At 38.9% G+C, this 72,089-nt stretch overlaps 2 pseudogenes; both read right to left on the bottom strand.

Annotated features, from left to right (window-relative positions):
- Positions 1 to 37,874: 37,874 nt before the first annotated feature.
- LOC149826813 (uncharacterized) lies at positions 37,875 to 55,334 on the bottom strand (annotated as a pseudogene).
- Positions 55,335 to 59,516: 4,182 nt separating this feature from the next.
- On the bottom strand, positions 59,517 to 65,942 carry LOC149826812 (uncharacterized; annotated as a pseudogene).
- Positions 65,943 to 72,089: the final 6,147 nt, after the last annotated feature.

The following is a 72,089-nucleotide window of genomic DNA, read 5'->3' as shown; positions in this document are numbered from 1 at the left end:
CATCAACGGCAACCTGATCCACGCAATGGCAGAACGATGGAATCCTCGAACATGTACATTCTGGTTCCCGTGGGGAGAAATGACCATTTTAATGGATGAATTTTTAGAAATCATGGGATTACCAGAACCAGCCGGTCAGCCATGCGGTCCATTAGAACATCAATTCCTGATCAATGTCAAGGGTTTGGACCCCCGAGACTCCTTAGCTCGTATGACAGGCCGCCGATCCTTGCCTTTGATCCAGTTGGAAGGGAATGAATATGTCGATCTGCTCAAGTTGTACCGCCAGTACGGGACCTTCGTCGAAGTCAGCTCGCTATCAAGAACAACCAAAGAAAGGATTCAGGATGCAATGGTTCTATGTACTGTAGGATTATCCCTCTTCCCAGATGGACAAAACTACATGGACATCAGGACAATCCAACTTATGAGAAGATGGGGAAATCGGCAAACCAATCGCCTCTCCATAGCCATGGCAGCGCTCGCCTTCCTATATCGAGGTCTGACTCGATTCTCACTTGGAGAATCCATTTTAGTTGAAGGATGCATCTACGCACTTCAATCCTGGTTCTTTCAGCATGTTCCAGCCCGAGCAAGCTCTTTCAGATATAATGGTCAAGAACTTCTTCCAGTGGCACAGTACCGGTCTATGATCAACAACATTCAAGAAGATGATGTAGTCTGGGACTATTTTGATCGGCAATTATCTCCTCCCAGATACACCTATGCTTATGGCAAGAGGTTCAAGTTACTGGGCCCCTTCTTCTGCACTTACTACCAACCAGAGAGATGTGTCTGACAGTTCTCCCAGAGACAGCAGCACGTCGAAGCCCGATTGTTATCAGGAGTTATGGCAGAGTTTGATCTCACTTCTGCGCAATGGTCCGGGGCATATCATTCCGCCCGCTACGGCTGGGATTCCTTTGTCTCTCTTAAAATCTTCCCTGGTCCTAGAGTGTCTGCTGATTATCGTGAATGGTGGCAAATTGTTTGTCCTCCACCTCTTTGTCAAGATCAATAAAATCATGTTTTTTTCATTTGAATAAAATTCTCTCTTTTTCTATTCTGATTTGACGACCTCGCCTAGGTAACGAGGCATAATTTCGTTGTTTGTTTCTCATGCTAAAGAATTGACAACACAATTGTCGTGATTCTAACGACGACTCAGACCCTAGTAATGGGACATCTTCTTCAAAGTGTCTACCATATTTTCAATAAACATTTCTTCCAAAAGCCAATTCCTTCATAATCTAATCAGGTCTTTGCCCTGCAGAGAGCATCCGCAGCAAAATCTGAGAGCATCCATATCATTTGATGGTTGAGACAAGATCAGGCAAAAGAACAACGATATCGCAGTACTCGTCAGCCTCAGAAGAAGAAATGGGCTCCCCCCGATCCGAGAAGAGTCAAGAGCAGCAACAAGAGGATGATGGCATAGACCCTCAAATGTATTCCATGTTCCGAAAAATGATGAATAAAATGATGAGTGAACAGGCTGGGACTAGTGCAGAAAAAAATCAATTCAGAGAAAAGTTCCACGGGCACAAGAATAAGAAGGCTCCCAAGAAGCAGATTCAGTCAGAAGAAATCTCAGATGAATCCGAATCAACTGAAGACACTGAGGAAGAATATGAGGTGCCTCCGGCATTTCAGAAACGTGGCCGAGAGCAAAGGAGGAGCCGCAAAGCAAAGAATCAAGTTACAGAGGAACCCCTGTAATCGCAATTCAGGGAGATGGCCCGAGTTGTTAAGGATCTCCAAGCCCGTGACAAGGGCAAAAAAGTCTTCACCAGTGAGGACTTCTATGACGGCCTCGAAGGGGATGACGATCTCGAAAACCTTCCCCGAAAATTCATTAAGTTCGATGGTTCTGGCGATCCGAAAGCCCATCTTGCCACTTTCTTCGCAGAGTGTTCAAGATTCAAGAGAGATAACAGAGCATTGTTCCTGTGTTTCCCTCGCAGCTTGGAAGGAGTTGCAGCTAAATGGTATGCTGAGCATATCAATCCCATCGAGCTCAAGGAGTTCGATAAAGTGGTGAATTTATTTATTGAACGCTTTTTGTTCAATACAGAAGCACTCCCGACATTAAGTCATCTCTGCAGTCTGAGGCAGAATGAGAATGAAAAAGCACGGGACTTCATTCACAGGTGGAGGTCAGCTTGTAACACAATGAGAGATCCTATTTCAGAAAGGCATGCCCTGTCCCTAATCCTCAATAACTTTTCGCAGCCGTTAAGAGGATTAATCTCTACTGCACCGTCCTGGACTTTCATTGAATTAACTGAGCGAGCAGAATGGCTCGAGCTAAGCGTAGAGAATGGAGTTTATGAAGGCTTCACTTTTTCTAAGAGTAACCCTCAAGGTGAGCAGAAGAAGAAAGCTCACTTCACTTTCTCTGCCAACAACAACAACAACAACAACAACAACAATAGCCGAAATCAGTATAAAGGGCAGAAGAAAGATTACTGCTACGGCGCAGGCAATCCCAACAATAAAGGAGATCAGAAAACGAAGCCTGCTCCTCAATACAGCAAGCCTTCTCAGCAAGACCAAGGGCAGAAACTGCGCGAAAAAGTTAAACATGAAGGATGGAGCTATGACCGAAAATTCACTCCTCTCGACCAATCACTCGAAGATGTGCTCGAGTATATGCTGTCGAAAGAAATGGTCAAGTTGCCTAGACTGGCTGATCCCCCTGTGCCTATGGGGAAATGGAAGGATCAATTCTGCAAGTTCCACAGAACAGTGGGACATAGCACTGAGAACTGTTTCGTTCTCAAGAACATTGTACAGGATCTTATCGATAAAAATCTATTGGTAGAAGGAGAAAAAGAAGAAAAAATGGATATTCTTAAGCAGCCTTTTCCTTCACACACCACAACAGTAGTATCTGCCCAACCATTCCTGCCTCATGAACATATCAAGCCGTGTTCTACACAAGATCTACAAGTTCAACATCAGGTGTCAGTGCTTCGACAAGCAACTCCTGATTCTAAGAAGATGGATCTAATCTCAGCATTGGACAAGATGAAAGTCTCTGAAGCATCAGTAAAGTCAGCCCCCAAGTCAAAGGGACTTCCTGATTTTCTCAATCAAATCATCAAGCCCAAGCCGGGGAATTCAAGTCAGAAACCTTTAACCGCTCTGTCCAATGTTTCCATTTTTGACTTGGCCAAAAGTTCCTGCAAGCATCAGCAAGTACTGGATGATCTGCTCAGAAAGATCAAAGTCAAGCCCAGTACCACTCCTGAAGACATGGCACAAATAGTGAATTCGGCCATGACCAATGCGCCAATCACTTTCTCGGATGAGGACCTTCCAAAACCTCATTCCTTTCACAATAATGCTCTTTACATCGTCGTTCGGGTAAGGGGAATGACAGTACCCCATGTGCTAATAGATGGAGGCAGCAACCTCAATATATGTCCTGAGATGACCGCAAAAGCGCTAGGCATTAAGGAAGAAGAATACATTCCAGACCCTATCACCATCTATGGGTTTGACAACCATGGTCAGACGGCAAAAGGCAAGATATTCCTGAAAGTATTCATTAATTATCCGGTACATTCAGTGCTTTTTCATGTGGTCAATGTGCCACCCACCTACAATTTGCTGCTCGGAAGGACATGGATTCATAATGCAAATGCAGTACCTTCCACCTTACATCAATGCATAAAATGGTCCAAAGGTGGAATGATTACAACTGTGCTCGGAGAGGACCCGGAAGAAAGGCTCCCACAGCCTATGATACCTCGACCATCATTCACTGCAGATATTCCTAGCATCAGAGAGAATGAAGAAATCAGTCTCAAAGAAAGTCAGGAGATATTCCAGGCAACATCAAAATTATCCCTGCACACTATAGCCATGACCCGGTGGAAAGGTCCCAAGTTCTTTAAGATTGGAGGTCGTGTCAGCTACGACACTGTCAAAGATCATCCATTGTTTCCTCAATTTATGAAAGCAAGAAAGGGATTTGATTTACTTCTGAAGCATGGTTATCAACCCTTTAAAGGACTGGGCAAAAATGAAGATGGTCGTGTCGAGCCAATGATCCAAAAGCATCGTCCCCACAGGGCAGGATTAGGGTTTTCCGGCGGAAGCTCACCAAAGAAGACTGTTTTTGTTAAAGGGGCACATTGAGAATCGTTGTTGCATTTCTTTTCTATTCCTTTCAAAATAAATGTCTCAATGTCTTTTATCAATTAAAATCAATAAAATGTCAAGTTTCTTTGTCTATCTGGATGCCATCTGCCTCTTTTGTCTCTACATCCTCATTTTATAACTCAATGTCATTTTATGCATAATTTTTTTTTTGATGGTTTGTTGTATGATGGACGATTTTTCCTGAATCCCATTTCTTATCCAAAATTTCAGAAATGTCTTCCCGAGCAATCAAGAAACTCGTTATCAATCCAAAGGCTTTCCAGAAATCGGTAGCAATTCACCGAGTCAAAGCAAGCACAGGAGATGACAAGATTGCAAAGCAGTTAGATGATTATGCAGAATTTGATCCGTCTCTTCAGGAATTACCAGAGTTTGCCTCAGTTCAGAAGCAAGATGAATCATCCGCTCTAGTACAAGATCCTACTGAAGATGTCAATATCGGCTCAGAGGAAGATCCCAAGATTCTCAAGATCGGTACCAGTCTAAGTCCGGAAGAGAAAGAAAGGTTTACAAAGTTCCTCAAGCAACATGAAGAAGTGTTCGCATGGACATATGAAGATATGTCGGGTTTAGATCCCAAATTGGTCGAACACCGACTCGTTTTGAAGCCAGATGTAAAGCCAGTTAAGCAAAAGCTGAGAAAAATGGATCCTAGAATAGAGCAACAAGTTAAAGAAGGACTTGAAGATCTGCTCAAAGCAGGATTTATCCGACCTATTGACTATCCAGATTGGTTAGCCAATATCGTCGTTGTCCCAAAGAAAAGTGGCAAAGTCAGGATTTGCATAGACTTCAGAGATCTCAACAAGGCAACTCCGAAAGATGACTATCCACTGCCAAGCATTGATCTTCTGATTGACAGCACAGCAGGACATGCCATGTTCTCCTTCATGGATGGATATTCCGGCTACAACCAGATTAAGTTGGCCGCTCGCGACCAATCTAAAACTTCCTTTACTACGCCTTGGGGCACTTTTTGCTATACAGTTATGCCTTTTGGGCTCAAGAATGCTGGAGCAACATATCAACGGGCGATGGCCGTTATCTTTCATGATCAAATGCGCAAAATCATGGATGCGTATGTTGACGATATTCTCGTGAAATCTAAAGAGGGAGAAGATCACCTCGAAGCCCTTGATCAAGTCTTTAAGAGACTCATTCTTTACAAGTTAAGGCTTAACCCGCAAAAATGTGTCTTTGGAGTCGAATCAGGCAAACTGTTGGGTTTTCTGGTCAGTAAAAAGGGAATTGAAGTTGACCCAGCCAAAGTCAAGGCTATCATTGATATGCCACCCCCGAAAAATCTCAAAGAGTTGCGTAGCCTTAAGGGACGCATGCAATCAATCCGGCAATTTATTTCCAACTTGGCGATGAGATGTGAACCTTTCAACCACTTGCTCAGAAAAGGAGTGAAGTTCGAATGGGGACCAGAGTGTCAGCTATCGTTCGATCGGATCAAGAAGTATCTTCTCAATCCTCCAATCCTGAAGCCGCCAGAATTGGGAAAACCTCTTCTGTTATACATCTCAGTCAATCAAGTCGCATGTGGTGGATTCTTGGCACAATACAAAGAAGGCAGCCTGATAGAGCACACCATCTATTATGTGAGTAAGACTTTCATAGACTATGAAAAGAAATACTCTCACATAGAGAAGACCTGCCTAGCTCTGGTATGGATGTGTCAGAAGCTAAGACACTACCTGCTGGCATCTGAAGTCAAAATTTTGTCTAAACTCAATCCCCTCAAATACATCTTGGAGCAACCTTTCCTAAGCGAACGAGTCGCCAAATGGCAAGTCTTACTGATGCAGTACGACCTAGAATATGTCTCGCAACAATCAATCAAAGGCCAAACAATTGCAGATCAATTGGCGGATTTTCCTCTGGCCGAAGAAGTGAAAGCCGAAGATGACTTCCCTGATGAGCAGATTTGCAATATCCAGCAATTTCCAATCTGGAACTTATTTTTCGATGGTTCTAAGAACATGGCCGGAATAGGCATTGGAATCTTATTAATCACTCCTGAGAAGGAGATGATTCTATTTTCTCTCAAGTTAGATTTTCAATGTACCCACAATATGGCTGAATATGAAGCCCTGATTCAAGGTTTAAAGATTCTACTAGGCTTCAATGTTAAGAGAGTGCATGCCTACGGTGACTCATTACTCGTTGTCAATCAAGTTCGAGCCGAATGGCAGATGAAAGATCAGAAGTTATTCCCCTATCAAAAAATTATTTCAGCTCTTGTCAGCAAGTTTGAAGAATTTCAGTTATTCCACATCAAAAGAGATTTTAATCAAGTGGCCGATAGTCTAGCCAGTTTAGGCTCTATTATGGCATTCAGAAATGGAGAATCTTGTCGCTCTTTTGAAATTGGCCGACTTGACCAACCTGCTTTCCTTCCAGCGGAACAAGTAAACCAGGCTGAGCAAATGAAGAAACCTTGGTATTACAACATCAAAACTTTCATAGAAACCAGCGAATTTCCTCCAGAACTCTCAAAGAAAGAGCAGCGAGCAATCCAGCGTATGTCTACTCGATACTTCATTTTGGCCAATGTCCTCTATCGTCATGGATTCAGCTCAAAGTATTCCAGATGTTTAGATGAAGAAGAAGCCAAAGAAGTCGTGCGAGAAGCACACGAAGGCATTTGTGGTGGCCACGTCGGCTACCAAACCCTTGTCAAGCAGATCATCAAAGCAGGTTACTATTGGAAGACTATGCAACGAGACTGTTATCATTATATGAAGAAGTGTGTGCAATGCCAAACACATGCACCTTCTATTCATGCTCCGACAACTTATTTACAGTCTGTTGTTTCTCCATGGCCGTTCTCTATGTGGGCCTTCAATGTTGTAGGTCCCATCACTCCTTCAGCTTCAAATGGCCATAAATATTTCCTTGCCGCAACAGAATATTTCACCAAGTGGGTAGAAGCTATCACTCTTCGCACAGTAGAAGGCCGACATGTGGTCTCTTTTATTCACAAGAGCATCCTCTGCCGTTTTGGCATCCCGCATGACATTGTATCAGATAATGGTAGTCATTTCAAGAATGAAAGAATGAAGACATTTTGCTCAAAGTTCAAGATCTATCATCATTTCTCCGCTCCATATTATCCTCAAGGGAATGGTCAAGCAGAGGCCACCAACAACATCTTAATTCGTATCTTGGAGCGAACTGTGGAAACAGGTCGTGATTGGCATGAGAAGATTCACGATGCACTATGGGCTTACCGGACCACTATTCGCACTCCAACGAATGCTACTCCATCAGAACTGGTCTATGGAACAGAAGTAGTGTTGCCGCTACATGTTCAGAAGCCCGCTTTGAAATTTGCGTCACTGCTGCAATTACCTCTTGATCAATATCAACAACAGTGACTGGTACAGTTAGATTTACTCGACGAGAGAAGACTAAAAGCAGCAGAACATGCTCAATCCTATCGTCAGAGAGTAGCCAGGCAGTATGCGAAGTCTGTCATTTAAAGAAGGTTCAAAGTCAATGATTTAGTACTTCGATCCACAACTTATCTCAAGCATTATACTGGCGGGAAATGGTCGCCAAATTGGGAAGGCCCATATGTCGTCAAAGAAGCATTACCCCGAAACTCATATCGGCTCATCAACGCCGATGGGGTAGAATTGCCAGATCCCATTAATGCTCGACACTTGAAAAAGTTCTACACTTGAAACATTTAGTCTCCTCTTGTAATCTTCCCGTTTCCTTCAAATAATGATTCAACTTTCTTTCCTAGTTACACTGGGGCATTTTTAAAATTTTGTTCTGTATGCAGGCAAGATAAACAAATTCCTCATTTCACGCACTTGTGCATTCATGTGCATTAATTCATATTCATTTGCATGCAACTACATTAACAATAATCCAGTCAGTATTGGGATTTCAACAAACAGTCCCATCACAATTTCTAATGATTCAAAATTGGAAGGTAATCACCAATACTGAACTAAAACCCAGTGCTCGAACTGGCATTGCTTCAAAATCCAATGTTTAAACTGGTATATTTTCAAAATCCCAAACTTTTCGAAAAACCGAGTTCCAACTCGGGTTTTATTTCACATCATTTTCTTTTGTTGATCCGGGTTCCGATTCGAGATCTCTCTACTTTACTCGAGTCTTGACTCGAGCTCTTCATTTTCTTTTGTTGATCTGGGTTCCGACTCGTGATCTCTATATTTTATTTGAGCTTTGACTCGAATTCATCATTCTCCTTTCTTGATCCAAGTCATTTCGATCCTCACGGTCTGTCAATTGCTCAAATTTGATATTTTACCCACTAATTTCCAATTTCAATCTTTGGATCATGCAATTCTCCAATTCCGACCCCTGGGGTCACCCAATTTCCAATTTTAATTCTCAATTCTCAATTCTCAATTTTGACCTCCAGGTCATTTTTTTTTTTTTCGACCTTCGGGTCACACAATCTCGACCTTTTGATCTATCAATTCCCAATTTTGACCGTTAGGTCATTCAATTATCCAATTTCGACCTCCGGGTCATCCAATTTTCAAACAATCAATTTTCCAATTTCCAATTTCGACCTTTGCGTCAATCAATTTCAATATCCAATTTCAATCATTTTCTCTTGCGAGAGACCCGTTTAGGGAGAGTTCGAGGGAGCTCGTTCTTTTCGCATGCTATCCAATTCGTTCACTTAGCCCTTTTCAGGGAGAGTTTGAAGGGACTCGCGTCTTTGTGAACCGTTTGCAAAACAATTTCCAATTTCACACAAGGAACCCTTTCATAGGGAGAGGCTCGACGGAGACTCGCTTTTCTTGTGACCCCCCCCCCCCCCCAATTTCATACTAGGCCATTTTTCGTCATGAAGGATCCTCTTTGCAAGGAGAGTGTGATGGAGTCGTTCCTTTCATGACCCAATTTTCAGACCTCACTATTATCGGCCCCCTTTCCATAAGAGAAGCCTAATATTAGGGAGCTTTGACGAAAGCTCAATTTCTCTTCGAAAGTTCGTTTTGCAAACACCTCCTCTCCAGGGAAGAGAGGAGTATTTCCCATTTCCCATTCAGGTAAGGGCTAAGCCTGAGTCTCTCTTTTTGGGGAAACAGAGAGAAGAATTTTCGTCACGGATGTGTTGAGACGGATTTCAAATACTCATTTTCACCAAGGATTTCAAGAAAATTTTGTCAATTTGTCAATCAATTGTTGATTTCAGAATCTTTATTGTACAAATCTTTATTTCAGTTTACCTTCAGCATTACTTCCAAAAGAGTGAAGCTTCTGCGAAAAGAGATTCAAAATTCAAATTCTTTTTATTGGCCAACCAAAAGGATGAAGGATAAGTCCTCGATATGGCCAGAAAAGAAGATTCAATGTTATTGAAAATCGTAGATGATTGATATTGATCGCAGTTATGGCACATCTTTAAGGATTATTCTTGTAAAGACAAGGCAGTGGAAATATCCTGAGCGCTAGAAAAGAGAGCATTTACCCAAGCCTTGTCTCCTCAAAATCACCTAAGCTGCAATTGAGTATCCGCAAAAGGGATCTCTCACCTGTCGTCAAGATGAAGGCAAATTAGGCGAGTAGACCCCCGGGGCCAAAGAAGATTCGAAACATCTCCAAGATGACGGAGTTTGTGACGGATCCTTCCAGAGAAGGTCCAAAGCACTGTCGAGATGAAGGCAGATGCGATGAACCTCTCGACAATCCCTAAAAGGTATTTAATTTCAGCTATCATCCAAAGAATCCCCAGCCAATTAGCCAATATCATCAACACAAACCCATCATCTAAGAAGGATCGAAACATCTCCAAGTTGAAGGAGTTTGTGACGTACCCTTCCCAAAAGAGAGAAAGAGAGGAAAAAAAAAGAAAGAGAGAAAAAGTCAGAACATCTCCAAAATAAAGGAGAATGTAGCAAAAACCCAGAGAGCCAAAAGAGTGCAGAAAGATTATCATGAGAGAAGCCCTCAGGATATCAAACTGCCAGATCTATCAAGAATCCTCTTTAATCTTGTGAAGTTCTATCATCAATACTCTTTCATCAACTGCTTTCATAATATCAAATTCTCTTTCTTGCTCATATCAAGGAAATTGATAACTTCTTTGAAGAAGGTCAATTGCGAGCAATTTGGATTTCAAGTCTCGATTCTACAAAGTGAACCTTGTTTGGAGGTAATGCTTTGGGTAGAAAAGAAAGAATATCTTTGCAAAAATGTGCAACATTTTCAAATATTTTGAATCAACAATAAAATTCTCAATATGTTGACAACATTTTCTAGCTATCCTGACGTGAAGTGAGAGCTTGATATCCGTCTTTGATACATCCTGACACCAATTTTAAAATCCCTCCTAAGGACTTGATTCCTTCCCTTCTTTTAGAGCATGAACTCTCAGATTGCACACTTCCCTGTGTCCCCACTGTCCCACCATAGATAGTTCCATTTCGGTTTGAGGTTGAACCAACAATCATTTTCTCGCAAAAGGCAATTTCAAAAGCTGATTTTAATCTCAGCAATGAGACGTCCAAGATCAACCCCTTTCCAAGCTTTAGGGACCCCATTTTCCTTCCTTTTGCAAAACCCCTATCGGATTTATTGTGCAAAATCCGAAGGTTCCATCGTGGTCTCTTCTTTCGAGGATCCCATCCATTTTTCACCCGATCAGGATAAGGGTACAAAACCTGAGCCTCATTCAAAGAGGTATTCCATTTTCCGCCCAATCAGGATAAGGGTACAAACCTGAACCTCATTCAAAGAGGTATTCCATTTTCCACCAGATCAGGATAAGGGTACAAACCTGAGCCTCATTCAAAGAGGTATTCCATTTTTCACCCGATCAGGTCAAGGGTACAAACCTGAATCTCATTTTGATGAGATATTTTCATTCCCCAATCAGGTCAAAGGTTAAAACCTGGGCTTTGTTCCATACAAAGCATTTTCTGTCCCATCCAGGTTAAGGGCATAAACCTGAATTTTCACTCTCACAGAGTGAGTCTTTCCTCTTCATTTCTCCATTTCATATCTATCATCTTCCTCGGGCTAACTTCTTCATACCCAGTCAGATCCTTCTAACTGTGGCATTTTTATATAGCCCAAATTTGGTGTGTTTTCTTTGCCACTAAGCTCGACTATAAGCCGGCTTAGTAGCAAAGAGGGGCATCTGTAAACACCCCAAATTTTTACTCACCTTCTTGACATTGCCCTTAATTATCATATTTCAGTTCTTCAGAAGCAATGAAGGGAAAAATGGTCATTTTCCGAGATTAAACATTGCAGAAAGTCCAAAATTTCATTCTTGAGCCTCAAAATTTCCATATTTAGGTTCAGAGACATCTTCAAATGGCAAAATTTCAAAATCCTTTTTTTTGGACAAAAACCTAAAATTTCCAAGTCCGAGCTCAGAGTGACATCTCATAGAACATGTCTTTGCATAGCATTGCATCATTTCACTGCACATCATGTCATTTTGAGATCCAGAACTCATGATTTTCAAAATTATCCATCCAGATTTGATTTTTAAACTTTTCAAAATTGATTTTTAAAACCATGGGCTTTCAAAATTGCCAATCTTTCCCATTTTATCCCCAGGACTTTGAATTACAAAATTTTTTCTCAAGAAAAACAATCTAGATATTTGGATATTGATTTTAAAGATTTTATCTCAAAACTTTTTGCAAAAAGGATTTTAAATCTCTTTACAAAATTTTTTGCATTTATCCATATTTTTGCCCTGAAAACCCAATTTTTCCCAAATTCTCGAAAATAAATAATATTTTATCTCGTATTTTCAAATAAATGGAGCGGGACCCACCTTCTAACTAGCATCATACTAAGACCCCCAGGTATTCTCAAGCGGGACCCACCCGAAGTTTATTTTGCAAATTTTTCTTTATCATTATTTATTTATATTTTAGTTAGTGGGCCCACACACATGTGGCACCCCATTTTAAAATAACAGATTTTATAAAACAAAATAAAGCTTTATCTTCAAAAGGATTTTAAAAGTGGATTGAGATGGCATTTCCATAAAAGCCTCTCATTTATTTCAATATTCATTTTTTTTTATTTTATTTTTTTGATTTGTTTAAATATTTTTTTTTAAGAAGGAGGCAGCCTTAAATGGCACAGCCGAACTTCCAAAAAAAAAAAAAGTAATAAATTTGATTTCTATCTAAACTTAGGAAATAAAACAAGGTTTTGAAAAAAAAAACAAAGAGGCGCCTCTTTTAAAAATAGCAAGCTTTCAAAGCAATGAGGCATCGGTTTCACGCCTTTGCAAAATTTTCAACAAAATTTTCAAAAAAAAATTTAACGGAACCTCATTAAGGGGAAGGGGATGCGTTGCTTTTGTAGAGGAAAGGAAAGTTTTTTTTTCTTTAGAAAGGGAGACACTCACGAAGGAAAGGGGAGGATCTTTTGATTTGGATTTTTGGTTTTTGGTAGGGAGCTCAAAGCGGAAAGGAAGAGGCGTTTTCAGGCTTTCAACCCCAGCCATTTAGAGAGGGGCCATCTTCAGCCGAAAAGGAAGGGGGGCGACGTCTTCATCCACCTTCAGCAGCAGATTTTCTGTAGCCCATCCTCAGCCGCCCAGCCACTTCCAGCCTATTTCAGCCCCACTAGCAGTAGATCCAGGGGGAGGTCTTCCATCACCACCACCAGCATCATCCTTCTTTAGTTGATTAGCAGGAGGTCCAGCGTGAAGCAGCCTCTGCATCGTCTTCAGCCCAGCCCCAGGGGATCTAGCCGATCATCAACAAAAGATCCAGCCTCCCACCTGTGAGATTAGTTGCAGTAATAACCTTCCAGGAGATATTATTTCCTTTGATTCACGCCAGCCGCAGCCTATTTCAGCCCAACCACCAACAGGAGAACGGTTGCTGCCCCTTTCCTTCAACCCACCAGCAGTAAGAGACCCAGCCGGCGATTCCTACATCCAGCGTGAACTCCATCAGTTGCTTTCCACTTTCATTCAGCCACAGCCCAACGGTTGCTGCCCCATCTTCCTTCAGCCCAGCAGCAGAGAGGGATTATTATATGCTATTTAGGGGATTCACAAGCTGGATCAATGTATTGATACAAACTTATTCTTAAAGAGGATCAATCATTACAAATCTGGTGCGTATTGTGTGATCGGATCAGTCAATTTTTTTTTTTATCAATGTTGAGGTTTGAACATCCATTCACTACTTGAACTCCAGCACCGATTAGAGGTCTGGATCCGTTCCAGCCAATCAGAATCTTGATCACGATTCATTGCATTGCCCAGATTAAACCTTTGCATTTTCTGGAAAGTAGTACAGGGAATTCGTTCCAGCCAATCCCAATCTTGAAGGAATGTAAAACTTTGTCACAATTCATTGCATTGCTCAGATCAAATCTTTGCGTTTTCTGCAAAGTGGTGCAGGGAATTCGTTCTATCCAATCAGATTCATTGCATTGTTCTACATGTTCTGTTAATTGTTTTCAATTTTCTGTTCTTAACCTTTCAATTTTTTTTTGTGTATCCTGTTTTTCTATATTACATACTTTCAATGCTAAACCCTTACATGTTCTGTTTTAGTTTTAATATGGATTTTCTGTTTTGTTTTAAAGCCATTTCTTGCTTTTTCACTTTCCAGTTTGTTTGTTTTTTTTTTTTTTCTTCTTTTTATTATTATATATTCTGTTTTGTTTGATATTATAGATGCTTGTTTTTTTTTCATTCCTGTATGTTTCTTGTAATATTAGCTCTTAATGTTAATTACTCTACACATGATCGCCTATGGTCTCTATTTTGAATATCTAATGGGCTTCAAAGTTGCAGAAATCTGATTTGCATGTATTTGAATAGTCTTACTATATATCATTTTAGCATCCTTAGTTAATAGTTTTGATTGGTTACGTAAAATTGAGTTTTGTAGAAAATAAAATAATAGTAAACAGCATATAGTTTTAATTTTCTCAGTAACTGCTATTACAGATTTTACTGTAGTATATAGCCTGTTGTTATTCTAGCATTTACTTGTTTTTAGAATCAACTTCATTGGCATTTATACTCTTTCTTCTTTACAACACCCTGCACTAATTCCTTGTGATGCCACTTGTTACAACATCACTCCATGGCATTAGCCATTCCAGCACTACACCACCCTCACCTATGCTGTACACCTCCAACACTTCAGCCATTAGCATGACTTTAGCTATAGCATCATCCCCTCTCAAAGTGATAAAAGCACCTTGTCCATATCATTCTTTTCTAGGAGTTAATTAAGTAAACATTGAAAGTAACATAATCACGTTGTTCTATTAGCTTGAGGATTGTCTTATGGTGTTAGGCAACTATGATGATTATTACTATTTGGATGGTATTTATCCATTCCATTTTCTGCAGAAGTGCAGTCTTGATAAACAGCCACCTTCACGAACGGATATATCCATATCCGTTCATGATCTCTATGCCATCTTTTGCACACTTCATTATTAATATATAGGGAAGCTCCATACCCATTTTTGTTGAAATATATCTTGTATTATGGGAAATACGGTTGTGTAAAATCCCCTACAGAAACTGTATATATCTATATTTTCTGGTTTTACCCATTATGTGGAATTTCCATTAAACATATATATTTTCTCATTGTATGTATATATATGTCTATATATATGTATATCTATTGTATATCTACCTATATGTATACGTGTATATGTATATATGTATATATATATATATGTATATATATACTTATATATATATGTATATATATACTTATATATATATGTATATATCCCTTCATGTACACTTGTCATCACATATATTTTATTTTCTTTTACTTTTTGTGAATATATCTTCATTATCATATATCATTCATCATAAATTCAAGTATTTCTATATTTACCTGTATATTTTTGTTGTATATTATATATATATACACATTCCCTTGGTTATCTTGTACTAACTCTCATTTTGCAGGAAAATCTAGAAGATGCAGATTCCTTGGCTACATTTTAATTTTCTTTTACTTTATGTTATGCAATGTAACAATCCAATGTAAACCTTGGAATAAGATTTACTTTTACCGCTTAGATTAGGCCGCATCTCATATAGTTTGATTTCAGTAATATCCTGATTCTATGATGCATATATCTCAATTTTCCAAATTCACCGTGGATGAACATGAATGGCACGTGCACCAACTCTTAGAGAGTTGATGAACTCGGTGGAGTCCATATTTACGGCCCTAGTCGGAATATGGATGAGACCCAGATCCATCATCTTTCTACCAGTCACACTGACCCTACACTCTTAGGCTATCTTGAAAATGCACCTCATATTTCCAATGTTTTCAAAATATTATGAATTAATTCAAATAAACCCTGAATATATTCATGGCCACAGTAAGAATATGTGAAGGATTTACTTTGGCTTAATCCACATTTTTCCAATAAAATTTTCAGAAATCTTTTCAAAAGTGCATTCATTCATTCACATCATCTGCATCATTTGTTTTTCTCATGATTTTCTCAAAAGATTTTCACTTCATGGAATCGATTTTCTCAAGAGACTATGATGATATTCGGAGTTGGATTTCCCAAATCAAATGTTTTCCTGTGATTTTCCTTAAAAAGTTATTTCCTTAAGATTCTTTTCAAAGGAATTTCTCATTTTCTCAAAAATCCAAATTGATTTTCAGATATTTCAAAAAAAACCAGATTCTCAGGATTTCAATTTCCCAAGTTCTGAATTTCCTTCTCCAAAGAGTTTTCCTACAAATTTTCCATCATTTTCCTAAGAAAATTCTCAAAGTCCGAGTTTTTCCTGAGAAGTTCTTTCCTTTCAAGTATTCATCTTTTCTCAAGAATTCCTTCCAATTTTCCCGAGATTCTCATTTCTTCATAGTTTTCCAAGTCTTTATAACTTTCTCAAACTTTTCCTGAGATTCTCATTTCTTCATGGTTTTCCAAGTCTTTCTAAGCTTTCTTAAAATTTTCCTGAGATTCTTATTTCCTCATGGATTTCCAAGTCTTTCTAAACTTTCTCAAAAATTTCCTGAGATTCCCATTTCTTCATGATTTTTCAAATCTGATAAACTTTCTCAAGATTTTCTCGAGATTCTCATTTTTTTTTCATGATTCTCCAAGTCCTTATAAACTTTCTCAAGATTTTCTCGAGATCCTCTCTTCTTCAAGATTTTCCAACTCTTTATAAACTTTCTCGAGATTTCAAACCTTCTTCGTCTGAGTTTTTCTGAGAGATTGATTTCCATCTTTTCCTAAGAACTACTTTTCAACTTTAAATATTTTCTAAGCATACATCATAGTTTTCCAACTTATATTTTACCAAATCTCATAGCACATGCCTGAATTCTCTGTGCATTTAGGATAGAACATAATTTCAATGATTTTACTAAGTCAAGCATAATTTTGGTTCTTGGTTCGATTACCCCTGTTAAAGGCGGCAGGAACGGTCGAACCTCGTACCGACAGGTCGAGCCCCATCCCATGGATTTTCCCGCAATTTTCAAAACGGAGGCGAGTATTTCAAAACAATTTCCAAAATCCGGTCAAGTTTGAATCGCAAAAGCATTTCCCACTCTCTTCCGCAAGGAAGGGAAGACGGGAAAAATTTTGCGACGATAACAGCTATTGCCTCTGTCAACGAGCACATGAGGGACTGTCATGCCCCTGGTCCGCACCACTATGTATAAAGCATTATTGTGAAATGAATGAGGCTTTGGCAAATCCTCATCCGAAAATGTTATTGGTGCATTCGTCATAGCCTGGTTGACGATCTGAGCCATGTCTTGTAGAGTTGTGCTAGGTTTAACCTTGATCTTGTGCAATAGATCTTTCAGAACCTGCTGATGTTCCGGGGAAGCATGGGTTAAGTCCATGATAGAGATGTTCGGCAATGCTGTAATCGGTTTCTGAACTGATCCTGAAGTCTCACCCTTCTTTGAAGTTGCTTTGATAAAGGGCTTCGGAATCCTGAGGATTGGCTTGGCAATTTCTGATGTCACCTTCGCTGGCTCTTTCTTGCTGTTACAAAATAAAGTGATATCCACCCTCTTGGCGAAAGACTGTGCCTGGCGTAGGACTAGGACCTGATGTTGATCCTGAATGTCCTAGTTAGAACATGGCCGAATGCTGTTCTGGAAAAAGACTGCCTTCTCGAAAATCACTGAAGCTGAATATTTTGGGAAAGGTTTGGACAAAATCTCGGGTTATTGCTCATCCTCATCCTCGTCCTCGATTAATAATTTTTATCGATACAATGCTGGATGATGTTTTTGAGGACAAAATAGTGTTCGGTGTCATGTCCAACAGTCCGGTGAAACTTACAGAATTTATCTGTCCACTTACCCATAGCAACTGGTGGATCTGTCACCTTGGGGAGTTTGTTCATCCCTTTTGATAGCATATATTCCAGAATGTCTTCCTGGGATTCCTCCAAAGCAGGGAATTCCCGATCATAACTCCATCCTTCAGGCTTTGGCTTCTCTTGCTGTTTTGCTTCTAGCTGCGGTACTGGCTGGACGGGTTGTGGCTTAACAAACTTCCCTTTCTGAGCTACAGAGTTTGTTCTTTCGGCCCCAGAGTGTCTTGAATTCTTGTTGCGATTTTTCTTGTTCTTTTTGCTGCCAGAACTGTTGTTGTGGCCTAAGAAATCTGTAGAATAAGCAATGTGTGCTTTCTTCTTCTGCTCAGGGTTCCCTCGGACGAAAGGGTAACCTTCATATAGGCCATTGTCCAGTCTTGTTTCGAGCCATTCGGCTCTCTCAATCAGCTTAATAAATGACTTTGCTGGTGATGTAGAAATGAGATTCCTTAGAGGCTGGGCAAAGTTATTCAAAATAATTTGCAGCGCATGTTCCTCTGAGATGGGAATCTTCATTTTGTTATAGGTGCTCCTCCACCTATGGATGAATTCGCCAGCTCTCTCGTTCTCATTCTGCTTCAAATTGTACAAATGGTTGAGAGTTGGTGAGGCCTCAATGTTTAACATGAAGCGCTCGATGAAAAGATTCACGACTTTATTAAACTCTCATAGTTCGATAGGGTTGATGTGATCTGCGTACCACCTGGCCGTTGTTCCCTCTAAGCTACGAGGAAAGTAAATGAATAATGCCCTGTTGTCTTTCCTGAAACGGCTGCACTCTGCATAGAATGTGTCCAAATGAGCCTTGGGATTGCCCGTTCCATCAAACATGAGGAATTTTTTAGGGAGATTCTCCAAATTGTCATCTCCGTCTAGGCCGTTGTAGAAATCTTCGCCAGAATAGGTTTGCTTGCCCTTGCTCTTGACCTGGATATCCTCAATTGCCTGAGTCATTTCTCTTATTTGCTCAGGCATCAGATCCTCAACTGGAATGGGTTTGTTCACAAATTCAGGCTCTACACTGATCTTCACGAACTGCCGCGGAGGATTCTGACTATAGACAAACTGCTCTTCCTCTTTTGATTCTTCCTCGGCTAATTTTGATTCCTCAGAAGTGGTGTCAGGCTGGATCTTTTTTTTGACAATCCTGACTTGCTTTTTCACAGCCTTCTTTTTCAGTTTGCTTTTTGGAGCAGCCTTCTTCAGATTGACCTCAGCTTACTCTGACATCATTCTGGCCATCATCTTCTGAAACAGACTGTACATAGCGGGGTCGATATCATCGCCTTTGCTCTGACTCTGCCCTCTAACTGATTTGGGAGAGTCCATAGCTTCAATCTCGATGTCGTTGTGCTGAGGTGCTGTTTCCTTTCCAGCTCTTGTCTGAACCATTCTGACAATGCCAATGATTTATGTAGAATAAAGGAATGATTAGAGCGTGGAAGAGCCTTTTTAAAACACGACTTTTTGATAAAAGACGAGAACAAAGGAATTGATAGACAATTAAACAGGTTATCCCATCACCAGGGATCGGGTCACCACAAAGTTTGTGATAATTGCGTTACCACTTTGCAATAACGGAAAATGCGCCTTATTACCTAGGCGAGGTTGTCCATCATGATAAGAGATATTTGAAGAAGAATAGAAGGAATGTCCCATCACTAGAGATGAGGTCGTCACGAGAATTGTGACTATTTAAAATAAAATTCTGACCTAAAAAGAGTTTTTTTTTTTTAACAGAACAAAAGTTGAACTTTATTGATGACAAATTCAAATACAAAGAGAAGGTGGGCAGACAGTTTGCCACCATTCTCTATATTCAGAAGATACATTGGGTCCAGGAAATACAGACAAAGGAATGAAAGAGTCCCAAGTGTATTTGGTTACATGGTATGCCCCAGACCACTGATCCGACTGCAGATCAAATTCTGGCATGTTGCCTGTCGGAAAGCAAGTATTGACACAAACCTGGCGCTGCGAGAACTGTCTGAGACACCTCTCTGGCTGATAGTCGACACAGAAGAAGGGACCAAGCAATCTGTAGCATTTGCTACGAGCACAAGTGTAGCGAAGAACAGACTCTCGCCTGTCAAAGTAATCCCAAAGGATCTCCTCCTGATGCAGACTCTCGATCGAAGCTCGATATTGAATGGTTGTCTTCAGTTTTTTGCTGTTGAACCTAAAAGAACTGGCTTTTGATGGCATATGCCGTAGGAACCATGACTGCAAGGCATAAGTGCATCCTTCCACCAAAATGGTCTCTCCAAGGGCGAAACGAGCTAAGCCTCGGTAGAGAAAGGCTAGAGCAGCCATAGAAATTGAAAGTTGACGGGTTTGCTTGCTTCCCCATCTTCAAAAGAGTTGGGCGACTCTGACATCGATGAAATTCTGACCGTCTTGGAAGAATGCTAATCCTACTGTGCATAGGACCATGGCATGCTGGATTCTTTCTTTTGCTGCTCGAGACAAGGGGTCAACTTCCTCGTAGGCTCCATACTTGCGATAGAGTCTAAACAGGTTGATGAACTGTCTTCCGTTGATCTCAGTGAGAGGCCAAGATCTGCTCCCTGTTGCCTTGGCTAATGCTTCTCAAACATCTATCTCCTTGACATTGATCAGGAACTGTTGCTCGACCGGATCATCTAGCTGACCAGCTGGCTCTAGCAATCCCATGATGTCACTGAATTCGTCTATTAGCAGAGTCATTTCTCCCCATGGAAACCAAAATGTGCAGGTATGTGGATTCCACCATTCTGCCATAGCTTGAATCAGACTGTCGTTGATGGTTCGCTTTCCCACAGACGATGCCATCTCCGATCCACAATCATCCAAGTGGTCTGGGAACATACACGAGAAGGTGGTGAACCAAGAATAATACCACCGAGGGAAGAAGGAATGAGACTGGATGACCCAATGATTCAGGGTTCCATCCCTTATTTGACAGAGGACATGATCTCTGGGAAAAACATCATCAAGGGAATTGGACGTCGTCGAAAATGATACTGAGACAAAGAAGAATGAGGAAAATTAGATAAAATGCAGGACTTACGAATAGACTTGATGAAAGAAGAGGATAAATCCTGGAGATTTTGAAAGATCAAGGAAATTTAAAAAAAGGATTTCGAGGGGTTTTTAAAGAAAAAATTGATATGAAAGAGAAAAGAATGTAGGTATAGAAGAAAAAATACACACCTGGGGTTTTTGAAAATGAGAGAAAATTTTGAATAATATACCCAGGGTTTGGAAAAAAAATTGATATATAGGAGAATACATGGAAACATCGCATAATCAAAGTTGCACAAACAAGGATGCACACACAGCACTCTCTAAAGGCTGACTCTAAATGCAATATTTGAAATGGCTTGTAGGACCTTAATCCTAATTCTATGGTTCAGATCATCTGATTCCAATCAAGGTATGCCGATATACTCAAGCCGAAGTTTGAAGTACGTGGCAAAGAAATATTTCTCCGGTTCTAAGGTAAAGGCTTCCCAACATCCTTGAGTACCTACCGATATACCTCGGATTATGGCCCTTAGGTACGTGGTAGGGGGCGCGAACCCAAATAAGTGGTCCAGTTGTGAGGCTCTCTCTCGAACTATGATTCAATGAGACAACCCAGCAATGTGAAGACCGGGACAATATAGGTAGGGATGTTTTCGAAAACATGTTCAATCATGCAAATAAAACTAGAAAGCTCTAATGCAAGTCCTAAAGAGATAGAATTTAAATGAAAAGAGGCATACACTTGCATACATTGTTTGCATTCAATCCCTAGAATTGAGGAGTGTTGTATTTCAGACCTAAGTCTAATGTGAGCATGGAATAATCTCCTCAATATGGTCCTACCAAACCATACTTAGATCCTATATGATGTCAGCTTAGGACAAAATCTAGGCTCCTAAGGTTTTCATGAAAATGAAGCTGGCATTTGTTAGAATAAAGACTTAGATAATATCAAAGCAGAAAAAAAGGCACAAATTTGACCGGACGGAGACGGTCCCATCACGGTCGCCAACTCTTATGATCATGCAAAAATTTTTCTCTCGTTCCTCTTTTCCTTTCGTTTCGCCTTTCTAGCCTCTATTCCCTTTTTGAGGGTGGAATAAATGATAGAAAATAAGAGAGAATGAGAAAAAGAGAGAAGAGAGAGGAACTCTTTTGCAAGGTCTCATCTGACCAAAATTTTAAAAAATGTTTTAAAATCACTCACCTCCATTTTGAAAATTCGTGGAAAAAATGGAGAGACGGGATTCGCTCGTCAGTACGAGGTTCGACCGTTCCTGAAGCCTTTACCAGAGGTAATCAAACCAAGGATCGAATTTATGCCTTTTACTTTACTAAAATATCATCTAAGAATTTATCCTAAGTCTAAATGCACAAAGAATCATGCTTGTGTAAATGCAAAAATGTATGCTCTTTTGAGAAAATGTTTTGAAAATTTCCAAGTTTTCTGAGATAAACTTGATAATGGAGTGAAGGAATGACTCAAAGGATTGCATTTGATTTTAGATTTTGAATCCAACTCAGGTTTTGAAATAGATATGAAAGAAGAGACTTGAATTTACAAGTTTTGGAGTGATCATGATTTGAAGAGATAGGTCTGTGGATGAAGATGAAAGGAATTGAGAATTGAAATTTTTAAATAAGAATGATTTTTCAAAGTCATAATGGACTTTTGAATTTAAGATCGATTTTCAAGAATCGATTTTGAATTCAATATCAAGAAAGGAATTTGAATTGAAATTTAGACTTGAGAAATAAAATTAAAATTGGCTTTGAAAATTGGAAATGGAATTAGATTTGAAAATCTAGAATGAAATTTTGATCTGAAGTCTAATATCCAAGATGGAACTAGATCTGAGATCCAGAATGGGGTTGGCTCTGGATTCTGGAATCCTAAATGGGATCAGATCCGAAGTCTGGGATCCAAAATGAAGTTGAATTCTAGGATCCTAAATGAAATTGGATCCGAAGTCTGAGATCCAAGATAAAGTTGAATTGTGGATCCTAAATGGAATTGGATACGAAGTCTAATGGTTGGATTTTTGTAAATGATATTTTTAAAAGATATTTTCAATAAAAACAATTGAAAAATCGTCAACCAAAAGTAATAAAACCGACTTTCCACAAAAGTGGCAAGTACGGGTCGAATCCACAGGGAACGGGAAATATTCAAGTTAATTCTAAAAATTTCAATTTATTAATATACAATTCTGAATCCAAGTACAATTCTAATGAAATTACAGAATAAAAACTACAATTAACTAGAAAAACAAGTCTAGATGCTTCTTAAGATCGCCAAGGGCAATTTCGTCTTTTCGCCAAATATCGCTTTTTCACCTGGACAATATTAACCTTGTAATCTGTAGTATTTATCAACCTAAAACACAGAAAAGACTAAGTAAGTACACAATGATGATAAATAAAACTAGAAATTATATTAAACCTAATTCTGCAAAAATTAACTAAATTAAATTTTAAGTAAAACTAAAAATCAACTATAATATCAAAATTAATTCTACTAACTAATTAGGCTAAGTCTAACTACGTTAATTGATGCAAATGCACTAACTAAAATGCAGAAAACACTGAAAATTACCGAAAATCAAACTCCTAATGAAATGACTGTTTTACCCTTAACTAGTGCAAAAATAGACTCTAATAGCTTTTCGCAAATAGAGAATTTGAAAGAGCAAAAAAAGTCCAAATTTCACGAAATCTTTTCTATTCTGTTCCTGACAGAGTCAAAAATTTGACTATTTTTACGGATTTGCAAAATTCTATCTGGAAATTCAGATATAAGCATTTCAAAATCATGAAAATTCTAGAAATCGCAGGACCCAAAACTGAAAAACCCGAAAAAGCTGTTTTTGGAACACGCTTAAAAATCAGACCAAATCAACTCAAAATGAGCTGATTTTTGGTTTGCAGACAGTGAACACCTTGATGAAGAGAATAGAGCAAAAATTTCCAGAAAACTCTAAAAATTTGCATATAAAATGACACGTGCAACATGCAGTAAAAATCAAGTTTTAAACTCAATACACTATTCACTTGACTCAATCCACTTTTGATACTATGACTTTGGATAACTTGTAAAAACAGTCCTAATGCTGCTAAATGAATGTCAAAAAACAGATAATGAATGCAATTAAAAGGAATACACGAACATGAAAATGAAACACGAAATTTGAGGATATTCTAATCTAGACACACCAAATGGAAGCTATCTTAAATCACTATGTAAGACTAATTAAAATATCTAAATGGCTAAACTTAAACCAATCTCATGCACAATTATAACTAAATGCTGAACTAGAAACACACAATTCACATGCAAAGCTAAATTAACATTAGAATTTAAAAGACCATTAAATCAAATAAGCTAATTAATTTAACTAAAATGAGTAACTAGCTAGAATCAATTGGGAATTAGGGTTAATTAGGTGAGACGGTTTGGAATAGACTTGGACTTTGGCTAGGCTCACGTCACCCTATGAACCCACTAGGTTGACTAAGGAAGCAAGTTAATTAAAATAGAAACCTACAACTTACAAGTTATTTAGTTAAAACCGAAAATAAAAGAAACTCAATAAAACTATCTAAGTTACACGCCTAAAGGGAGACAATTAAAACTAATTAAAACCTACCTAAATGACACATCACAATTACTAAAACGTAAGGTTAATTCAATATTAACTAAAATGGTTATTACTAAACCTATGCTAGGTCAAGATAGAAAGATAGAAAAGGGGTAATAATTGAGCAATAACGAAACTGGAAAGCTTGGGCTATCCTCCTTAATTGCTGTAGAAATCAATTTAGAAAGCTTGAGAAGGTGAAACCATCCAGCTAGAGGGGCCCACATGGTTTTGATTTGGCTCTCTTTAAGATAAAATCTAACAATTAAACTCTTTTCCAAAAATCGTGTATAGCACTTTTAGAAAGTGATTTTTGAAATCAAATTTTGTTTCCAAACTTGAAAAGCTCAATCAAAGCTCAATCCTTTCTAGCTTGGCTGGAAAAGAAAATTTTCAAAACTTTACTTAATGAATCCCACAAATTGGGAGGGACCTTTCACTTACCAAACTCGGTTTCACTCAAAATTACTCTAATGCACTTCTTTCAAAAAGTCGACATTACCTATGGACTTAACCTATACTATCAATATCCTAAAAACCTAAACTATAAGCACAATGGAATGAAGGTTAGAAAGGGAATGTAACACACGATTTTCAAATGGATTAAATTAGCCAACATTCAAAATTTAAAACTACCAAATAAGACCACTAAACATTTTTGACATGAACACTCAATTCGATGAATCTAGACATGCTAGCTAACTTACCTAATCCTAATAACCTACCAAATTGAACCTAAACTCAAACTGGACTATAATGGCAGACGTCCCTACTTGGAGAAGAAAACCTTCTAACTAAAAAATTTGATTCTACCTAAACTAAGAAAAACGACAATGTTTTTTTTTCTTTTTGAACAAACATAAAACACAAACAACAAACAAACATATAATCAAAATAAAATATGTTACGACAATGAAGCCGTACATGATACTTCAAGTACAAGGTTTTGATGATGAACAAGTGAATCAACTGCATTTCAGCTAAGGCAATGAAGAAAGATGACAAACATTGAATAATTCAATGAAGAATCTTTGAAGACTAGTGTGCAAATGTTAAATTCATTAAAAGTCTCAGATTCTTGTGAGAGCCTTACTTATAGTGCATATTTCGGTTGTATTTCACCTAAAAAGTCTTTAGAAAAACTTTTCTAAAAGAACCCTTCATGAAAATCTTTTTAGAAAACTCTTCATTTAATTTTTTGTGTTTATTAGTTGACCAATAGACTCACCAGTCGACTAATCCTTTTGCGCCAAATTTTCTAAACCAAATGTCATTTTTGTCAAATTAGTCGACCGAAGGTTTTATCAGTCGACTGGACAGAATGTCTGTTTTCTGAAACTTTAGCAGCAGTCGACTAATGATTTTATCAGTCTACCAAACAGAACATGTATTTTCAGAAAAATTTAGCAGCAGTCGCCTGAAAGGTTTTTCAGTCTACTGATGATATTATCAGTCGACTAACTTTTTCTCTAGTCGACTAAGTTTCAAATCTTCAAATTTTCAAACAGCTTGATAAATACATTAGTCGACTGACGATAACTGTCAGTCTACTAATAGCTAATTATCAGTCGACTAACTACTGTTCAAGTCGACTAATTTTGTCGTTTTTCCTGAAACTTTTAAAAGGCGTGTCTTTTTATTTTTTAAACGTTTTGATCGTTCAAAATGCACTGTTTTGACACCCTTTAATACCCTCAACGTATGGAATCTTTCAACTATAAATATAAGTGCATTCTACACTCAAAAGCAATAAAATGCAATCGAATTATATTGAATTATTCTTTGCTTTTCACTCATATTCATTCTCTCACTCACTTGATATTTTTCACTTCAGTTTTTCACTCAAATTCCTTTGAGAGACAGTGAATTTGTGAGTTGAGTATTTCAACAACCTCAAAAATCCATTGCATCTCATTTGCATTCATAAGAAAGGCTCGTAGGTTGTTTTGTAAGTTGTTACTTATTTCAATTTTCTGTAAAAGGAAGGACTCCTTGGTTTAAAGGAGTTGTTTGCTTTCAGTAGGTGTGTTACTGAAAGTGGGACCAGATTTGGTATGTATGATCTTGTAGTTACACAAGGTTGATAGTGGAAATCTCAAGCTGGTTTTGCTTGGGGACTGGATGTAGGTCAGGAAAGACCGAACCAGGATAAATTATTGTGTTCTTTTTGTGATTGCTTTGTGAATTTTCAAAATCCATCAAAATTCCAAAGACGTTATTTAAAAGCACTATTCACCCCCCCTCTAGTGCTCGTTGCCTCGATCCTACTGCACTTTCATTTGGTATCAAGGCAGGTTTGCTATTATTTTGATTTGACCATCATCTAGCATGACAACAACATCATCTCAGCACAAAGAAGGATGCTCATCTGTTCGTCCTCCTGTCTTCGACGGATCTAACTATGGATACTGGAAAGTGAGAATGACGATATTCTTACAATCCATGGATCTCAAAATTTGGAGAGTAGTTTCAGAAAAGTACCAAATGCCATTAACTGATTTCAGTCAATGGATCAATGAAGAAAAGAATATTTCTTCACTTGATGCCAAAGCTATGAATGCATTGTATTGTGCCATTGACAAGGTAGAGTTCAATCGTATCTCTCAATACTCTACAGCAAATAAAATATGGCATACTCTTCTCGTGACTCACGAAGGTACGTCAAAGGTAAATGAATTTAAAATCGTTTTTTTAGTTCATAAATTTGAATTGTTTAAAATGAAGCAAAATGAATCTATATCGGACATGGTAACAATAATGACCGATATCACTAACACTCTAAAATCCCTTGGAAAAGAATATTCACAAGTGGATTTAGTCAAAAAAATCCTACGGTGTTTAACTCCTGAATGGGAGAGAAAAAACACAGCTATTGAGGAAACAAATGATTTAAACACTCTCACTCTTGAAGATTTGGTTGATAACTTAATGGCATATGAAGTCCAACTTCAAGACAGACAAAAAGAAGAACCTAAGAAGAAATCTCTTGCTTTTAAGGCTACTTCTGATTCTGAAAATTCAGAAGAAGATAAAGATGAAGATGAAGATATTGCCCTCATTACAAGGCAATTCAAAAGATTCATAAAAAATGGAAGATTTCAAAGAAAGGTAAAGAAAGTGGATTCTTCCAATCCTAATGAAGTCAAGTGCTTTAACTGCAAAAAGGCAGGACACATCAAGAAAGATTGTCCTCTTCTCAAAATCAAGCCTAAGGACCAATTTAAGAAGAAAAAGGCATTTCAAGCATGTTGGGATGATAGTGACTCTTCCTCTTCCGATGAAGAATCAAATGAAGAAGTCGCCAACATGTGCTTTGTAGCACAAGAAGACTCGGTAAGTCAATTTGAGTATGATGATTTATTAGAAGCATTTAATGATTTATATGCTAAATTTAAGAGTTTAAGTTCTAAAAACAAAGAGTTAAAAACTGAAAATTCAACTCTTGACTCTCAAAACAAAGTGTTACTTCAAGAGATAGAAGATCTCAAGAAGGAAAACTCTTGTCAAGCATTTGAGATAAAAGAAATTGGAATTAGAACCAATCTCTTATAAAAAAAAATAACTAGTCTAAAAGAAAAATCAAATGATCTTCTTCTTATAGTGACCAAATTCACAAATAGTCAATAGAATCTAGAAAGACTTCTTGGTTCTCAAAGATGCTCGGTTAATAAAACCGGATTGGGATATAGCTTCTTTGATACTCAAAATAGACCAAACTATGTTGTGAAGAATCAAAGACAATATTCTCAACCATTTGTTCAAAGAACTAAATTTTCTAGTTATAATAGAAATGCATCTAATCATGGAACTTATAATGCTTTTAAGCCTAGACATGATTACTCTAGAAATGCTAAATCTTTTTATCAATGGAAACCAAAATCCAAATGGATATGGGTAACTAAGACTAACTCTCATGGACCCAAAAATAGAAAAGGGTCAAATGCTTTGTCTTCTAATTTTGTTGTAGGTACACAAAATAAGGAGCAAATAGATATTGGACAGCGGTTGTTCCAAACATATGACTGGAAGATCGGAGTTATTTTTCACCCTCCAAATTAAGGATGGAGGAACCGTCACCTTTGGTGACAATAACAAGGGAAAAGTAATCGGTATTGGTAACATTGGTAATCCAAAATTTCTCTTGATAGAAAATGTTCTTTTAGTAGATGGTTTAATGCATAATTTATTATCCATTAGTCAATTATGTGATAAAGGTTTTCTTGTTTCTTTTGAACATGATTTATGCTTAATTTCTGATTTTCAATTTAAAAAGATCATTTTTAAAGCTAAAAGAAGGAACAATGTGTATGAACTTTATCTAGATGAGTTACCCACTTTTAATGAAAAATGTCTTTTTGTTTTAAATGAAATTCAATGGTTATGACACAAGAGACTTGGACATGTTAACTTTAAAATTATTTCCAAGTTATCCAAGAAGGATATTGTTAGAGGCCTACCTAGAATACCATATAAGAAGGATCACTTATGTGATGCTTGCCAAATGGGTTAACAAATCAAGAGTTCTTTTAATGCAAAAGATATAGTTTCAACAAAATGTCCTCTTGAACTTTTATATTTAGATCTATTTGGACCATCTAGAATTCAAGGTTTGAATGGTAGCAAGTATGCTTTTGTTATAGTAGATGATTATTCTCGATTTACATGGGTGATTTCTCTAAAAAGCAAAAATGATGCTTTTTTCTGAATTTTCCAAACTTTGTAAAAGAATTACAAATGAAAAATCTACATCTATTATTAAGATTCGTAGTGATCATGGTGGTGAATTTGAAAATGAATCTTTTCTAAAGTATTGTGATTTATATGGTATATCTCACAACTTTGCTTTTCCTAGAGCGGCTCCACAAAATGGAGTTGTTGAAAGAAAGAATAGAACTTTGCAAGAATGTGCTAGAACCATGCTTCAAGATAAAAATTTACCAAAATACTTTTGGGCTGAAGCAATAAATACATCATGTTATGTTTTAAACCGTGTTCTTATTTGACCAATCTTATATAAAACATGTTTTGAATTGTATTATAATCGTATACCAAAGATCACATATTTCAAAATTTTTGTTAGTAAATGCTTCTTGTTAAATACCAAAGATAATCTTGATAAGTTTAATTCAAAATCAGATGAATCAATATTTCTTGGATATTCTTCTAGAAGTAAAGCTTATCGTGTTTTTAATAAAAGAACATCTTGCATTGAAGAATCTTTACATGTTGCATTTGATAAGAATTATGAGCAGGTTATTCCTCCAAGCAAAGGAGAAGAAGTCATACTTCAAGAAGAACCTTTGATAGAGAGTACTTCTCAAGAAAATGTTCCTCTTCAACCGGTTTGGAAAGAAGTTCCCAATCATCCATATGAACAAGTTATTGGAGAAATAAAGAGTGATGTCCAAATTAAAAGGCAATTGCAATATATTGCAAATATTGCTTTCATATCTAAAATAGAACCAAAGAATATCAATGAGGCTTGTGATGATGAATTTTGGCTTTTGGCCATGTCTGAAGAACTTAACCAATTTACTAAGAATGATGTATGGGATCTAGTTGATAGACCAAAGGATCATCCAGTAATTGGAACAAGATGGGTCTTCCGAAATAAGCTGGACAAAAATGGCGAAGTCATTCGAAACAAAGCAAGACTAGTAGCACAAGGCTATAATCAAGTAGAAGACATAGATTTTGATGAAACCTATGCACCAATGGCTCGATTGGAGACAATTCGATTGATGCTTGCTTTTGCTAGCTACATGAATTTTAAGCTATATCAAATTGATGTTAAGAGTGCATTCTTAAATGGACACATCAATGAAGAAGTTTATGTAGAGCAACCTCCAGGCTTTGAAAATGAGAAATATCTAGAAAAAGTCTACAAATTAAAAAGAGCTTTGTACGAACTTAAACAAGCACCAAGAGCCTGGTATGAAAGACTACAATATTTTCTAGAATAATCTGGTTTTTCCATTGGTCGGGTAGACTCCACTTTATTTATTAAAAATCTTAATTATGATATTCTTATTGTGCAAATTTATGTTGATGACATAATATTTGGTTCTACTAATGATTCTCTTTGTAAAGAGTTTGCTAAAGCTATGCATGAAGAGTTTAAAATGAGCTTGATGGGCGAATTAAACTACTTCCTTGGACTTCAAATAAAGCAAACTGAAGAAGGAATATTCATCAACCAGGCTAAGTATACAAAAGAACTTCTCAAGAGGTTTGGGATGGACTTATCGAAATCAAGAAGAAATCCTATGAGTACAACTACTTCTCTTGATAAAGATGAAAATGGTAAAAATGTAGATACTAAGCTCTACAGAGGTATGATCGGATCTCTATTATACTTAACTGCTAGTCGACCTAATATAATGTTTAGTGTTTATATGTGTGCTAGATTTCAAGCTAATCCAAAGGAATCTCATTTAACTGCAGTAAAACAAATTCTTCGTTACTTGAAAGATACTTCATATTTTGGTTTGTTTTACCCAAAATCATTTTCTTTTGATTTAGTTTCATATAGTGATGCGGATTTTGCAGGAAGTAAACTTGATCGCAAGAGTACTAGTGAAACTTGTCATTCTTAGGAAATTCCTTAGTCTCTTGGTTTAGTAAAAAGCAAAATTAAGTGTCACTCTCAACAACAGAAGCAAAATATATAGCAGCTAGTTTAGCGTGTTCACATGTACTATGGATGAAACAGACCTTAAAAGATTTTGGTTTGAATTACTCCACAACAACTATTTATTGTGATAACACTAGTGCTATAAATCTTTCGAAAAATCCTGTTCAACACTCAAGGGCTAAGCATATTGAAGTTAGACATCATTTCTTAAGAGATCATGTGTTCAAAGGAGACATTTAGTTAAATTTTATATCCACTAATGAACAACATGCCGATATCTTCACTAAACCACTTAAAAATAAAGATTTTATGAGAATTAGGAGAGAACTAGGCATTTGCTCATTTTTTTATTTATAAAATGCTAATTTTTTGAACAAAATCTCAAAATCGCACCATATTAGTCAACCGCTAAACTTCTAGTCGACTGTTGTTTTAAAAAGATTTTACTAAAGGAATCGCACCTTATTTGTCGACCGATAAAATTTTAGTCGACTGATGTTTTTTTTTTTTAATTTCAACTGAAGGGACCCGATACCCCTTGGATTTTTTTTACACCCATTTTTTTAAAAGGGCACCGTTTCATTTTTATGCCCATTTGTTTTCCCTTTTCTTAAAAGAAACCCTCTCTCTCTCTCTCCTCTCTCTTCCAAAAATCCCTCAGAGTGCCAGACGAACCCCTCCTCGCCGGAATCCTCTTGCCGTGACAGAGTGCCTCTTCAGCCAACGTCGCTTTTGGCAGCCTCCTCTCACCTGCCGTCATCCACCACGTCATCTTCTATTTCTGTAGCAGACAGACTCCTCCTCGCCTCTTCACTCTTGCCTAAAATCCATGGAAAATCAACATTCCTTTTTGGTGGGTTGCTACTGTCGATTATTTTGGACACTACCAACGATCTTGATCGTAGAAGGCACAACATTCACTTTGCACAAAGTGTTTCTGTTGCATTGGTTCTCTGCCACGACAACAAACATCTTCCTTCCGCCGAACATCATTTTTAAAGCATTTAGAAGCTGACATCAACACCATCTCCAACTGTTCCTCTCAACGACTGTGTTGATCAATCACTGTCTGCAACTGCGATTTTTTTTTTGACAGGTGAATCTGTTTTGTTCTTATCAACCATGCCTCGTCAGAAGACTGCATCCGCACAAGGTTCACCTACAACTACACAACAAGCACATCATGGATTTTCTCTCAGACTACTCAAAAATCCTCTTTTATATGATACTTTTGGATTGATTTCTGCACTTCCTATTTTACCAGGCTGAAATGTCCTGTTTCACTTATTTTCTCGTTACAAAATTAGAGAATTATTCCTAGGCATTTCCCACCTTTTTGATGCCGGTGCAGACCCCCTTCATTATCCTTTTCTGATCCACTTGTTTTACACAAATTTACAAATTGATCATGAAACTGGAATTCTTTCCTCTCTTGTTCGCGATGTTGAAATTGAGTTTGATTCTAAACTGCTTAGACAAATCCTAGATATTCCACCTTCAGAAACACTTTTCAATACTATTGAACTTAATGATGAAAGAAATTTTGAACAAATTCTTCTTCCCGGTGCACCTCATTGCCCTCCTTTTAAAAATACCAATCTTCAAACTCGTGCACGCATTGCTGGACGAATTCTTGCCCATAATGTTCTACCTAAAACTGAATCTTTTGATTACTATTCCACAGATCTATCTATGGCTTTTTATGTCTTATTTGGAAATACTTCTGTAAATTGGGCCAATGTGTATTTTACTAATTTGTGGAAACAAAAACCTTTTCTTTCGTATGGATGTCTTCTTACTCGTATTTTCAGATATTTAAAAGTACCCTTAACCGATGAAAAATATATTGAACAAAAGGAGTTCTTTGATCAAACTATTTTTAAACGTATGAAAATTAAATATCTGCCTCCTTTAAACTGGTATATTGATCAAACTGAACCATCTAAACCATCACTCTTTGAACCCTCACCATCTTCTGTGACACCTTCATCTCAAGCAAAATGAAAGAAATTCTCTACTAGTCAAGACAATGATGAAGTTTTGCAGCGAATGAAAGCTTTGGAGCTGCATCAACACACTTTTCGTGAAGATGTGACTCAATAACTTTCTTCAATTCAGAAAGATATTGCTGAACTCAAGAAAATGATCAAACAACACTTCTCTTGATCTTTGATTAATGTCCTTACTGAACTTTGATACTTTATGGGTTGTAATATTTTAAACTTGAATTTGCATTTTGTTTATGCTATCTCTGCCCTTACTCTTTTTTTATTATGACAAAGGGGGAGAAAAAGATAGAACTTGGTAGACACATGATGGAAATTGCATTAGAAATAGATAGAACTTGCATGAGAAATTAAGAGAAAAAGATAGAAATTGCATATTGCATTATGACATGAAAATTGCATTCATGAAAAAGTTTTAGAAATGCATGAAGTAATGATGAAAATGCAAACCAATCAATATGTGATATATTTGCTTTGAATGTACTAACTTTTAATGTTTTGCAGCATATTGATAGGGGGAGTAAAATCTCCATCTATGCATCTACATGCTCCATCTTTGATTAGTTTGTCATCATAAAAAAGGGAGAGATTGTTACGATAATGAAGCCGTACATGATACTTCAAGTACAAGGTTTTGATGATGAACAAGTGAATCAACTGCATTTCAGCTAAGGCAATGAAGAAAGATGACAAGCATTGAAGAATTCGATGAAGAATCTTTGAGGACTAGTGTGCAAATGTTAAATTCATTAAAAGTCTTAGATTCTTGTAAGATCCTTACTTATAGTGCATATTTCGGTTGCATTTCACCTCAAAAGTCTTTAGAAAAACTTTTCTAAAAGAACCCTTCATGAAAATCTTTTTAGAAAACCCTTTATTTAATTTTTCGTGTTTATTAGTCGACTAATCCTTTCACGCCAAATTTTCTAAACAAAATGTCATTTTTATCAAATTAGTCGACCGAAGGTTTTATCAGTCGACCGGACAAAATGTCTGTTTTCTGAAAATTTAGCAGCAATCGACTAATGATTTTATCAGTCGACCGAACAAAACATGTATTTTCAGAAAAATTTAGCAGCAGTCGACTGAAAGGTTTTTCAGTCTACTGATGATATTATCAGTCAACTAACTTTTTCTCTAGTCAACTAAGTTTCAAATCTTCAGATTTTCAAACGGCTTGATAAATACATTAGTCGACCGACGATAACTGTCAGTCTACTAATAGCTAATTATCAGTCGACTAACTACTGTTCAAGTCGACTAATTTTGCTATTTTTCTTGAAACTTTTAAAAGGCATGTCTTTTCATTTTTCAAAAGCAATAAAATACAATCGAATTACATTGAATTATTCTTTGCTTTTCACTTATATTCATTCTCTCACTCACTTGATATTTTTCACTTCAGTTTTTCACTCAAATTCCTTTGAGAGACAGTGCATTTCTGAGTTGAGTATTTCAACAACCTCAAAAGCCAATTGCATCTCATTTGCATTCATAAGAAGGGCTCGTAGGTTGTTTTATAAGTTGTTACTTATTTCAATTTTTTGTAAAAAGAAGGACTCCTTGGTTTAAAGGAGTTGTTTGCTTTTAGTAGGTGTGTTACTGAAAGTGGGACCGGATTTGGTCTGTATGATTTTGTAGTTACACAAGGTTGATAGTGGAAATCTCAAGCTGGTTTTGCTTGGGGACTGGATGTAGGTCGGGAAAGACCGAACCAGGATAAATTATTGTGTTCTTTGTGTGATTGCTTTGTAAATTTTCAAAATTCGTCAAAATTTCGAAGACGTTATTTAAAAGCACTATTCACCCCCCCTCTAGTGCTCGTTGCCTCGATCCTACTACACTTTCAAAGTAGACTTTAAATTACTGGAACGAGAACTAATTAACACACTATGCTACCAGAAAATTTTCAGAAAACCGAAAATAATAAAACGTCAAAACCGATTTTTACATACAATATGAAACAATGGAAAATTTTCTTTCTTTTTCTTTTTGAGCAACCTTTAAACACAACGCACAACCAAAACGTCAACTAATTTGTTAACTAAACAAATTAACTAAAACACGACTGACTGAAATTAGAACAAAAATCAAACTAAAATAAATCGCTAGAAGCACACCAATCGATTGATGTAGCTTGACACCTATGTAACTCAACTACACTTTCAACACAAAAACAACTAATTTAAACATCAACTATATGGAAACAAAACCATTTTTAACACTGTTTACTGCTAAGAAATTACAGAAAACAAAAATTTATAAAATGATAAAATCGGCTAGAAGAGGTCTAGCCGATTTTCATGTTTTGACTAAAGCGAGTTTCAAAACAAGACCTAATGACACCTATGAATCGATTCAACCTTCACACACAAAAAATACTTGAAACACGACAGTGGTTTTCTGTCAAATAACTGGAAAACTCAGAAAAGGGGCTAAAGTTTAGAAAGACACGATGCGATCTAGAAGAATGGAGAAAGAGCAAGACCTACCTCAAGGGCAATCCGACGAATGTGGGGGTGGAAAGAGCGGAAGATGCCTATGGGAATGTGCCTCATCTTCTTTGAGGATGCTGGAACGTCATCATACAACTCTCTTTTATAGCTGCAACACGTTTAAAGTCCACCGAGGCCGGAAAGTGAACCGATTCACGATCGGGTGGTGTAGAGGATCGGATGGAGGTAGAGCCGATCGTTCTTGTTGGAGTAGACGACACTCCATGCAAGAAAAGTGTCTTCAACCTCTGCTACACCTGCAAAATACAGCAAATATGTTTAGCACCCAGCAAGGATGAGAAGAAATACACGATAGATATGAAAGAAACAAGAAGAAATGTTGGAATCTCAAGCAAAACTCAAAGCTTCAATGGAGATGGTAAGGAATGATTGGGGAAGAAAGTATCTAGAGCAAGATTCAGAGGAAGAGGTGCAAATCCCAAGGCAAAAATGTGTTAGGGTTTCAGAAAACATATTTTTATACTTTGAGCTCTTTTCAGAAAGAGGTTTAAAATGAAAAATATTGCTCTGCGCCTCTTTTGGAGGGGGTTTTCTGAAAACCTTTTCTAAATGGATCATGGGATCACGTATGAGGTGGATTTTGATGTTTTAACATTGATCCAAGTCCCACAAAGGTCTCTTTGGGTTGGATCTGGATCTGATTCACCTTGAAATCTGTGCCCGAACACTAAAATAGCCATATCTCACTCTATTTAACTCTGATTTTTTTGAAATTCGAACCATGATTCCTTTATGTCAAAATGCATCCAATCATGAGTTTTAAACCTTAAAATCATCTAAAAATGCATGAATATAGTAATAACATGATGTGCATTTCATGCATCATCAAATACCATCATGCTTGAATGTTTGTTAGTCCCTTAACAAACAACTAACTATGTTATGAAATAGAAAATATAAGTGTACTAGACAATTAAAATCCTAACTCATTTTCGTAGGAATCATGGTTGCATTTAGCAAATGAAACAAGCCCTTTAAACCCCTGGGTTACCCCAGTGGACGAGTAAGGTCTCGTGAGGGTTTGCAGAGATGCTACCCACAAACATCAATGTCATGCAAGAATGATTTTTCAAAAATATTAGGCAATTAAGAAATCAGTTTGAGCAAATATTTCATGTAATGTACACTCTCATAACAAACTTTGAATTTTTATGCCACCGCAGTGAAAACCTTTTCCTTTCACTTTTCTAAAACTGTAATTATCTATGATTTTTCTCAGAAAGTCAAGTATTATCATGTTATCACTCATTTATCCTCACTTGTATATTTTCTGCACAGTATTTCACAATTATTCCTAAGCAATGAAATTTTTCTCTCATTAAGCTCATTCTTTTTCTTTTGATTTTCAATTTTTGACCCTTTGTCAATTTCTCTCACTTGAGCACTATTTCAAATATCCAGTTTCGTGACCCGTGTAGCGAGCTTCGGGTCAGTGACTCCCAGGCCAGACGACCTTAGGGGATCAGATACAGAGTATCTCTCGGACTTAATTGCTCAAGTCACTAGACCTTCTATTTGAATGAGTTATGTATAGTCTTCTTCTCAGCATGTGCAATGTCTCTATGTCTTAGGCTTTCTATGCAGTTCATGTAACAAGATTTCGAATCGGTGGCTCCCAAACCAGATGGCTTTAAAGCACCAGGTGTAAAACACCCTTCAGACTCTACTTACTCGAATCACAAAGGCCACAGATATCGACTAGAATAGAAGATGATCTCATTTGTTATCCTTTTCGTCAAGAGACTCAAATACTTCAACTTGTGTCTGAGTTCCACTACTTGGAATCGCGAAGACATCAACAACTAAACGTAGCTCTTTTCTTTTAAGCTCATCTTTCTAAACATCTTTACATTGCTTAGTTTTTCCACAAAACATACTGTGCATACTTCTACTAAAGTGATTCAAAGCTTTCTAACATTCAAATACTATATTTTCTTTGAATTTTCTCATAAATAACTACTATTTTTGGATCCGATCAGAAAAAAAATTTTTAACATGGGGCTTAAAAAATTCTAAATTGTTAGATTATGTAAAAAACAATCATATATGCTACAAACTTGTTCTTAAAAGCCTACTTTTGTGAGTTTTTAGCTACCTGACATAAAAAAAAATTAGTGTGCATCTAAACCACCCCCCCATGCTTGAATGACACTGTCCCTAGTGGCATACAAAATATGTAAACATGCAATGCAAATGCACACTCAAGAACAATAAAATAACTACGGGAGAAAGGATAGATACAACCTGATATGTGTCGGGCTTCTGAAGTTGATGATTGACTTTACTTTGCATTATCCTATGCAGATCTGAATGCATAATTTTCTGGTAATCTGGTCAATGGTCTGCTCTGAAAGCTTTGCCTTGTACCTGGTAACTAATCCTCACATATTGAATATTAGATAAAACCTGCATGAATCAAAACAAATGTCAGTTCATATGAAATAAAATAACTGAACAAAAGCAAATTCTGAACTAAAAAAAACAAAACTACTCTACTATATACATATGATACATTCTTCTGCTCAAGTCCTATCCCTTCGTGAGATCCCAAACCTCACACTCACAAACCTATAAGGCATCTGAAATGTAGGGCATCAGTCTTTGTCCATTCACCTTGAATGTTCCTCCTGTCTGTGGATCAAATAATGTCATTGCCCCGTGCGGAAATACTTCTTTCACAATGTAAGGTCCATCCCATCTTGACCTTAACTTGCCTGGGAATAGATGCAAACAAGAATTGAATAACCAAATTCTCTGCTCCGGCTCAAACACTTTTTTGATAATGTGCTTATCATGAAATGCCTTAGTGCGAGCTTTATATAACTTGGCATTCTCATATGCATCATTCCTGAGTTCTTCTAACTCGGTGAGCTGTAATGATCTTTCTTTGTCAGTCTGGATGAGGTCGAAATTAAACTTTTTGATAGCCCAACATGCCCTGTGCTCCAGCTCGACAGGAAGGTGGCATGCTTTCCCGAAAACAAGGCGATACAGGGACATGCCAATGGAAGTCTTAAATGCAGTCCTATATGCCCAAAGTGCATCATCTAAGCGCTAGGACCAATCCTTGCAGTCCGCACGAACTGTCTTTTCTAAAATATGCTTTATTTCCCTATTTGAAACCTCTACCTATCCACTGGTCTGCGGATGATAAGGAGTGATGAATCTATGATTGACAAAATACCTTCTCAGAAGAGAAGCTATCTGTACATTCCTGAAATGCTTGCCACCATCACTTATCATCGCACATGGCACACCAAAACGACTGAAAACATTGTGCTTAATGAACTTAAGCACCACTCTATGATCATTGGTTTTGGTTGCCACAGCCTCGACCCATTTGGGCACATAATCTACTGCCACTAAGATATACAAATTACTGAATGATGGCAGAAATGGTGTAAGACCCGCAATTTTTCAGAAAATATCTGAATAAAATTCATGAGGCATTTACCGGTAAAATAGCATTTCTTCTCAGAATGCAAAACGAATCAATTCCTGCGAGCCAGTTATACTTCGGATATTCGTCGAATCGCGAATATATGCTCAAACACTCTGGAAGCCATAACTTCCTACCTGAATGAAATCAAAGGATTCCTGCGAGCCAACTTTCTTAGTTACGTCAATACGAAGGGAATGGCATACTCAGAATTTTTCGGAAAAAAATCACCGGAAACCCGAAATTCTTGCGGGACCCACAGAAATATTGGTGGGCCCCACAGAAATATTCCTTAGAAAATATCTGGTGGGACCCACAAAAATATCCTATGGAAATATCTAGGTGGGCCCCACACCAAGGAACCTCTTGGAATTAAAAAGAAGCCAAGGGGGTAGAAGGGGGATGAAAAAAACCCAAGAGGAGGTGGGCTTGGGCTATAAATAGCCCTCCCCACTCTCTCTCTTCTCATAAAAATCGACCCCCCCTCTCTCTCTTGCCTTCTCTCTCTCTCCTAAACCTCCCCTACCTAGCCTAGCCCACCTGAGCCCACTTGACCTGGTCTGAGCCTGCCTGACTTAGCCTGAGCCTGCCTGACCTGGTCCTAACCCACCTGACCTGGGTCTGAACCCACTTGACCTGGTCCAAACCCAGTTGACTTGACTTGAACCTAGTTGGGTTTAAAGTCAAAGTCAAAGTCCTTTTTGGTCCAGATTCCGGTTTGGGTTTCTGAACCCAGACTTAGCCTACTTGAGCTGAGTTTGAACCTGCTGAACCCAGTTGACTTGGATCGAACCCTGTTTGGTTCAAACCACTTAGGTTGAGTAGCTTGACCTGCTCTACCTCTTTCTCAACTAAGTCAGCTTCATCTGACTTAGTCTGACCTCTCGAAGGAAGGCTCGAAGCCAAAGAAGCAACCCAGAGCCGTTTCTTCCACGATTTGAAGTAAGTTCGCTTCGTTGATCCATCTCTCTCAAGTATTTGATTGTTTGTATATAGAATATACTTTCTGAAGTAGTATCTTGCTTTAGTTCTTGGTTGAGCCCTCTAGGACGCTTCGGTGTTCACGCGCTCGCCTCGTAACTATCGTCGGATATATATGTTCGAATGCGCAGTATATGCGTTCTTCAAAAATAGTATCTCACCCTAGTTCTTGGTTGAGCCCTCTAGGACACTTCGGTGTTCACTCTTTCGCCTCGTAACTATCGTTGGATACAGATCTAGGTGTATATCTGCTGATTCTGCCGACGCGTCTTATATCGCACAGGCTATGTAATTTACCTTTGCCGTCGCGTCGTATGATGCCAAGGCTCCCTGTTTTCTGCACTTCCGATTACTGCACTTCCGATTATGCATTTACTTACGCCGTCGCGTCGAACGATGCCAAGGCTCCTGCTTTCTGCAATGTATTTACTTACGATGCAAAGTACGCACAACGGTGCGCATCCATTTCCCGAATTAAGCGTGGCGATTTCCTACCAAAGAGGGGAGATGCCACTGAAATGGATAAAAGAAACGCACGCTTTCTCCGTAAAAGAGAGGAAGTGCTGCTAAAATTTTTAAAGAAGCTAAGAATAGCTCAGAAAGAACGTAGCAGGATACTTTGACATATAGCAGAGTGCTACCCAGTTCATGGTTTGCCCTCTACAACGTAGAAGGGTTCGTCGCACCACTGCCGGTAGAGCAGGGGAGGTGCTGACGAAATGGTTGGCAGAAGAGCTGCCGGAACCAATGGAACGGCATAATGATGTCCGTTGATGGAACGATGCCAGATCGGCTCGTATCCTTGTGCCTGCAAGGGCACCTTGCTCGTAAGGGCCGCTGAGCCGGAGTAGAGGTTGCGCCTTGGCTAGGTTGGACTCGTTGCGTAAAAATACGCCGAGTAGCCGATCTATTTAGATTGAGTCATATGCATGCTCATTGAGAACGGTTACACAACCAGACTCGTAAGGGCCGAAGAGCCAGAGTGTGTTGTTTCCACACAAAGAGGTGTGATGCTCGTGGTGGCCGAAGTGCCAAAGAGCGGTGTTCTGCATGCATATGAATAAGACTTAAGGTCGCACATACCCCGCGGTTGAAGATCGTGTTAGGGGTACCCCCTCAGTAATGACTGTGTTGGGGAAGACTGAATGGGGTCGGGTACATACTCCCGTAGTGCTGAAAGCACGGGCTGCCTAAATGGCATGCAGATTCTGTCCAAGTAATTGTAAGACTGACAGACCCCTTCAGGAATTATGCTCACTGTGGAATGAGTGTGATGGTACAGCCTTGAGTGACATGTATTTTACTTTGGACCTGATAGAGTCCACGATGGCCTCAGTCACTCATGGGTTTTGGGGTCGTGGTTATCCTTAAGATCTAAGGATTGAACCCAACTACTGCAAGTAGAGGATGCATCCGAATATGGGCCTAGTAGGATTCTTCCAGTTGAAACACACTGCCCTACTATGGATAGGGTCAACAGGCCTCTAGGGTATCTAACATACATAGAATAATCAACCCCCAGAACGTCGCGTTGATGCCCGGACAATAGCTCTACCTGCGTACCAAAGGCGGGAGCGGTTAATTATCAAACAATGCATTAGTTCTAGGTACAGCGATGCTTTGAATGTATGAGTGGATGACGTGTTGAGTCAGTCCTGCATAACCTTTGTGAAGGTGTCATGTTCGGTATACTACTAGACCGACTGGGCAAAGACCCGTGTTGTATCCGCACGACTAAGCGAAGCTCGAGGAGTTGTCCTTAGATGCGTGGGATACGGATGTGCCAAGTATGAAGACTTGAGCTAGACATCACTTTGAGACCCGGTAGAGGTTATGGCTAAGTCATGGAGACTTAAGCGGCTATTCAAATCACAGCCTTGAAAAGGCTTGCTCTAAGTCATGAAGACTCGAGCGGATGTTCAACTCATAGTCCTGAGGAGGCTCCTGCGATATACGCTAAGTCTTGGAGGCTTGAGCGTCGTTATTGCGCATTGCGACCCTGAGTGGTCATTATCGTATTTGAGTTGAATGGATGTACGACCGCATGCTTACCAGACCATCAGTGGTTCTGACCTTGTTTTTATGGGGATTTCAGGTGTTGAACCTGCGTGGCGATATGCGGAGCAAGGCGGCATCGAGTTCCAGGGTTTCTCTAGACAGAGTTGTATTGCTTCCTTTTATTGAACCTACACTGCTTTTCTAAGCAGTAGTGTGGTAATAAACATGAGTTTTCGATAAAATGGAACACCTTGGTGGTCAATGAATTGCTTGGCCACATACCTGCAACGTGCTCGGAGTTTTCTAAAACCGACGACTCATTATCGTCTTATTCCGCTGCTAAAAGCTTTTCTAAGTTCCGCTGCAAAGAAAAAAAAAAGAAATTCATGAAAATTTTAACTTAGCTTTGTTTTGGAAATCCGGGGCGTTACAGAATTGGTATCAGAGCATGTGTCTGAGAAACCTGGTTCAAGATCCGTCATGGTCCCGATATCGCACTGTAAGTATATGTTTTTATACTTTTGTTCTGATCTGGGTGCATCTTTGTATAGATGGCAACTCATGACTCGCGTGGATACTGCTATCGTTGCAAGGTCATGCACGATGAGTGGATATGCCCGTATGAAGTCCAAGACTGCCAATACTGTGGCGAAGATGGGCATTCCGCCAACGAATGCCAAAGGAAATGTACCGCCGATATGGGTCGGCGGGCTTCAAAGGGTCTCAGGGATGAGACTTCGCGTGTCAGTGGACCGCATCACTCTAGTGTTGGGAGCAACCATACCCCAACATCTTTTGATGAATTACCAAGGCTGAGAGATTTTGATTTGAACTTCCCTGCGGAGGTCTATCACTCGCCAAGCTACCATCCGGCATCACATATGCCGAGCTTAAATGGTAGGAACAAAAGAGGGGATTCTTTCTGTTCGCCGATCATTATTCCAGACTCCCAGAGTCTTGATCTTGCTGACTGGGAAAGTGGACTGGAGTCTCTCATATATCCCCAATATTCGCTTGCTAGTGCGGAAGTGCCACCCAAGCCAAAGCTAGTAGTGCCTGCTCCAAGGTCATGTGGCAATAGATGGACCTTTTGGAGTTCGTCTTCATCAAAGAAATCCAAGTCTTAAAGAGACTGGTAATGTTTTGGAGTCAGTAGACTCATGTGTATAGTTTCTCAACGCCTAAAGTCTGCCAGTGCGGCATGACATTTTGTTTAAGGCGATGCTTGTGTAAATGTGATGTATATTAAGTAAATAAAGCTTTTACTTCCTCATATACATCGAGAAACTAAAAACAAGTGCCTGTGTGTGCATAGATAAATGGCTCCTACGATGAGGAGAACCATACCAAGCGAGGAGTCTCATACGCAAGGATTCCTGTTGGAGACACTCAACAACCTGGTTACCGCCATCCGTGAAACGAGGCCAGAACCAGTCGCACCACGAAATGAGCACCTGGGAGGAGTGACTTATGAGAAGTTCCTCAAACTTGACCCACCAGTTTTCATTGGCAGAGCCGATCCTGAGCTCGCGGAGAGTTGGATCGAAGAGACAGAACGTGCCTTCTCAGTACTGGGAGTACCAGAAGAGAAAAAGACCAACTTTGGCACGTATCGATTAAAAGATAATGCACGGAAGTGGTGGGATACCACTAAACTTATCCAGTTCTCACAAGTCGAAGTCATTCCTTGGACTGACTTTCGGAGGACTTTTATGGATAACTACTTCCCGTTGCATTCCAGAAACAAGAAAAAGATGGAGTTTCTGGAGTTGGAACAGGGCGGTATGAGTCTAATGGACTATACCACCAAATTTCAGAATCTAGAGCGCTACTGCTCTCGATTGTTCGAAACAGACCAAGAAAGGGCCGACAAATATGTGAATGGTCTGCGCGAAGGGCTGCGATCTCGAGTGATAACAAGCATGCCTTCGACTTTTCAGGCTGCGGTAGCAGCAGCTTCAAAAATCCAAGAGGACTGGGCACGATCTAAAGTGATCGTAGCAAAGAAGCCCATAGTGAATGGTGGGAATCGTAAAAGGACGTTCCCAAGTGGCCAGGGTTCACGACAACCCTTTCAAAAGAAGAAGTTCCAAGGAGGGAACAACACTCAGCAAGTCGTGAGGCCAAGACAGAACCCAACTCCGAATGGTCAGCAGTCCAACTTCAGCTGCCCAAGGTGTCGTATGAACCACCCCGGAAAGCCATGTCCTCGTGACATTGGTGGGTGCTTGTATTGTGGCAAGATGGGCCACTTTATAAGGGATTGCGCCAAGAAGGCTGCAGATGAACAAAGGAGTAGTGCCGGATCTGCCGGACCCTCTCGACCAGCACCACAACGTTCTCAGTTTCAACGACCTCCACCTAGAGTAGAACAAAGGCCTGCTGCAGGTCGTGTATATGCTGTAACGACTGAACAAGTCGAAAATGGTGACCTGATTGAAGGCACCGTACCTGTTAATGGACATGCAGCTTACGTCTTGTTTGATTGTGGTGCTACTCATACGTTTATCTCTGACGATTTCACCGAACAACTCCACGCTTTGGTGCAACCGATTGATAAAATGATCGAAGTATATAACCCGTTGGGTTCACGCACCAAATGTATCCGGTGTGTGAAAAATTTGGATATTGAGATAGCAGGGCAACACTTGCCTACTGACGCCATCCTGATCGATATGATACAGTATGATGTCATTCTGGGAATGAATTGGTTGGCTCAGAATAATGCCAAGATTCTGTGCCGCGAGGGCAGAGTGATTCTATCTCGACCCGGATTGCCTAAGATGGAATACCGGTTATCCAAACCAGTTCCATAAAAAAGGCTCATATCAGCACTTAAGGTACAAAAATACCTTAGGAAGGGTTGTGTGGCCTTCCTGTTGAGTCTCTCGGTGGAAAAATCCAACGACCAATCCCTTGAGAGTTTGGAAGTGGTACGGGAGTTTCCCAATGTATTTCCTGAGGAATTACCAGGACTTCCGCCACTTCGTGAGGTTGAATTTGGAATTCAATCCTTACCTGGAACAACGCCGATATCCAAAGCCCCGTATCGAATGGCGCCAGCTGAACTCAGTGAGTTGAAGTGTCAGTTGGAAGAACTGATGGAACAAGGGTTCATCCGACCGAGTGTGTCACCGTGGGGAGCCCCAGTGCTGTTTGTAAAGAAGAAGGATGGATCCCTTCGGTTATGCATCGATTATCGGATGCTTAACCAGGCAACTGTTAAAAATAAGTACCCGTTGCCTCGGATTGAGGACTTATTTGATCAACTCAGAACAGCGAGGGTGTTCTCCAAGATCGACCTCAGGTCTGGGTACCATCAGCTCAGAGTAAAGGAGGAGGATATACCTAAGACCGCCTTCAGAACGAGATATGGCCATTATGAGTTCGTAGTAATGCCCTTCGGACTCACTAATGCGCCTGCTGCCTTTATGGATCTAATGAACCGGATATTCAGACCATATTTGGATAGCTTTGTCATCGTCTTTATTGATGACATTCTCGTATATTCTGAGAACAAGGAACAACACATGGAGCACTTGAAAATCGTCTTGAAAACCCTTCAAGATAACCAACTCTATGCTAAGTTTTCAAAATGTGAATTCTGGCTAGACAAAGTGATGTTCCTTGGTCATGTGATCTCAAAAGATGGAATCGCAGTGGATCCTGCGAAGGTGGAAGCTGTGATGGACTGGAAGCAGCCAGAAAATATCACTGAGGTCCGTAGCTTCCTTGGACTTGCTGGATATTATCGGAAGTTCATACAAGACTTCTCCCGAATCGCCGTACCGATGACGAAATTGCTTAAAAAGGGAGTCAAGTTTGAATGGACTGACCAGTGTAAGGAGTGCTTTGAGGTTCTCAAACAGAGGCTTACCACTGCCCCTGTCCTTACCTTACCTTCTGGTCAGGGAGGCTTCGTTGCTTATACCGATGCCTTGGGAACAGGTCTGGGTTGTGTGTTGATGCAGCATGGCAAAGTAATCGCCTATGCGTCACGACAGTTGAGAGTCCATGAGAAAAATTATCCAACCCACGATCTTGAGCTTGCCGCGGTAGTGTTCGCACTTAAAATTTGGCGACACTACCTTTATGGAGAGAAATTTGAGGTCATGTCGGACCATAAAAGCCTAAAATACCTCTTTTCTCAAAAAGAACTCAATATGCGACAACGGCTATGGCTGGAATTCCTCAAAGACTATGAATTCACGCTTTCCTATCACCCTGGAAAGGCGAATGTTGTAGCAGATGCCCTTAGTCGCAAGACTGTTGGCACTCTGGCCAGCCTAACCGGACAATGGAAGTTGATGGAGGATTTCGTCAAGTGGAAGCCATTTTTGGCTGATTCAGGTAGAATCCAAATGTCATGTTTGACGATCCACATTGAGTTCCTCGATCGCATCGTAGCCGAACAGTTCAAGGATCCCCAGTACTTGGAATTGAAAGCTCGTGCTGAAAAAGATAACACTTTCTTCCATTTGAAAGAAGATGGAGAAATATGGATGGAAGAAAGAATTTGGGTTCCAAATAACCCTGAGCTAAGACAGGAAGTACTCCAGGAGGCCCATAGTAGCAAATATACTATCCACCCTGGGGGTACGAAGATGTTCCGAGATTTGCAGAGAAAGTACTGGTGAAAGGGTATGAAGCGTGATGTGGCTACGTTTGTCTCGAAGTGTTTGATCTGCCAGCAAGTTAAGATCGAACATCAGCGACCTGGTGGAAAGATGCAACGGATCGAGATTCCAGAATGGAAATGGGAAGGCATTACGATGGATTTCATCGTTGGATTGCCTCGATCCAAGAGACAACATGACTCAATATGGGTGATCGTGGACAGACTCACCAAGTCTGCTCATTTTCTGCCAATCAACACTCGATACTCAACTGAACGATTGGCGGAGATCTACATTCGGGAAATCGTTAGACTCCATGGAGTGCCGATTTCGATCATATCTGATTGTGACCCGAAGTTCACCTCTCACTTTTGGGAGCAGCTTCAGAGAGCCCTGGGGACGAAACTCAAGTTCAGTACAGCATTCCATCCCCAAACAGATGGGCAATCAGAACGAACCATACAGACTCTTGAAGATATGCTAAGAGCCTGTATGCTGGAATGGAAAGGTGATTGGGATTCCCACCTAGCGTTGGCTGAATTTGTTTATAATAATAGCCACCACGCTAGCATTGGGATGGCGCCGTATGAAGCCTTGTATGGACGACCCTGTAGATCACCAATCCATTGGGGTGAAGTGGGTGAGCGAACCTTGGACTCGCCCATTGTGTTGCAGCATTATACAGAGCAAGTCCACATGATAAGAAAGAAGCTACTGACTGCTCAAAGTCGACAGAAGAGCTACGCCGATCAGCGGCGTAGGGAACTCACTTTTGCGGTTGGAGATAAGGTTTTTATCAAGGTCTCTCCAACCAAGAGTGTGTTTCGTTTTGGAAAGAAGGGGAAGCTCAGCCCCAGATTCGTTGGTCCCTTCGAAGTTTTGAGCCGAATCGGAGAGACTGCCTACCGAGTAGCATTGCCACCACAATACGCGCAAATACATGATGTATTTCACGTATCAATGCTTAGAAAGTACGTTCATGATCCTTCTCACGTCATTCAACATGAAGACATTGACATCCGAGAAGATATGACGGTAGAAGAAAGGCCAGTGGAGATCATGGACTGACGGGAGCAAGTGCTAAGAACGAAGGTCATCCCACTTGTTAAAGTGAGGTGGCAGCATCATGGAATCGATGATTGCACTTGGGAGCCTGAATCGGATATGCGGGATAAATATCCTGAACTCTTCACCTTGTACTCTTAGCTGAATTTCGTGGACGAAATTCCTTTAAGGGGGTAATGATGTAAGACCCGCAATTTTTCAGAAAATATCTGAATAAAATTCATGAGGCATTTACCGGTAAAATAGCATTTCTTCTCAGAATGCAAAACGAATCAATTCCTGCGAGCCAGTTATACTTAGGATATTCGTCGAATCGCGAATATATGCTCAAACACTCTGGAAGCCATAACTTCCTACCTGAATGAAATCAAAGGATTCCTGCGAGCCAACTTTCTTAGTTACGTCAATACGAAGGGAATGGCATACTCAGAATTTTTCGGAAAAAAATCACCGGAAACCCGAAATTCTTGCGGGACCCACAGAAATATTGGTGGGCCCCACAGAAATATTCCTCAGAAAATATCTGGTGGGACCCACAAAAATATCCTATGGAAATATCTAGGTGGGCCCCACACCAAGGAACCTCTTGGAATTAAAAAGAAGCCAAGGGGGTAGAAGGGGGATGAAAAAAACCCAAGAGGAGGTGGGCTTGGGCTATAAATAGCCCTCCCCACTCTCTCTCTTCTCATAAAAATCGACCCCCCCTCTCTCTCTTGCCTTCTCTCTCTCTCCTAAACCTCCCCTACCTAGCCTAGCCCACCTGAGCCCACTTGACCTGGTCTGAGCCTGCCTGACTTAGCCTGAGCCTGCCTGACCTGGTCCTAACCCACCTGACCTGGGTCTGAACCCACTTGACCTGGTCCAAACCCAGTTGACTTGACTTGAACCTAGTTGGGTTTAAAGTCAAAGTCAAAGTCCTTTTTGGTCCAGATTCCGGTTTGGGTTTCTGAACCCAGACTTAGCCTACTTGAGCTGAGTTTGAACCTGCTGAACCCAGTTGACTTGGATCGAACCCTGTTTGGTTCAAACCACTTAGGTTGAGTAGCTTGACCTGCTCTACCTCTTTCTCAACTAAGTCAGCTTCATCTGACTTAGTCTGACCTCTCGAAGGAAGGCTCGAAGCCAAAGAAGCAACCCAGAGCCGTTTCTTCCACGATTTGAAGTAAGTTCGCTTCGTTGATCCATCTCTCTCAAGTATTTGATTGTTTGTATATAGAATATACTTTCTGAAGTAGTATCTTGCTTTAGTTCTTGGTTGAGCCCTCTAGGACGCTTCGGTGTTCACGCGCTCGCCTCGTAACTATCGTCGGATATATATGTTCGAATGCGCAGTATATGCGTTCTTCAAAAATAGTATCTCACCCTAGTTCTTGGTTGAGCCCTCTAGGACACTTCGGTGTTCACTCGCTCGCCTCGTAACTATCGTTGGATACAGATCTAGGTGTATATCTGCTGATTCTGCCGACGCGTCTTATATCGCACAGGCTATGTAATTTACCTTTGCCGTCGCGTCGTATGATGCCAAGGCTCCCTGTTTTCTGCACTTCCGATTACTGCACTTCCGATTATGCATTTACTTACGCCGTCGCGTCGAACGATGCCAAGGCTCCTGCTTTCTGCAATGTATTTACTTACGCCGTCGCGTCGAACGATGCCAAGGCTTCTGCTTTGTTATATATGTAGAATATTTCGTTCAGTTACACACCCTGAACAATAGTATATGCATTTCTTTACGCCGCCGCTGTATAAAGCACAAGCTTCTGCTTATACTACATATATAGCGCATAAATGAGCGTTCAAATGGAGATCAACTCCAAATCGCCCATGCGATTCCTTGACCTCTCCTCGTTCAAGATTCTGCTTGACGAATGAAGCCCCTATTGGAAAGGCTTCGCTTTTTGGCAAAATGCTCTTTACGTAAAGACTAAGTCAAATACGTATGGCCTGGCTATGGCCCAGGGTTCCTGCAACCTTGATGGATGCAAAGTACGCACAATGGTGCGCATCCATTTCCCGAATTAAGCGTGGCGATTTCCTACCAAAGAGGGGAGATGCCGCTGAAATGGATAAAAGAAACGCACGCTTTCTCCGTAAAAGAGAGGAAGTGCTGCTAAAATTTCTAAAGAAGCTAAGAATAGCTCAGAAAGAACGTAGCAGGATACTTTGACATATAGCAGAGTGCTACCCAGTTCATGGTTTGCCCTCTACAACGTAGAAGGGTTCGTCGCACCACTGCCGGTAGAGCAGGGGAGGTGCTGACGAAATGGTTGGCAGAAGAGCTGCCGGAACCAATGGAACGGCATAATGATGTCCGTTGATGGAACGATGCCAGATCGGCTCGTATCCTTGTGCCTACAAGGGCACCTTGCTCGTAAGGGCCGCTGAGCCGGAGTAGAGGTTGCGCCTTGGGTAGGTTGGACTCGTTGCGTAAAAATATGCCGAGTAGCCGATCTATTTAGATCGAGTCATATGCATGCTCATTGAGAACGGTTACACAACCAGACTCGTAAGGGCCGAAGAGCCAGAGTGTGTTGTTTCCACCCAAAGAGGTGTGATGCTCGTGGTGGCCGAAGTGCCAAAGAGCGGTGTTCTGCATGCATATGAATAAGACTTAAGGTCGCACATACCCGCGGTTGAAGATCGTGTTAGGGGTACCCCCTCAGTAATGACTGTGTTGGGGAAGACTGAATGGGGTCGGGTACATACTCCCGTAGTGCTGAAAGCACGGGCTGCCTAAATGGCATGCAGATTCTGTCCAAGTAATTGTAAGACTGACAGACCCCTTCAGGAATTATGCTCACTGTGGAATGAGTGTGATGGTACAGCCTTGAGTGACATGTATTTTACTTTGGACCTGATAGAGTCCACGATGGCCTCAGTCACTCATGGGTTTTGGGGTCATGGTTATCCTTAAGATCTAAGGATTGAACCCAACTACTGCAAGTAGAGGATGCATCCGAATATGGGCCTAGTAGGATTCTCCCAGTTGAAACACACTGCCCTACTATGGATAGGGTCAACAGGCCTCTGGGGTATCTAAAATACATAGAATAATCAACCCCCAGAACATCGCGTTGATGCCCGGACAATAGCTCTACCTGCGTACCAAAGGCGGGAGCGGTTAATTATCAAACAATGCATTAGTTCTAGGTACAGCGATGCTTTGAATGTATGAGTGGATGACGTGTTGAGTCAGTCCTGCATAACCTTTGTGAAGGTGTCATGTTCGGTATACTACTAGACCGACTGGGCAAAGACTCGTGTTGTATCCGCACGACTAAGCGAAGCTCGAGGAGTTGTCCTTAGATGCGTGGGATACGGATGTGCCAAGTATGAAGACTTGAGCTAGACATCACTTTGAGACCCGGTAGAGGTCATGGCTAAGTCATGGAGACTTAAGCGGCTATTCAAATCACAGCCTTGAAAAGGCTTGCTCTAAGTCATGAAGACTCGAGCGGATGTTCAACTCATAGCCCTGAGGAGGCTCCTGCGATATACGCTAAGTCTTGGAGGCTTGAGCGTTGTTATTGCGCATTGCGACCCTGAGTGGTCATTATCGTATTTGAGTTGAATGGATGTATGACCGCATGGTTACCAGACCATCAGTGGTTCTGACCCCGTTTTTATGGGGATTTCAGGTGTTGAACCTGCGTGGCGATATGCGGAGCAAGGCGGCATCGAGTTCCAGGGTTTCTCTAGACAGAGTTGTACTGCTTCCTTTTATTGAACCTACACTGCTTTTCTAAGCAGTAGTGTTGTAATAAACATGAGTTTTTGATAAAATGGAACACCTTGGTGGTCAATGAATTGCTTGGCCACATACCTGCAACGTGCTCGGAGTTTTCTAAAACCGACGACTCATTATCGTCTTATTCCGCTGCTAAAAGCTTTTTTAAGTTCCGCTGCAAAGAAAAAAAAAAGAAATTCATGAAAATTTTAACTTAGCTTTGTTTTGGAAATCCGGGGCGTTACAAATGGGCCCATAAAATCTATGCCCCAAACATCAAAAATCTCTACAATCAAAATCGGGAGCAAGGGCATCATGTCCCTCTTGGACATGTTCCCAGTCTGCTGACAATGAAGACATTTCCCAGAGAACTCATGCGCATCTCTGTGGAGTGTGGGCCAAAAAAATCCAGACTGCAAAACCTTTGCAGTTGTCTTTCTACTACTAAAATGCCCTCCACAGGCTGAATGACAAAAACTGAAGATGGACTCATACTCCTCCTCCAGAACGCATCTCCTGATGATCTGATCTACACAATATTTAAACAATTCTAGTTCATCCGAATAATACTGTCTCACTTGAGATAAGAATCGCTCTCGCTCATTCTTATTCCAATGCTCAGGGATCTGCCTTGACACCATATAGTTCACAATATCCGCAAACCAGGGTAACTACGATGTTCTGACTGTCATGATCTGCTCATTGGGGAAAAAATCACTGATCGGTCTCTCATCCTACATGGTCTCCACGATCAGTCTAGATAGATGGTTTGCTACTACGTTCTCGCTTTCCTTCTTATCTCGAATCTCGAGATCAAATTCCTATAGTAGTAGGACCCATCGGATGAGTCTCGGTTTGGTGTCTTTCTTGCTGAGAAGATACTTCAATGCAGCATGATCAGAATAGACAACCACCTTCGAACCGAGAAGATAGGATCTGAACTTATCCAATGCGAATACCACTGCAAGTAGTTCCTTCTCTGTCGTGGTATAATTCATTTGAGCATCAGACATAGTTCTACTTGCATAGTATATCACATATGGTTTCTTGTCAATCCTTTGTCCTAAAATGGCCCCCATAGCGTAGTCAGAAGCATCACACATAATCTCGAATGGAAGCGTCCAATCCGGAGGTCTCAAAATTGGAGCAGTAATCAAGGCCTCTTTGAGTATCTCAAAGGCCTTCATGCAATCATCACTAAAATCAAAGGGCTGATCTTTCTCCAATAATGAACAAAGCGATCGAGAGATTTTGCTAAATTCTTTGATGAACCGCCTATAAAATTTGGCATGCCCTAAAAATGACTGAATCTGTCTCACAGTGGTGGGTGGAGTCAATCGAGAAATAGATTCCACCTTCGCTCTATCAACCTCAATCCCTCTCTTGGACACAATGTGTCCCAACACAATCCCCTCCTAGACATAAAATGACTCTTTTCCCAACTCAGGACGAGGTTTGTCTCCGTACACCTACTCAATACTCGAGTCAGTTTCTGGAGGCAATCCTCAAATGAAAAGCCATACACCGAAAAATTGTCCAGGAAAACTTCCATGACATCATCCACCATGTCAGAGAAGATAGCTAACATGCACCTCTGAAAAGTTGTCGGGGCATTGCAGAGCCCGAACGACATACGTCTGAATGCGAAACTGCCATAAGGATAGGTAAATGTGGTCTTCTCCTAATCGTCAGGATAGACAACTACTTGATTATATCCTGAATATCCATCTAAGAAACAATAGTAGCTTTGTCCGGCAAGTCTTTCTAAAATCTGATTAATGAATGGCAACGGGAAGTGATCCTTCCGTGTTGCTACATTCAACTTTCTATAATCAATGCAGACTCGCCACCCTATGGTGGTCCTCATCGGAATGCTTTCCTTTTTCTCATTCTCCACAACAGTGAGTCAAGATTTCTTCGGCACAACCTGGATCAGACTGACCCACTGGCTATCAGAAATGGGGTATATGATTCCAGCATCCAACCACTTGACTACCTCATTCTTCACCACTTCTTTCATGTTGGGATTTAATCTTCTCTGCATGTCCCGCACCGGCTTGACTTCTTCATCACAATGAATCTTGTGCATGCAAAATAAAGGATCAATCCCTTTCAAATCAGCTACTCCCTAGCCAATCGCTGCCTTGTGCTCAAGTAAAATGTCAAGCAATCTCTGCTCCTGCTCCTCTGTGAGCAGTGACGAGATGATCACAGGCAGAGTCTCACCAACTCCGAGATATGAGTACTTGAGTGAATCTGGTAAGGGTTTCTCAAGTTTCGGGGGAGACTCTATGGATGATTTGGCTGGGGTCTCAGCAAGTGGTGGAAGAGGCTCAATGCTTGCCTTCCAAGGAGGTAATCTTGACGCCACAACAGACACATCTACACTAACTCTACAACTATCTTCTCCTGCATGATACAAATCTAAGGAATCCTCTGTCATGTACAACTCCGGTTGTGCTTCCACTAAATCATGTGCTATATCTACCTGGAAACACTCCATATCTCCCACTGGACCCATTGCGACATTGAAAATATTCAGCCTGACTTTCCTATTGCCGAATGACAAGTCCATAGCTCCAGTCCTACAATTGATACATGTATTGGCAGTAGCCAAGAATGGTCTGCCCAAAATGATCGGAGTCTGGTGTTGGCTATCCACTCCTTCCATATCGAGTATAATGAAATCGACTGGAAAATAAAACTCATCCACTTTAACTAGCAGGTCTTCCAAGACACCTCTCAGTACCTTGACAGAATGATTTGCTAGCTGAAGTGTAATCGGAGTCGATCTCATTTCTCCTAGCCCAGACGAATCATAGAAATATCCTAGCAGAATGTTCACGCTTGCTCCAAGATCGAGTAAAGCGCGTTCTATCTGAATGTTCCCTATGGTACATGCAATGATAGGGGCTCCAGGGTGCTTGAGCTTTGGTGGGGTCTGATGCTGAATCATTGAACTCACTTGCTCAGTCAGATGAACCTTGGTAGGAACTTTTTCTCTAGATTTCTTCTTCTGGGTACATAGTTCTTTCAGGATTTTGGCATACGCCGGCACCTACTGAATGGCATCGAGCAAAGGCAGGTTGATCTGCACATGCTTGAAGAACTCAAGCATGTCCTGGACCTTCATGTCTTGCTTTCCTTTAATACCGAGAGATTCTAACGCTTTGGGATAGGGTGGTTTGGGGATATACATCGGGGGGTCCTCCTCTTTGTGAGAAGGCTTACTCCTATCCTGCTTATAAACTGGGGTGGGGGATGATGATGATGATTGAGCCGCAGAAGATGGTATACTCGAATCTGGCTCATCCGTCTTCTCTCTACTCTCTCTACTCTCGACGTGATACTCACGTCCACTCCTAAGGGCCATAACAGATTTGGCCTGTTGCTGTGACTCAGATACAAGCCTCCCGTCATTTAATCCTTACCGTTCGGGTTCATCACTGCCTGGATCGGCAAACTACCCTCAGGTTTCCTACTGATAGCTTATGCTAACTATCCCATCTGCGACTCTAACTTCGCAATGGACTGCTTATGTGAGCTCAAAATCTGACTACACTTCTCGAAAGCATTCTGATTAGAGGTTTTCACCTCTTGGAACGCTTGGAGAAGTCTCTCCTTGAAAGATGTCTGTGGAGCAGACTCTTGTGAGATCTGAGGAGGAAATGGATGAGTGCTCTGGGGATAGCTCGGCCTCTGAAATGTCTGAGTGAATGCTGGCGGCCGAGCCGGCTGAGAAGATGGAGGAAGCTGAGTGGAAGACTGTGTATTCTTCCATGAAAAATTAGGATGGTTACGCCACCCCGGATTATATGTTGGTGAATATGGATTGTTCGGGGTCTGGCATAACCCTGAGCAGCCTGAACTTGCTCTTGCACAAATTCAGGGTACTGAGTTGCCGAAGGGCACTCTGTGATCGCTTGTGCCGGATTGGCACAGAGAGTACACACCTGCTGACTAGTAGATGGTCCCGCGAGAAGTTGATCCAACTTCTGAGCAATCATATCCACTTTGCACTGTAATGCAGTAGATGGACCAATCTCGAGGACACCACCCTTCTTCGGAATGCTAGGTGTGGTCCTATCTGAATGAGAACTAGAAGCATGATGGAGAGAATTCTCTGCTAATGTATCAAATAGCCTCCATGCTTCATCTTCGTTGTTCAACATGAAGGTCTCTCCGCAGGAAGAATCGATCATCTGACGATTCCTGTCAGACAATCCATCGTTAAAACTTTGCATCAGCTGCCATCTCGGCACCTGATGATGGGGACACTTCCTAAGGAGGTCCTTCATCCTCTCCTAGGTCTCATGAAATTGCTCACCATCTAGCTCTGAGAAGCTAGTGATGGCTTGCCTATACTGATTCGTCCTACCAATGGGAAAGTATTTCCTAAGGAATTCCTGTTGTAACTGATCCCAAGACCCTATTTCTATGGAATCTAAGGACTTTAACCAGTACTTGGCCTTGTCCTTCAATGAAAATGGAAACAGAGTCAATCTCAACTCATCGTCATCGAAAATATGTATCTTCACTGTAGAGCAGATTTCGAGGAATTCATCTAAATGCCTATAGGGATCCTCATGACTAAGGGCATAGAAAGATGGGAGCATCTGAATGATAGTGGCCTTAATCTCATAATGAGGCGCTCCTACATCGGGTCTCCGAATGCAGGATGCCTGAACATAGTCTGTGGGAGTGAAGTACTTCCTCAGAGCACGTGGAGGAACTGGAGCTGGAGCTGGAGCTGGAGCTGGAGGATCCATATCACCCACTGTTGTCGAACTTTGAGGAGAATGTAAAATTCTCTCTGGGTTGTGAACAAATGGATGTAATGGGGTTCCCAAAGCTCTTCACCCCTGCATACACTGGTACGAAGACCAGATGTAGGCAACCGACCTAAATCTAAATCTAAACTAAGTTAAATACTGAAATTTAAATTACAAAAGCAAAGCTAATCTAAATTACTAAAATAAAAATATAGGAAATCACAAACTATGTTCTCTAAAACCCACCTGTCTAATCGCTCCTTTCAGCATGCAATTCAGTGAATCCTAGAGAAACAACACGTGAATCCTATATGTACTAACTATGTTAATCCTATATTTATTTACTAATCCTACTAACTAGAAAAAATAAGAACAACTAATTAACTAACACAACTTAATAAACTGAAATCTAAGAACTAACAGAATATATTCGCCGTTCCTCGGCAACGATGCCAAAATTTGGTTGGATTTTTGTAAATGATATTTTAATAAGATATTTTCAATAAAAACAATTGGAAAATCATCAACCAAAAGTAATAAAACTGACTTTCCACAGAACTGGCAAGTACGGGTCGAATCCACAGGGAACGGGAAATATTCAAGTTAATTCTAAAAATTTCAATTTATTAATATACAATTCTGAATCTAAGTTAACAAGTACAATTCTAATGAAATTACAGAATAAAAACTACAATTAACTAGAAAAACAAGTCTAGATGCTTCTTCATATCGCCAAGGGCAATTTCGTCTTTTCGCCAAATATCGCTTTTTCACCTGGACAATATTAACCTTGTAATCTGTAGTATTTATCAACCTAAAACACAGAAAAGACTAAGTCAGTACACAATGATGATAAATAAAACTAGAAATTATATTAAACCTAATTCTGCAAAAATTAACTAAATTAAATTCTAAGTAAAACTAAAAATCAACTACAATATCAAAATTAATTCTACTAACTAATTAGGATAAGTCTAACTACGTTAATTGATGCAAATGCACTAACTAAAATGCAAAAAACACTAAAAATTACCGAAAATCGAACTCCTAATGAAATGACTGTTTTACCCTTAACTAGTGCAAAAATAGTCTCTAATAGCTTTTCGCAAACAGAGAATTTAAAAGAGCAAACAAAGTCCAAATTTCATGAAATCTTTTCTATTCTGTTCCTGACAAAGTCAAGAATTTGACTATTATTAAAGATTTGCAAAATTCTATCTGGAAATCCAGATATAAGCATTTCAAAATCGTGAAAATTCTGGAAATCGCAAGACCCGAAACTGAAAAACCCGAAAAAGCTGTTTTTGAAACACGCTTAAAAATCAGACCAAATCAACTCAAAATGAGCTGATTTTTGGTCTGCAGATAGTGAACACCTTGATGAAGAGAATAGACCAAAAATTTCCAGAAAACGCTAAAACATTGCACATAAAATGACGAGTGCAACATGCAGTAAAAATCAAGTTTTAAACTCAATACACTATTCACTTGACTCAATCAACTTTTGATACTATGACTTTGGATAACTTGTAAAAACTGTCATAATGCTGCTAAATGAATGTCAAAAAACAGATAATGAATTCAATTAAAAGGAATACACGAACATGAAAATGAAACACGAAATTTGAGGATATTCAAAACTAGACAACACACCAAATGGAAGCTATCTTAAACCACTATGTAAGACTAATTAAAATATCTAAATGCTTAAACTTAAACCAATCTCATGCACAATTATAACTAAATGCTGAACTAGAAACACACAATTCACATGCAAAGCTAAATTAACATTAGAATTTAAAAGACCATTAAATCAAATAAACTAATTAATTTAACTAAAATGAGTAACTAGCTAGAATCAATTGAGAATTAGGGTTAATTAGGTGAGACGGTTTGGAATAGACTTGGACTTTGGCTAGGCTCACGTCACCCTATGAACCCACTAGGTTGACTAAGAAAGCAAGTTAATTAAAATAGAAACCTACAACTTACAAGTTATTTAGTTAAAACCGAAAATAAAAGAAACTCAATAAATCAATAAAACTATCTAAGTTACATGCCTAAAGGGAGACAATTAAAACTAATTAACACCTACCTAAATGACACATCACAATTACTAAAATGTAAGGTTAATTCAATATTAACTAAAATGGTTATTACTAAACCTATGCTAGGTCAAGATAGAACGATAGAAAAGGGGTAATAATTGAGCAATAACGAAACTGGAAAGCTTGGGCTATCCTCCTTAATTGCCTTAGAAATCAATTTAGAAAGCTTGAGAAGGTGAAACCATCCAGCTAGAGGGGCCCACACGGTTTTGATTTGGCTCTCTTTAAGATAAAATCTAACAATTAAACCCTTTTCCAAAAATCGTGTATAACACTTTTAGAAAGTGATTTTTGAAATCAAATTTTGTTTCCAAACTTGAAAAGCTCAATCAAAGCTCAATCCTTTCTAGCTTGGCTGGAAAAGAAAATTTTCAAAACTTTACTTAAATGAATCCCACGAATTGGGAGGGACCTTTCACTTACCAAACTCGGTTTCACTCAAAATTACTCCAATGCCTTTCTTTCAAAAAGTCAACATTACCTATGGACTTAACCTATACAGTCAATATCCTAAATAAACTAAACTATAAGCACAATGGAATGAAGGTTAGAAAGGGAATGTAACACACGATTTTCAAATGGATTAAATTAGCCAACATTCAAAATTTAAAACTACCAAATAAGACCACTAAACATTTTTGACATGAACACTCAATTCGATGAATCTAGACATGCGAGCTAACTTACCTAATCCTAATAACCTACCAAATGGAACCTAAACTCAAACTGGACTGTAATGGCAGACGTCCCTACTTGGAGAAGAAAACCTTCCAACTAAAAAATTTGATTCTACATAAACTAAGAAAAACAACACTGATTTTTTTTCTTTTTGAACAAACATAAAACACAAACAACAAACAAACATAAAATCAAAATAAAGTAGACCTTAAATTATTGGAACAAGACCTAGTTAACACACTATGCTACCAGAAAATTTTTAGAAAACTGAAAATAATAAAACATCAAAACCGATTTTTACCTACACTATGAAACAATGGAAATTTTTCTTTCTTTTTCTTTTTGAGCAACCTTTAAACACAATGCACAACCAAAACGTCAACTAATTTATTAACTAAACAAATTAACTAAAACACGACTGACTGAAATTAGAATAAAAATCAAACTAAAATAAATCGCTAGAAGCACACCAATCGATTGATATAGCTTGACACATATGTAACTCGACTACACTTTCAACATTAAAACAACTAATTTAAACATCAACTAAATGGAAACAAAACCATTTTTAACACTGTTTACTGCTAAGAAATTACAGAAAACAGAAATTTATAAAATGATAAAATTGGCTAGAAGAGGTCTAGTCGATTTTCACGTTTTGACTAAAGCGAGTTTCAAAACAAGACCTCATGACACCTATGAATCGATTCAACCTTCACACACGAAAAATACTTGAAACATGATAGTGGTTTTGCTGTCAAATAACTGAAAAACTCTGAAAAGGGGCTGAAGTTTAGAAAGACATGATGGGTTGACACGATGCTATCTAGAAGAATGGAGAAAGAGCAAGACCTACATCAAGGGAGATCCGACGAATGTGGTGGTGGAAAGAGCAGAAGATGCCTATGGAAATGTGCCTCTTCTTCTTTGAGGATGCTGGAACATCACCATACAACTCTCTTTTACAGCTGCAACACGTTTGAAGTCCACCAAGGGCAGAAAGTGAACCGATTCGCGATCGGGTGGTGTAGAGGATCGGATAGAGGTAGAGTCGATCGTTCTTGTTGGAGTAGACGACACTCAATGCAAGAAAAGTGTCTTCAACCTCTGCTAGACCTGCAAAATACAGAAAATATGTTTAGCACCCAGCAAGGATGAGAAGAAATACACGATAGATATGAAAGAAACAAGAAGAAATGCTTGAATCTCAAGCAAAACTCAAAGCTTCAATGGAGATGGTATGGAATGATTGGGGAAGAAGGTGGATGGAGCAAGATTCAGAGGAAGAGGTGCAAATCCCAAGGCAAAAATGTGTTAGGGTTTCAAAAAACATATTTTTATACTTTGGGCACTTTTCAGAAAGAGGTTTAAAATGAAAAATATTGCTCTGCGCCTCTTTTGGAGGGGGTTTTCTGAAAACCTTTTCTAAATGGATCATGGGATCACGTATGAGGTGGATTTTCATGTTTTAACATTGATCCAAGGCCCACAAAGGTCTCTTTGGGTCGGATCTGGATCCGATTCACCTTGAAATCTGTGTCCGAACACTAAAATAGTCACATCTCACTCAATTTAACTCCAATTTTTTTGAAATTTAAACCATGACTCCTTTATGTCAAAATGCATCCAATCATGGGCTTTAAACCTTAAAATCATCTAAAAATGCATAAATATAGTAATAACATGATGTGCATTTCGTGCATCATCATCTAAGATCCAAGATGAAGTTGAATTATGAATCCTAAATGGGATTCGATCCGAAATCTAAGATCCAAGATAAAGTTGAATTCTGGATTCTAAATGGAATTGGATCTGAAATCTAAAATCCAAGATAAAGTTGAGTTCTTGGAACCTAAATGGAATTGGATCTGATGCCTGAGATCTAAGATTGGGTTGGATCCGGAATCTGGAATCCTAAATTGAATGGGATCGTAATTTTGGAATTGGATTTTTTAAAAAATCCAAATGGGATTTTTTAAGATGGATCTGGGTTTTTGAAAGCCCAATATCGAATTTAAAACTTGAGAAAAATCAAATTTTGAGATTCAGAATCAATCTCAAACTTTGATTTTGAATTTGAGGATCAAGACTTTGAAGATAAAGAACACACTTGATTTTAAAGTTTGATTTCGAAATCGGAAGATGAATCAAAAATTTCAAAGTTAAATTGAACTTTGAAATTAAATTTGAGATATTGAATTGAATTTGAATTTGGAAATGAATTTGGAATTTCAAAGTTGAGTTGAACTTTGAATTTTGATTGGAATTTGAAGTGGAATTTTGAATAAAAATGAATTTGAAATTTCAAGGTCAAATTGGACTTTGAAATTGAAATTTGAATCTTTGAAATGAGATAGAATTTGATGAATTGAAATAGAATTTGAAGAAAGACATTCAAGATCACCTGGATTTTGGAAAAGAAAATTTTGAAAATATGATGCAATTCTATCCTAAATGATGAAATGAGTTAAAGGATTTCAAAATTGAATTTGAAAAGCATATTTCATTTTTTTAAATGAATTAAAATAAGATTGAGAATATAATACATCACTGACTATGGTCATTGAATGTATTATATAATAATCATATTTGAATTTAGGTGAAGAATAAAACATATTTTGGTGCTTTTAAAGAGTTTAAAATGAAATTAACTCTCAATATATCCTGACTATGACCATTGATATATGTTTTGAGTTAATTTTAAGTTAAGCTCTGATAAAAGAAGAAAATATTTAAAAATATGATGATTTTTGAGAAGGATCCAGTGTTATTCCCTAAAAGATGAAAATCCTAAGTCTTGTTTACACCTTGACTATGGCCATTGATGCAAATCATCAACTTAGGATTTAATCACCTTTTATAAAATAGTGCACGTGCCATTCGTGTTTTTCCATTCGTGAATTTTTTGAAAAATAAAGGCAAAATGACATGAAACAAGCAATTTCTAAGATATATATATATATATATATATATATATATATATATATATATATATATATGCTCATACATTCTATTCTAAGCATGGAAATATAAATTTCTTATTATACTCTAGCTATTACAAACTTGAATTTAAAATTACAAGAGCTTCTAATTTAAGGAAGAGGAATTTTAACATTTTAATTTCTCCTGCAAAACAGAGTTAGCAAGAGGCAAGAATAGGAAAATACCCTGTTCAAAAGATCCTATATATATATAAACAATGCCCAGACTAATGAAGAGATTTCTATGCAAAGATATAATGTGTCATATGACTAAGGCAGTGGATGTAGAGGAGGCAAAGTGGTATAGTACCTTTTATATGTATGCATATAGTGGACAACATAAAATGAAATGAGACTATAACATAAGCACAACGAATTTAAAACTTTGACATGCTGATAAAGTAAATAAATAGAAAATAAATAAATAAAAAGAAAAATTGAAATGGAATGCACCTGTTGGGAATATGAAATGCTGCTGTAAGGGCAAACAATGGGGTATTGGTACAGGTGGCAAGGGCGTAACATCAATATGATGAATGTGTAATGAGAGGTTGGTAAAACAAAGTTTGATATATTACAATGTTGGATGACTATACATATGCAAATAAGGAGATACATCTCACAAGATGACAGAGGAGCATTCCTCAGCAGATGTAGGAATCTACAAAAAAAAAAAACTGATATTCAAGGATTTCTGAATTAAGTCCCATTCAACACAGGACTCTAGCTTAATACATACCTAAAACTTCTCTCTCCTAGAAGTACAATTAATTACCCTCCAAAGACATTCGTAGATCGAGAATAGGGTCGACAGAGATTTTCTGTCATTCCTTTTGATTTTTTTTTTGCACAGGGAATGAGATTTTCACACAGCCTCAAAACAAATAAGAAGATCATACATGATAGGTTATTAATCAGAAGAAGCCAAAACACAAACAGGTACTGGGAATTATAAAAGTGTAGAAACAATTAGCAAAAGAAAAGAGGGAAGAAATGTTGGAACATATGATTCCGTCACTGTAGCACCGGGAGGGGTCGATGTTGCTACAAGCAGCCCAACACCACTCGTTCGTGCATCAAAAGAGAAAATAGGAAAGCTCAAAGGGGAATTAACTAAGAAGGAGTGAGGAGGAAGAAGAGTATTGGCCTTACCAGAGGGCTTTTGTTGCAAAAGCAGAAGGATCACCCGAAGAGGAATGACAGAAAGGGCTTGAAGACGATGGCGATGAAAAAAAAGTTCGATCCTCTTCACTGCAAGGGATGTCGTGGCCTTGTGTTGCAGGGTGGAATCAGGGGAAGCTCTTACGCAATAGTGCATTACAGAAGGAAGATGATGAGGGGATGTAAGGGATGCAAAGGAAACGACACCGACTACAACTCATTCATGCGGCAACTCTCTTGTTGCTTGAGGGGAATCCCTCTACTGTGACTTCCCTTCGCTTGCTGGAACCTTAGAAGAGGGAGCGATAAAGATTACGAGCCAAGGGATGGATAAAGGCACTAATGGGTGATAGGGAGCAAATGGATCCTCAACTTCCGATCCCCACAGTTGTTTATGTAGGAAGCAAAGGAAAGATCGAGAAGGGGCTTCCGTTAGAGATGAAGGGTGGTGGCCGTTGGCGATCGACGGTTTGGAGGATGGCCATGGGAGAGAGCGGGAACGAGAGAGGGATCGGGAAGCCGTTGCCGCATCTTCCATGTTTCCAAAAAAGAGGATTCCTAAAAATGTTTTTTTTCATAAAACAGTTTTTCAAGATGGGTTTTTAGCAAAGCAAGCTTCAAAGAGTTTTTTAAACTATATATATATATAATTTTAGAGTTTTTTTTTTTGGAAACAAAACTCTAAAACCTAAGCAATATGAGGGACAAAACTATTTTTTTTGTATTTTTGAGAAATATTTATGAAAAGAGGAATTTTCTAAAGATTCAAGACTATTCTTTAGAAAATTCTTTAAAAAAATGGGTTTTGGATTCAAAATTTGAGAAGATTTTTGAGTTTTTAACCTCGAATCAAGAAATATAGAGCAATCAATCCAAACAGATGCCAGATGGACTGTCCGAGCCATTCAAAATTTATTTTTGGTATTTTTGGTAATTTTAATTTGAAAATTGGACAACGGGCTCAGATTTGGATTCTGATATTGATCTGGACCAAAATTAAGTCAGATATAAGAAGATTGATTTGACTCCAGAAAATTTGAGAATAAACTGGAGTTTTGTTTTTAAAATGACTCAATTTTGTCAGAAAATGAGGGTCAGGGGCAAAAGGAGAATATTTACCATATTTTGAAAATTTTGGGGTGTTCACATTCCTAAGCAATGAATTTTTTCTCATTAAGCTCATTTTTTTTCTTTTGATTTTCAATTTTTCACCATTTTTCAATTCTTCTCACTTGAGCATTCTTCTCACTTGAGCACTATTTCAAATATCCAGTTTCGTGACCCGTGTAACGAGCTTTGGGTCAGTGACTCCCAGACCAGACGACCTTAGGGCACCAGATACAGTGTATCTCTCAGACTTAATTGCTCGAGTCACTAGACCTTCTATTTTAATAGTTTACGTATAGTCTTCTTCTCATCTTGTGCAATGTCTCTATCTCTTAGGCTTTCTATGGAGTTCATGAAACAAGCTTTCGAATCGGTGGCTCCCAAACCAGATGGCTTTAGGGCACCAGGTGTAAAACACCCTTCAGACTCTACTTACTCGAACCACATAGGCCACAAATATCGACTAGACAAGAAGATGATCTCCTTCGTTATCCTTTTCGTCAAGAGACTTCAAACACTTCAACTTGTGTCTGAGCTCCACTACTGGGAATCGCGAAGACATCAACAACTAAACGTAGCTCTTTTCTTTTAAGCTTATATTTCTAAACATCTTTCAATTGCTTAGTTTTTCCATAAAACATATTGTTCATACTTATACTAAAGTGATTCAAAATGTTCTAACATTCAAATACTATATTTTCTTTGAATAGTTTCATAAATAACTACTCTTTTTGGATCAGATCAGAAAAATTTTTACATGGGGCTAAAAAATATCTAAATTGTTAGATTATGCAAAGACAATCATACATGCTACAAACTTGTTCTTAATGACCTAATCTTATGAGTTTTTAGCTACCTAACATAAAAAAAAATTTAGTGTGCATCTAACCCCCCCCCCCATGTTTGAATGACACTGTTCCTAGTGGCATACAAAATATGTAAACATGCAATGCAAATACACACTAAAGATCAATAAACTAAATACGAGAGAAAGGATAGATACAACCTGATATGTGTCGGGCCTCTGAAGTTGATGATTGACTTGACTTTGGACTACCACTATGCATATACGAAAGCATAGTTTCTGCTAATCTGATCAATGGTCTGCTCTGAAAGCTTTGCCCTACACCTGGTAACTAATCCTCACACATTGAATATTTGATAAACGTGCATGAATCAGAACAAGTGTAAGTTCATATGAAATAAAATGACTGCACAAAAGCAAATGCTGACACTGAAAAACACAACTAATTCTACTCTCTACATATGATACATTCCTCTGCTTAGATCCTATTCCTTCGTGAGATCCCAGACCTCACACTCACCAGCCTGTAAGGTATCTGAAATGTAGGGCTTCAATCTTTGCCCATTTACCTTGAATGTGCTGCCGATCTGTGGGTCAAATAATGTCACTGCCCCGTGCGGGAATACTTCTCTCACAATATAAGGTACATCCCATCTTGACCTTAATTTACCTAGGAATAGCAGCAAATGAGAATTGAACAACCAAACTTTCTGATCCAGCTTAAACACTTTTCTGATAATATGTTTATCATGAAAGGCCTTAGTGCGAGCTTTATATAACTTGGCATTCTCATATGCATCATCCATGTGCTCTTCTAACTCGGTGAGCTGCAATAATCGCTCTTTGCCAGCCTGGGTGAGGTCGAAATTAAACTTCTTGATTGCCCAATATGCTCTGTGTTCCAGCTCGACAGGGAGGTGACACACTTTCCCAAAACAAGACGATACGGGGACACGCCAATGGGAGTTTTAAATGCAGTCGTATGTGCCCAAAGAGCATCATCTAAGCGCTGGGACCAATCCTTGCGGTCCAGACGAACTGTCTTTTCTAAAATCCGCTTGATTTCCGTATTAGAAACCTTGACCTGTCCACTGGTCTGCGGATGATAAGGAGTGGTGAGCCGATGATTGTCAGAATACTTTCTCAAAAGAGAAGCTACCTGCACATTCCTGAAAAGCTTGCCACCATCACTTATCATCGCACGTGGCATACCAAAACAACTGAAAATATTATGCTTAATGAACTTAAGCACAACTCTATGATCATTGATCTTGGTTGCCACAGCCTCGACTCATTTGGACACATAATCAACCGCCACTAAGATATACAAATTATCGAATGATGGCAGAAATGGGGCCATAAAATCTATGCCCGGAACATCAAAAATCTCAATAATCAAAATCGAGAGCAAGGGCATCATGTCCCTCTTGGACATGTTCCCAGTCTGCAGACAACGAATGCATTTCCTGCAAAACTCGTGTGCATCTCTGTGGAGTGTGGGCCAAAAAAATCCAGACTACAAAACCTTTGCAGTTGTCTTCCTACTACTAAAATGCCCTCCACAAGCTAACGAATGACAAAAACCGAGGATGAACTCATACTCCTCCTCCGGGACGCATCTTCTGATGATCTGGTCTGCACAATATTTGAACAACTCTGGCTCATCCCAATAATACTCTCACCTGTGATAAGAATCACTCTCGCTCATTCTTATTCCAATGCTTAGAGATCTGCCTCGAAACCAGATAGTTCACAATATCTGCAAACCAGGATAACTGCGATGTTCCAACTGCCATAATATGCTCATCGGAGAAAGAATCACTGATCGCTCTCTGATCCTGAGCGGTCTCCACGATCAGTCTAGAGAGATGGTCTGCTACTACGTTCTCACTTCCCTTCTTATCTCGAATCTCAAGATCAAACTTCTGTATTAGCAAGACCCATCGGATGAGCCTCGGTTTGGTGTCTTTCTTGCTAAGAAGGTATTTCAATGCATCGTGATCAGAATAGACAACCACTTTTGAACCGAGAAGATAGGACCTAAACTTATCCAAAGCGAATACTACTGCGAGTAGTTCCTTCTTTGTCGTGGTATAGTTTATTTGAGCTTCAGACAGAGTTTTGCTCGCATAGTATATCACACAGGGCTTCTTGTCAATCCATTGTCCTAAAATGACCCCCATCGCATAGTCGGAAGCATCGCACATAATCTCGAATGGAAGCATCCAATTCGGAGATCTCAAAATGGGTGCAGTGGTCAAGGCCTCTTTGAGTATCTCAAAGACCTTCATGCAATCATCATCAAACTCAAAGGGCTGATCCTTTTCCAATAATGAGCATAGCGGTAGAGAGATTTTGCTAAAATCTTTGATGAACTGCCTGTAAAATCTGGCATGCTTTAAGAATGACCGTACCTGCCTAACAGTGGTGGGTGGAGTCAATCGTGAAATAGACTCAACCTTCGCTCGATCAACCTCTATACCTCTTTTGGACACAATGTGTCTAAGCACAATCCCCTCTTGGACCATAAAATGACTCTTCTCCCAACTCAACTGTAACACCCACAAATTTTCTAAGGAATTTATTGCTGACTTAATATTATAATGTATGCTCTTGGGTGTTAGCACGTAATTTGATATAAATTGACTGTGCTTTGTATTTCTGCTTTGTGTGCGCGACCCAAAAATCGCGTAAATATACTCTGTAAGTAAGAAGAGCCTAATTCTAGATGAATTAATCTTTGAAATTTTAAGGGTTAATTTATAATGTATTTTTATAGCTTGTCCCCGAATTCGAGACCTATACAACGTAAAAACCTCGTTAGTGCATGTGAATTATGAGTTTTGATCCACGATTGGACCCGAATCACAATACGCTTAATTCTTGCAAACGGAAGGCAATTTTCTCAAAAAGCATTAAGCATTCCATATTAATTAAGGTTTTGAAGAGAACTAAATGATTTATTGGAATTAATTTAGTGTTTTAATGCATTAAATAGGAATTGTTTTGAAACATCATGCATAGGCGATTTTGGATTTGGACCCGGATCACTAGGAGAGGACCCAAATCCATTGGGCGTCCTCCCTAGAGGACGGTTTTGAGCTTGGTTGACCAGCTGGTCAAAGGTAGACCAGCTGGATGGCATACTTGAAAGATTTTGCATGGCTCTTGAAAAGAAGGCCATGATTGGCCCTTGTTCTTTTCAAGAACTCATAATGAAGCCTAGAGCTTCATTATGAGGGGCATTTTTCCCATAAAAGAAGCATGGGGCTGGCGCCCCATGGTATTTTTGAAAGGTTTTTAAACTAATTCAAATGCTAAAAACCGATTGGCTAGCCTTAGGGGCAGCCCATGTAAATTCTACAAGTTTTAAAGGCTTTTCTAAAACCTTTTCAATGGCATTTCTGAAAATCTTTTTAGAAATTTCAAATGCATGACATGCATTGGGCGTGGGCTGGCTATGGGGGGCGTGGAGCACCCCAGCCATCCATCACACCTCTTTAAATCCTATTCGTCCATTTCTTTAACCCTAACTATATAAGATTTTAAGAGAGAGAAGCGCCCATTTCCCCTTGGGCGATTTTTTTTGGAGGAGCTTCTCTCTCCCCCTTCCTTCTCCAAAACCGTGTGTGTGAGAGTAGAGAGTGTGGTGGTGTAAACACCCCAACTTTTCACCCTCATCCAGTGTTTGTCCATTTCATGTGTCATTGCATAGCACTGCATGTCATTGCATTTCATTTTCGAGATCCAGCACTCCTGTTTTCAAAACATTCAATCCAGATTTGAATTTTAAAGCTTTTATTTCAAAATCAATTTTAAAATCTGGGTTTTTATTCAACACTCTGTCATTTTCCAACCCCAGGACTTTATATTTCGAAATATTTTCTCAAGGAAACAATCTGGATTCATTTCAAATTCAAATTTTAATCGATTTCAATTCACAGAGGAGACCCATTGAGGTGGTGTCGCTTCTGAATTCCTCTATTCATCAAATTTCTTAAATTTTTGAAAGTTTCAGTCTGATTAGGACTCTATCTCAGAGTCCTAATCCGGTCAGAAGTCTGTTTTGAAATCTGTTTTACTTCCATTTTCAGTCTTTTTCGATTATTGTCAAAATTTAGGTCATTTTACAGAGTCCAGTTAGTTCAAAACTCTATTTTAGAGTTTGATCGAGTTAAGAGTCTAACCCTGACTGTGTTTTCCGACTTATTTCATCATTTCTTGATAAAATCTTTCAAAAATTTTTACATTTGAATTCTAAAATTTAAAATCTCAGAGTCCTAAGAGTTCAGGACTCTAACTCGGAGTTCCAGTTCGTTTGAGACCCTATTTTCAAATATCTTGAATTTCAAATGTCGATTTTAACCCTTTTTCAAAGCCATTTTCAGTGTTTATTTCAAAATTTCCAAAACGCGATGTGGGCCCACTCAGTTGGCACCATATCCAGAGGAATTTTAATTCAGTTAGAACCCTATGCCATTTCAAAAATTCTAATTTTAAGATTACTTTTGAAAATCCTTTTGAAAACTCCTTCAATTTCAAGTTTTAAAATCGCTTTTTGAAAAACTCAAGTAGGGCCCACTCGGGGTGGCGCCATATTCGAGTAAGTCAGGGCTAGACTAGGGTTAGTCAGTGTCTTGGTTAGTGTTAGGGGTTTAGAAGAGTCAAAATTCATTTTAAAAACTCATTTTTGAAAGTTAGTTTTTAAAACTAGTGTTTTTAAAGGTTTTTAAAAGGTGTTTTAAAATTCAAATGTTAAAAATGCCAAGTGGCATTACATTTGGGGATTTTTTAGGAGAGTCTAGGGGTTAATTAGGTATTAAATAGGATAATTTAGGCTAGGGGTAGGATAGTCTTTACACCCCAAAATCGCCCCCCTTAGAGAGTCCAAAATTTTTAGAAAACTTGATTTTTTAACCTAAACAAATTTTCTTTATAAAGAGGCCCCATGGGGGATGATTTTTCCAGCCACCTCCTATTGGATTCTTGGAGCTTCTCTCTCCTCTCCAGCCTTCCTCCATTGCTGCAACTCCAAGGTAAATAATTTCTTCAATTTTTAATATTTTATTTAGCATTTTTAATGATTTAAACCTAGATCTAGGCTTGGACACCCCTCCTTATGAAGATCCAACCATGGTTTAACCTCAAGAACCATCAAGAATCAGCAAGAACGATCCAAGAAGGTGATCTAACCCTGTTTTATGTGATTCACAGGGATTTTAATCCATTAGAATTGATTTTAATATGATTCTTTACATTATTAACCAATAAAATATATGATTTACTCTTTTAATGGGTTAAATCTATGTTTTAAAGGTGATATCAAATTCCAGCCATTGATTCCCTGTTTTTATTTTATTTTCATGGTTTATTCATGTTTGTTTTACGTTCTATAGCATAGAAATAATTTTTATTTACTGTTTTATGGTTTATTTTATTGATATACATTAGTTAATGCATGGTTTTTCAAGTTTCTTAAATTTCTGTGTGTTTTAGGTTTAGAACAGTAAAGATAATGTTATTTAGGATTGAAGTACTCATTGTTTATTTCTGATTTTTTTATATGTGATGCATGCATGAGTTATTGAGTTACTGTAGAAAAATTAGAGGTTTTGGATCTCGGGAACCCTGTCAAAAAAATCAGACATCAAACCGGGTTTTTAAAGCTTTAAAATCGTGGTTAAAATGAAGAAGGTAACTTGCTGTGATGATATTTCTCTCATCTTATATCCGATTTTAGATCTGTAAAGTGCTATGGATTCATATTGAGTAGATCTGTCGGATGTGAAATTTTCGGATTTTTTGATCACTGTTTAGTATTTTTCCCCTTGCATAGAATCTGTTTTTAAATTTAAAACTCGTTAGGGTTTACCAAAACCCTAATCAGACTTGTGTTAGTCATAAATCCCAAACCACAGTTTCGATTCATGATCTGTAAAAAGTGAGTATTATTATTTTTCTGTCTATTGTTCACCACTAAAATTTCAGAGATTTTTGTTTAGTATTGCTATTTATGTCAGTATTTTCAATCTGAAGTAGCCGTTTTAATCCCTGTTAAAAGTGATATATTTTAGCTCAGATTGCCGGAAGGGTTTCTCCCAATCCGGAGATGATTTTTCCGATCTGTAAATTGAGAAATCTCTGTTTTTATTCTTAGTTAGTCTCTGTAAAATTTCATGGATTTTCATGGAGATTTGACCCCTGGTTCAGGTCTTGGACTGAGACTGGTTGGTGAATTAGGTCAAAAATAGCATATTTTTAGGGTTTAATGCAATTTTCGGATTAATTCAATGTCAAAAAATTATTTTTATAATTCCAATTCGACATTAGGGTTATAACAAGTGCAGGTACCAATTTTGAGGATTTTTGGAATCTGATTGATGGCTGAATTAAGCAAATTGCAAAACCGGGTTCCTGAAAGATCCAAAAACACTGCTAAAATCACAGTTTTTGTGATATTATTGGATTTTCGTGCATAAGCATATATTTTTAGGGTTTAATCATGTTCATAATCATATTAGGATGCTTTAGGTTTAATTTGATGCTCATTTGATTTCATTTAGTGCATAAAACCTAAGTTTTGACCAAAATCTATTTCAGAAAACCCTGATTTCAAGGCCCATAGTCTTGCTATCGGGGGCAATTTGGTCATTTGACCTCAATTTCGAAATCCTGAACCCTAATTCCCATATTTTTAATCATGTCACATCATATTTAGCTTGGCTTATTCCATTCAAATTTCAAAACTTGCATTTTATCCAAATATCTTTCTAAAAAACCCTAATTTCAAGGCCATAGTCTTGTTATTAGGGGTATCTTGGTCATTTGGACCCCAATTTAGAAATTTCATATCTTATCTTCCTTATTTATTCATTCTTATTTCATATTGTATCAATTTTGATTTAAGGGAATCATGGCAAAAAGGCTTATATCTAGCAAAATCCAGCAATTTCCTGATATTGTTGGATAAATCTAGAAAAGCCAACATATCATCACTAACAAAGTTTTCTAGTTTTTCAGGTACATTAAAGACTTTTATTTTCATGTATTTCAATTTCAATAGTGATGTAATTTGTAATTAAACTTTGGAATAAGAATTTACATTTCCTGCTTAGCTTAGGCAGCATTGCATATAGTTTATTTTTATAATTTTAATGTGTGATGGATGATGATTCATGCATATTTTTACAAATTCACCATGGTCTACACGAATGGCACATGCACTAGCTTCTATGAAGTTTATAAACTTGGTGAAATTTGTATTTATGGCCATAGTCAGAATACGAATGATACTTAGATTTATGATCTTCACATTAGCCACATTCAGCCTACACTCTTAGGCTAA

The sequence above is a fragment of the Nuphar pumila genome, chromosome 10, assembly GCF_984573655.1.
Source record: "Nuphar pumila chromosome 10, dmNupPumi1.hap1.1, whole genome shotgun sequence".
Classification (NCBI taxonomy): Eukaryota; Viridiplantae; Streptophyta; class Magnoliopsida; order Nymphaeales; family Nymphaeaceae; genus Nuphar; species Nuphar pumila.
This window is presented reverse-complemented; position numbering and strand designations above follow the sequence as displayed.